The sequence below is a fragment of the Cajanus cajan genome, chromosome 8 (genome assembly GCF_000230855.2).
Source record: "Cajanus cajan strain Asha chromosome 8, NIPB_CcT2T_4, whole genome shotgun sequence".
NCBI lineage: Eukaryota > Viridiplantae > Streptophyta > Magnoliopsida > Fabales > Fabaceae > Cajanus > Cajanus cajan.
In genome coordinates this window covers 3703863-3775951 of record NC_138524.1, presented here as the reverse complement: position 1 = coordinate 3775951, position 72089 = coordinate 3703863, and the positions used below count along the sequence as shown (strand labels likewise).

Below are 72089 nucleotides of genomic sequence, written 5' to 3'. Positions count from 1 at the left end.
TTAATAAATTGACAGATAATTATAAAATTATTTTATATATTAATTTGAATTAATGAAATGAAAGATCAAATAAATTTAAAACTTTTAAAAAAAATTACAGAATTGATTTATGTATTAAAACTTTTTAATTCAACAGTTGAATCTTTAAAATTTGATATAAAATATAAATTATTAAATAAAGTTAATTAGTATACTTGAAGAAAATGAATTCTTTCTAATAATAATATAGGAAACATAAAAGAAATTAATTAAGATTATTTTATTTCGTATGTATTTTCTTTAATTAAAATAAATTATTAATGTATATGGTACTCTTAATTTAATCTTATCTGCTTGAATTAATATTTAAATTTTCATTAATAAATGATATATTAATATGAGAAAAATCATCCCATACTCATTAGCATATATATTGCGAGTGTAAATATAGAAAAGAAAGATTGTGGGGAAATTTTATGTTAAAATTATTTAAATATACTCCTAAATTATAATTTATAATACATCTTTTTTACCAACCATATATATATATATATATATATTACATGCCAATATATTTTTTTTTTATAAACCTATAAAATTGCAATATGTATCCATGAGAAAGCATGTTGCCTATCCCACCTTCTCAAATTTTTACTTCCAAGATTAACCTCTTCATAATAAAAATCCCACCTTTCCTTCAATTTCGCCTATCCACTTTCTCAAATTTTTACTCCCAAGATTCATATGCTCTTTCTTTATGTTACTTCCTTTATTTTCTCTGTGGGTTTCTCTATTTGTCAAATGGTTCACCCTATGTTTCTTCCAAGATTATTTTTTTTTTTTTTATAGCATATCACCCACCACTAAAACCACAAGTTACTCTGAAAATCACAAAACCATCATGAGATCTAGATCTCAAACCCAAACTGCACACCACATTCAAAATAAAGTTTGTAAAACCTTAACAATATTGAAGAAAAAAAGTATAAAAAAAAAAACGAGAAGAGAGGAAGAAAAATTGCGGGATTTCATAGTTCTAAGAAAGTCAAAAAGTGATACAGAAGATACAAGAGAAAAGCGACACTAGGTTACAAGAGAGAGAGAGGTGCAATCCAATTTAAAAGAGAAGGAGGAGTAATGTTAAGTTAAAATGAGGGTAATATAAGTGTTAAAGTAAAATGATATGAGAAGTAGAAGTAAAAAAAACTTCATTGACATGTTTAATCAATTGATTCGAGTATCACCGGATTAAAAAAATTAAAATCGATCTCAATTATTATAATCTATCTCAACTCATTCTTTTTAACTTGAGTGTTTGATGATTGATTAAATTTGTGAGATGATTAAAAATTATTCTGATTTTTTTTCTTTTTTCTTTTTTTATTTCAGATGGCACAAGAAAATTTCAGCAATCCTGTGTATATGTTACTCAAAATTCAAATATTTCCAACAGCTACTAAACACTTATTCATTACCTAAGAACTTAGCCTACACTTAAAGTACTCTTTGTTGGAGTTATTTTATAGTATTTGTTTTATAAAATTATTACATATTCTATTATAAGATATTATCCGCTTTGAACCTAAGCCCTCATAATTTTTGCTTTTAATTATTACTTAAAAATTTCTCAATCATTGAAGTATGTTTGTACTATATAAGTTGTTATTTCTTATTTTATTTTATCAATATAGGACTTATTTGTATCCCAATACTATTTAACTCAAATATGTAATCATACCCATCCGATTTTTGTCTAGCTATGAATAATTGTGTTTTTCATACCCTAAGAAATATACTTTCAACCTTTTATCACATTATTACCACCTCAAGAAATTGATGCAGATACCACTATCCCAATCACTAAGACCCTCCATCGTTCAACACACTCTCCTTTTTGACAACCACTTTTTAACTCACCAAGGATGTTATGGATTGTTGAAGCTAGAAATGATATCTCTATAACTGGACTACTAAACAGTCCAGATTCTGGCCCATGATGTGGAAAAATCTCTTTTTTGAATGTCTATTTTATATTGTTGGGTATCAGAAAGAATGAGCGGAATGCGGAAGCACCGAATCAAGTTAATTAGAGATAGAGAGAAGTAAGTAGAGAGACAAGAAAAATAAATACACACCAAGTTTACGTGGAAACTCCAAAGACGGAGAAAAAACCACGGGCGATCAAGAGCAAGATAATTCCACTATGTAGAAATAGGAGAGTACAAGAAGTTCTCTAATATCATGAGAACAAAGAGATAATCTCTCAAATATAGACTATAAATACTCTCTTGAATCTTTCCTCTCTATGTATGATTTTTCTCAAGTGTGTAGATTGCTGAAACAATTGCAATTTGCTCAAAATGCTTGATGCCTTATATAGGCATTGAGAAGAAGCGTATGCACCCAGAATAAGGAAACCTAGAACAAAACAAGGAGCAAAAAAGAGGAAACCATGCATGGAATCATGGCCTAAAATCAAGGAAACGTGTTTTCCTTAAAACAGGAAATATGGAAGAAATTTGTGCCATAACTTTACAATCTCCACCTTGGCTCAAATTTAATAAGTTGCTCATCGCCAGATAAAGCCCCAGAGGGGCAATCATTTGTTTTAGAGACCAACCAAGCCCAAACAATGTTGAAACTTGGCATTCGGAAGTGGCTTAGTAAGCATATCTGCTGGATTCTCAGATGTATGTACCTTTTGTAGTAGAACTTCACCAATAGTAACAATATCTCGGATAAAGTGATGTTTAACATCTATGTGTTTGGTCTTGTCGTGGTAACGACTATTCTTAGTCAAATGAATGACACTCTGACTATCACAAAATACAGTAAGAACATCTTGTGTGAGACCAAGTTCTTTGACCAAACCTCGGATCCAGAGAGTCTCTTTCACACCCTCTGTTGCTGAAACATATTCTGCTTCTGTTGTAGATAATGCTGCAATAGATTGAAGTGAAGCTTTCCAACTGATAGCAGAATTACAGAGAGTAAAAATGTAGCCAGAAAGAGATCTTCTTCTATCAAGATCACCACCATAATCCGAATCAACAAAACCTGCAACATTATTAGTTGTAGCTTTGTTTCTGTCAAACACCAAGCCAATATTACTAGTACCTTTAAGATACCGAAAAATCCATTTTACAGCACTCCAGTGATCCTTTCCAGGATTATGCATGTATCGGCTCACCATGCTAACAGCATATGCTAAATCAGGTCTAGTGCACACCATAACATACATTAAACTGCCAACTGCACTAGCATATGGAACGTGTGACATACGCTCCATCTCTTCTTTTGTTTGTGGGCAAAGGTCTGAAGATAACTTGAAATGTGCAGCAAGTGGAGTAGAAACAGGTTTACAATTATTCATATTAAATCTGTCAAGTAATCTCTCAATATATTTTTGTTGAGATAAGAATAATTTACCAACTTGTCGATCTCTATGAATCTCCATGCCAAGAATTTTCTTAGCTGCACCTAATTCCTTCATCTCAAACTCATTATTGAGTTGAGCTTTCAATTTGCTGATCAAAGACTTGTCACGTGATGCAATCAACATATCATCAACATAAAGTAACAAGTATATGAAAGTTCCATCAGGAAATTGTTGAAAATAAATACAATCATCATATTTACTCCTGGAATAACCTTGCCCAATCATAAAGGAATCAAATTTTTTATACCATTGTCTGGGTGCTTGCTTGAGGCCATATAAAGATTTCTTTAATTGACAAACAAGATGCTCCTTACTAGGAACAACAAATCCCTCAGGCTGATCCATATAAATTTCTTCTTCCAGCTCTCCATGTGGAAAAGCTGTCTTTACATCAAGTTGCTCTAATTCTAAATCAAACAGAGCAACAAAAGCAAGCAAAATACGAATGGAAGTATGACGAACAACAGGTGAGAAAATCTCATTAAAGTCAATACCTTCCTTTTGATAAAAGCCTTTAACGACTAATCGCGCCTTGCATCTAGGATCTTCAACCCCTGGAATGCCATCTTTCTTCTTATAGATCCATTTACACCTTAGAGGTCGTTTGCCTTTGGGGAGCTTTGTCAAATTCCAAGTGTTGTTCTTGTGAAGACTTTCAATTTCTTCATTCATAGCCACTAGCCACTTAGCAGAATCAACACAAGAAACAGCTTCACTATAGCTGGCAGGTTCAACATCATCATTTACCTCTTGTGCAATTGACAATGCATAAGCAGTCAAATTGTCATCAGTGTATCTAGCTGGCAATTTTATCTGTCTTCTTGTCCTATCTCGTGCAATGTTATATTCTTCCTGTTGCTGAATAGGATGATCATCACCATGATCACCAATGCTAGACTCAGTGGTAGAGGAAGATGGAACATCAACATTAGGAGCTGCAGATTTTAACTCTAACTCCACCTTCTCGCTAGTACCTTGCAGATTATTAGTACTGGAAGAAGACACAAATGATTGTTTTCCAGAAGATAATAATGCATCCTCATTAAAAGTCACATCTCTACTAAGAATTAATCTTCGTGACTTAGACTCAGAACACCATAAACGATAACCTTTAGATTCAGATGCATAACCAAGAAATATGCACTTAATAGCTCTAGGAGCTAATTTTCCATCATTAACATGTGCATATGCAGGACATCCAAAAAATCTTAAATTAGAATAATCAATAGGATTACCTGACCAAATTTCTTCTGGAATCTTGAAATTAAGTGAAGAGTGTGGAGATCGGTTGATCAAGTAGCAAGCTGTAGATGCTGCCTCGACCCACAACTCACGTTGATGCCATAACCCAGCATTTGAGAGCATACAACGAGCTCTCTCAAGGATAGTTCTGTTTAAACGTTCTGCAACACCATTCTGCTGGGGTTTACCTGGAATGGTTTTGTGTCTAGCAATACCATGATTTGCGCAGAACTCATTAAAGTCACCTTCACAGAACTCCAATCCATTATCCGTTCTGAGCTTCTTGACTTTCTTTCTTGTTTGAGTTTCAACAAGAGTTTTCCACTTCTTAAAAGTGAGGAATGTTTCATTTTTGTGCCTTAGAAAATAGACCCAGACCTTACGAGAAAAATCATCAATAATAGTCATCATATAACGGCATCCTCCATAAGATGGAACTTTAGAAGGACCCCAAAGATCAGAATGAATGTAATCAAGGGTACCTTTTGTGCGGTGAGTTGTAGTGGAGAAGCTAACTCTTTTCTACTTCCCAAAGACACAATGTTCACAAAACTCCAACTTACCGATGCCTTGATTACCAAGGAGACCTTGCTTGCTCAGAAGGTGCATGCCTTTTTCACTCATATGGCCCAGGCGCATGTGCCATAATTTGGTGACAACTTTATCAGACATAGAAGATGAGACAGCTGCTGATCCTGTCACTATAGATCCTTGCAAGTTATACAAACTACCAATACGGTTAGCTTTTAATAAAACAATAGCACCTTTTGATACTTTTAGAACTCCACCTTCAGCTGAATACTTGCACCCAAGAGACTCTAGGGTGCCAAGAGAAATTAGATTTCGCTTCAAGTCAGGAATAAAGCGAACATTGGAAAGAGTCTTGATAGTGCCATCATGAGTCTTGATCTGAATAGTACCTATTCCTGCAATCTTGCATTGGGTGTCATTACCCATCAAGACAACACCACTATCAACAGGTTCAAGAGTGGTGAATAAGTCCTTATAAGGACACATATGAAATGTACATCCAGAATCAAGAATCCATTCAGTTTTGCTCCTCTTATCAGAAGAGACAGATATCATAACATCACCATCAGAATCAGTTTCAACATTAGCAGCTTCAGCAGGATTTTTACTTTTTTCTTGCCTTTCTTGTTTCTTTTTCAAGATAAAGCAGTCGAAGATATCATGCCCAAATTTCTTGAAATAACGACAGGTTTTGTTGGATTTACGCCCTCTGGATTTGGATCTACTTTTCTTGTTACTGGTACTCCCTTTTTCTTGAGTTCTACCCCTGACACTTAAACCCTCACCCTTGTCCTCAGAGTGGATATCAAGATCAAACTTTTCTTTGGACAACAAATTAGATTTAACATCTTCAAAGGATAAGGTATCATTGTTGCTATACAACATAATTTCTTTAAAGTGTTTATAGGTAGAAGGTAATGAGACAATCAACAAAACAGCTTTATCTTCATCATCAATTTTAATTTCAATATTTTCCAAATCCATGATAATAGAATTAAACTCATTAAGATGAGATTGAATAGGAGTACCTTCGACCATACGAATCATATATAGTCTTTCTTTGAGACGAAGCTTGTTTGCGAGACTTTTGGTCATATAAAGAGATTCCAATTTCAGCCACAAAGCAGCAGCGGTTGTTTCATTTGCTACTTCACGAAGAACCTCCTTGGACAAGCATAGTTGGATTGCTGAAAGCGCCTTTTCATCCAACTCGTCCCATTGCTCATCAGTCATGTTGACCGGCTTTTTTGGCTTTTCCATCTAAAGCTTTCTTCAATCCATTCTGTGTAAGAACGGCTTTCATTTGGACTTTCCAAATAGAAAAACAAATCTTGCCATCAAACTTCTCAATGTCAAATTTAGTGACGGTAGACATATTGAATCTCTAATTAAACAAGTAGCTCTGATACCACTTGTTGGGTATCAGAAAGAATGAGCGGAATGCGGAAGCACCGGATCAAGTTAATTAGAGATAGAGAGAAGTAAGTAGAGAGACAAGAAAAATAAATACACACCAAGTTTACGTGGAAACTCCAAAGACGGAGAAAAAACCACGAGCGATCAAGAGCAAGATAATTCCACTATGTAGAAATAGGAGAGTACAAGAAGTTCTCTAATATCATGAGAACAAAGAGATAATCTCTCAAATATAGACTAAAAATACTCTCTTGAATCTTTCCTCTCTATGTATGATTTTTCTCAAGTGTGTAGATTGCTGAAACAATTGCAATTTGCTCCAAATGCTTGATGCCTTATATAGGCATTGAGAAGAAGCGTATGCACCCAGAATAAGGAAACCTAGAACAAAACAAGGAGCAAAAAAGAGGAAACCATGCATGGAATCATGGCCTAAAATCAAGGAAACTTGTTTTCCTTAAAACAGGAAATATGGAAGAAATTTGTGCCATAACTTTACATATATCACATTTTCGCAAATTTGTGCCACTGATATTGGACAGGGTAAAAAATCCTACACCCACGATTTATGGTTTATGGTGATGGCAATTTTTCCCAAGGAGATTTTTTTTTTCTTTTTTCAACGTCCACACGACTTGTTTTGTTGTTGTTGTCGTCGATGACGATGATATATTTATATCTCAACTAGTTATGTAAACGTAAAGAGTATTTTTGTTAAGATCAGACAGAATCATGGGAATGAGAATCTGAACAAATCTTTATTCCCCGTCGATGTCAAATTGGATACTTTTGTTGATTTATTTGGAAGATTTATACGGGAAATTTTATCAAAAATTAAATCTGGTCTTAAAATTGCTAATTAAAGCACCGAATGAAAGAAGAGTAGTGCGATCGATTTCATTCCAAAAATAGAAAAAAGAAGTATTTATTGAAAAATTGCCCATAAGACGAAATAAAAGAATAATAAAGGGATAAACAAAGAGAATAGAATACGGTGAGCGCTTTCCTTTTACGTTGTTTAGCAGAGCGTGTTGATTTAGGATAAATGAAAAAAAAGGAAAAAACATTAGTAATAAAATCTTGGTTTAATTGCATTTTTATCTTACTGATATTATAATTATATAATTTTGATCTTTAAAATTTTAATTAATTAATTTTAACTCTTTAAATATTATAGTTATATAATTTTGATTTCAAGATTTAATTAAATAACTTTAATTTTTAAATATTAATTATATGATATTAGTTTCTTAAATATTATAATTATATTATTTTTTGATCTATTTAAATTATATATAATATAATTTTTATTTATATATTAAATGATATATATTTATTATTATTAATATATGTAACTTAAATGATAAAAAGATAGTATAATTATCATACTTGAAAGACTTAAATCATACAATTCAAAAATTTAAGAATTACAATTGTTTAATAAAAAATTGTGGAATCAAAATTAAACAATTTAAAAGAATAAAATTTTTCAATTAAAAATTGAAAAATTAAAATTATGCGACTACTATGTTAGAGAGAGAGAAAAAAAATTCAAGACTAGAATCTTATTACATTAATAGATAATTGGATCATTGAATAAATTAATCCTAATTTAATTAGTGAACTAAAAAGGCTTTTATTAAAATTCAAATGTTCTTTTAAGCCTTCAAATAGATGATTACTCTGGAACTGTAGATAGATAATAACTTGGAGAGTGAAAAAAAAAAAGAAGACATTGCGGATTGGGTGGAGTGGCTGAATATGGTGCGGAGACACGGGGAAGAAAAACCTGGCGTATGAGAAAACAAATGAGGTCGGAATGAAATTGAAATGCGAACGAAATGCAAATTCGGACGAAATGAAATTGTTATTAAATTAAATTCACGCGTAGTGGTCATGAAATCCGTGTAGTAGTCATCGTCGTGGATGTAGAGAGAGAAAGAGAGTAAGAGAGAAACTCTTTTTCTTCTTGGTTGTTGCTCTTGTTCTAGAGAGAGAGAGAGTGAATCTTGGAGAGATAAGCGCCTGCTCCTTCGGCATTTCCGTCAGACAAAGCTAACACTTCCAAGACCGACGCTGCTATTAATGAATTCAATTCGCGCCTTCACCATTCCCTATTGTATTTGTGGATGAACACTGCCAAGGTGATTCACCATAATCGATTACTATTACTAATTCACAGCTCCGTCGCGTTAATTGGGATTGTTGATAGTATTGTTATTGTTTGCGGTTGCAGATTGTGGAAAGTTGAGAAGCAGAATGGGGGAGAATGAAGAAGCGGCGAATGACATGATGCAGAGGCTTCACTTTCTGAAGCAGCCGCTGAACATGGAGCAGCTCAGCATACCGCAGTTCAACCCGTCGCAAATGCGAGCGAGGCATCAGCACAATCAGAGCCATCCGTTTCATCAGCAGAGTGTGGGCGGTGGAGAAGGTGGTAACAGTAGCAACAAGCGCGCGGGTATACCACCCTCGCACCCGCACCCGCACCAGATCCCGCCCATTTCGCCCTACTCTCAGATCCCGGTGTCGCGTCAGCAAATGGGGGGGTCGCACAGCATTTCCCCTACACCCACGCACACGCGATCACTCTCGCAGCCCTCCTTTTTCTCCCTGGATTCCCTCCCCCCGCTCAGCCCCTCCCCCTTCCGCGACTCCTCCTCCACTTCCGTGTCCGAAGCTGCTGACGTGTCAATGGAGGATCGGGACGTCAGTTCGCATTCCCTGTTGCCACCCTCACCTTTCTCCAGAACACTCAACACCACCACCACCAACAATTTGCCCTTGCCCCCTCGAAAAGCGCATAGGCGTTCCAACAGTGATATCCCCTTTGGATTTTCCACCGTTTTGCAATCCTCGCCGCCGCTGATTCCTCTCCGGGGAAACCCCGGCTCGGCGAAGCCCGCGCAGTTGGTGAAACGGGAAACGCCGTGGGACCGTGGTGTTGAGCATAGTAATGTGGAGGGATCCGGGGAGAAGAAATCCCCTGAAGGGGAAGTGGTGGATGATCTTTTCTCTGCTTACATGAATTTGGATAGCTTTGATGCCTTGAACTCTTCCGGGACTGATGATAAGAACGGGGCCGAGAATCGCGATGATTTGGATAGTAGGGCGAGTGGGACCAAGACGAATGGTGGTGACAGTAGTGATAACGAAGCGGAGAGTAGTGTTAACGAGAGTGGGGATGGTGGGAGGCATGGAGTGAGTGAGAAGAGGGAGGGGATGAAGAGGAGTGCTGGGGGTGAGATTGCTCCCACCACCAGGCACTACAGGAGTGTTTCAATGGATAGTTTCATTGGGAAGTTGAACTTCGGTGATGAGTCGCCCAAGCTGCCTCCTTCGCCGGGGCAGAGAACCGGTTTGGTTTCGCCTGGCAATGGAATTGATGGGAATTCAGCCGCTTTCAGCTTGGAGTTTGGAAATGGGGAGTTTAGTGGGCCTGAATTGAAGAAAATCATGGCCAATGAGAAACTTGCTGAGATTGCTTTGTCAGATCCAAAGCGTGCGAAAAGGTGTTGATGTTGTACCATTACATATCTTATTTTAACTAGGAGAAATACTTAGATATATGGTTGATGTTGCCTGTTAACTGATTGACTTGGTTTTGGGGTCATTTCAGGATTTTGGCCAATCGGCAATCGGCTGCGAGATCCAAGGAGCGGAAGATGCGGTACATTTCGGAACTAGAACACAAGGTTCAGACTCTACAGACAGAAGCCACCACCCTATCTGCACAGCTTACTCTGTTACAGGTGGGCAGCTGTTTGTGGTGTTGGTAATTTAGTGCTGTGATCATGACATTGTTTGCTAATTTTATTTAATTCCCGTCAATTATGCTAATGCAGAGAGATTCTGCTGGACTCACTAACCAGAATAGTGAGTTGAAGTTTCGGCTTCAATCCATGGAACAACAAGCAAAGCTCCGAGATGGTATTTCTGTCCTTTAATTTGTAGTCTTTCGTCTTTTCTCTCCGTTTTATTTTCTTGGTTTGCCGGTAAAAAGTGAAAACTGCTGGCCATCGATAGTTAATTGTTCACTTATTGCCTTGCTTGAACTAGTGGATGCATGGATTATATTTCATGTCAAAATGTATAGTGAATACATCCTGCGAAGAGTTTAAGAGTAAGGTGAACAATTCAGCAGTTGGCTTGTAAAGTGGAAACTGTATGCAATTAACTATCAATTTGCCTTGTTTACATTTTACAAGTATAGACAACTGACAACATTTTACAGTGGAAAATAGCATTATATAAAAAATGTTCCTTCAAGTTGTTGGTTTAGATTTTATTTTCATTCAAATCTGGGATTTTAGTTTACATCAATTTTATACTGTTTCATTACATTTTAGGTATGTGGACCAGAGCCTTTTACACGATCTTATAATGTCAATGTTATTTCTACTGCCGATCACTGATCCTGTTGAGAATAATATTTATACAATATATATTAGGAACCTTTCAAATATAAAAAATCTATCATGAGGTTTAACCCAACTGTTTAAACTCTTAGGAGAGTTGGTTCTTGATATTATTCTAAAAAGTTGAATTTTAGCATAAGTTAAAGCCAACTGTTAATTATATATATTTCAAACCCAAAGGGGTGTTTCATATATAAAAATCATTCATGAGCCTTCACCAACTAACTTTTTGGGATTGTTATTATTTTATGACAGACCCATTGATCAATTTTTTGCTCAATTTAGTGAAACTTTATATGGCAGCAATTTGATGCTAATAATGCTGTCATCACTGTAATGCTTCATCAAAACATTTAGCTAATAGTAGGCCAACTAAATCCAAAACGCTTTGTATTCATACGGTGGACTTCGTATATTGAAGTTTATCTCGTCAACATATTCGGTTGAAGAGCTTTCAAAGTGAATGGAATCGTAGAAATGGCATGTAGGAACTCCAGAGATAAGAGTTGCAGCGAGGGTGACCCGATCCATCGCTGATGTTTAAGTGACCTATTCAGGTATTCGTTTCCAAATTTCTCGGGGAGAGTCGAGAAATATTGTGAATCTTTCCATTGGAAAGTGGTGTGGGTTTATTAACCAAGTGAACTACCTTTTCTTTACACCTGTCTTTTGTACCCTTATTTGCACTTGCAGCCTTCTTTGGATAAGTTTATATAAGAATGACACTTTGTGAAAGTGATCAAGCCCTCTTTGGTTAAGTTCATCTGTTCATTGAATAGTGACCTCTTGGGTAAGTTGATGTCGTAATTGAATAGTGACCACCGTGTGCGCATGACTCATGTTTTTTATTTCTTATTTATTTAATACCTTTTTGGTATGCCTGCTCCTTTTCTATTGAGATATTAATAAAAGATAAAAGACATTCGTGCATGTCTTCTACATTTTCATACGGATATTTGTAGTTGTCATTTGTACCCCTGTAACAACAATTGGAGACTAATATGTATGACTTCATCGATTGCTTCCTTCTGATCAATTCTATGCCCCTGTATTTTCTTGTAATAGCTCTAAATGAGGCGCTTACTGCTGAGGTTCAAAGACTAAAGCTTGCTACTGCTGAGCTGAGTGGGGACTCGCATGGTTCTAGCTGTTTGATCCCTCAACATTCTGTCAACCCTCTGATGTTCCAGCAGCAGCAGCCTTCTGCGTCATCCCAACAAAACATTCATCATCTTCAACAGCAACAGCAGCAACAGCATCAGAATGGTAATGCCAACTCAAATTCTGACTTGAAACAATAATTGGAGAAAGTCGCTCTGCATCAAGATGGTTGGTTCGTTATATATTCGCTGCTGTTAACTCATGGCACTCAGTTTCGCATATTTACAAAAAGTTTTCCTTAGTTGCTATGGTCCTATGTTTGATTCGCATTTCCTGTCCAGCTCGGACAGAAAGTCCATATACAGGTTCTAATTTCTGTCTTATATCTAAATTATAGAGCATATTTAATTTCAGTATATATATTAAATTGTAAGCATTATTTGGACATGATTTGTTTTATGATGACATTTAGAAAAAGTGTTCAAACTTTCTTTTTGTAAAGAATGACCATTCTGTTGTGGATCTGTTCTAATTTTCTAAGCCGCTTGGAATAATTTAATATTAGAAAAAAATCAATGCATCACATCGAAGTCAGAATCAATAATTCAAGGATGAGGACCATACCGACATCTTCTCACGTAATCTATACTATACTATTATATCTAAATTAAATCATCTTCTGTCAACTTCTAGCCTAACTTGAAAATAAAGCAGCTGTAGATCATAGTAAAATATAATAACAAAAAGTTAATCGTACATAACAGCGAGTGAAAAAAAAAAAAAAAAGAGCGAGTATATACACACATTAATAGTGTTTAGATGACAAATTTTAATATAGTAATTTAACTTTTTTAATTTTTTTTATACATATTTTGATGTAAAATGTTTTGTTTGGATAAAAAATTTTAAAAAATTAATATTTATATATTTTGAAATTTTTGAAAATTGTAAGTTTAAATGCTTTAATTTTCTTTTTCTTTTATCTCTTAAAAATATCAAGGCCAACATAAAAATATTGATGTTTTTAATTATTAAATATTTAAAATTATTTTTTAAATTACTAATTATTATCTAATATTATTTTTTTAGAAAGTTATTAAATATTTAAAAATTGTTTAATATGTAGTTTTATAAAATTAAATCTTAAAATTTTAATATATATTTGTTTAAAATTAATTTTATTTATGATAAAATTAAATTATTATATCCAAATTTTAAATTTTAAATTTTAAAAATGTGAATTGATTCATCTAAATAAAATGTTTAAAAAATAACAAAAATTAAAATTAAAGTAATTTAAATTCTAAAAATCTATAAAAAAAAAATTATCTAAACATACCATAAGTTTTGCCGTTAGTATTTCCATCAAAATAATGGAGACTTTTCTGGTTAAATGATAGAAAAGAGTAGTGCAACACTTTAGTTTATAGAGTAATATGTGTAAATTTTAAAATTAGGGATAAAAGAAAAAAACGCAGCCGTGCCCGTGAGCATCTTTATTTTTATCTTTACCTCTTAATTATTTCTGTCAGGTCCAGGGTTCTTAATTTTCGGAAGTCCCTGTAAAACTCCGGAATCGTAATGAATTTCGAAAAATAAAAAAATGAGGATATTCATTAATAAGTTTACTGTGTATAAATAAATTATAAAAATATAAATTAACGCATTAAATTGTAACATCTTGGGACGGAAATTGTGGTCCTCTTATCCATCTCAAATATACTTTTTTTGTTCATATTTTATGGCAGAAACTTTCTCAACTCGAGATTGTAAATATAATTCTCCTCTAAAATGTGTCTTTCTAAATGTGTTTGGTTATCTACTTAAAAACCCTGAAATATATGTTTTTACTTTTCAATGCATAAAATGTATAAACAATAAGATTATTGTTTTGAAATAATCTTGTTCTGAAATTAAAGTGGGTTGAACTTAACTTTTATCTAAAAACAGACTTAGTCACTTTAGAAGAATCCATCATAATATAGAAAATTTTCATATTTTAATTTTTTTTCTTTCTTTATTGGTTTCATTCACCACTTTGACACTTCTAAAAACTAATAAACACTTTCTGCTTGGTTTCATTCACCTCTTTCTTCATATTCTTTTTTCTCATTTTTATTTCTTTATATTTTTCAAATGCTTGTCTTTCCTCTTTTTTTTTACACTCTCCTATATTCACTTGGGATGACAAATTAATCCATTTATTTATCACTCATCCAATCCATCTACGAGTAAATCTATCTAATTCATTCTATTTTTTATCCATTATAATCAATCTAAATATATATTTGATTCATCCATTTGTCATCCCTAAATTTTATAGATTTTACGAAAATAAATTTTCATAATATAGTTATAATTTCTTTAATGTATTAAACACATATATAAAAGGATATTTAAAAAAAAGGAAAAAGAAAAAAATAGATCATAAATAACATTCTCCTTTTATCATTCTAATGAGAAACACATATTTTACACACCGCTGGTTTGGTTTCCATTATTTTAGTTTTCTTTTCGACCCAAAATGTTAGCCCAATAGTTAATAAAAGTGTTCGAGTTACTAATTTAAAGGCCTAGTTCCTGTGACAAGGTATTGCCTAAATATTACTAATTTTCTTTCTCTTGTTTTTATACTTATCGAAAAAAAAAAAAACCTTGGATTACAATATATAAGAATCTATGTGACTTATATATCTTTGCTTCCATAAGTTTTTATGTGTGACCCTGTATCAATTATTTTTCAGTGTATTAGTTAAAATATGATAATAGCAGGGCTTTTTTTCTTGGAACTTTTTACTTTGGGGATAAAAAATGTCATTTCAACTTATGTAGGCAACTATAATATTTTTTTATTTACACTGGACATATATAATTTAAACAAAAAAAATTGATAAAATAAAGCAACTAAACCTTTTGTAGTTTTTTATCAGTAAAAGATATCATATGCTTTGGTAAAAAATATGCACTTTCAATATAATTTAAACTAACTTTATCCATGTAACTCCGTTGGTTTAATTAAATTAGGCTTAATTGCATTTTTATCCCTAATTGTGCAATTTTAATCGTAAAGTTTTAGTTGGGTAATTTTAGTTTCTAAAAGATTACAATTGTGTGATTTTAGTCTTTTAATTTTTAATTGAATAATTTTAATCTTTCAAATATCATAATTGTGCGATTTTAGTCTCTTTTATTAAAATTTAATAATTTTAATATATATATATATATATATATATATATATATATATATATTATTTTAAAATTATACAATTATTTGTCTATTCAAGTTAACGTATATTATAATTTTTGTTAATATATCAAATGATATATATTTATTGTTACTTGTTCTTACCGGAAATCTGCTGTAGAGCTGATCCGCCGGGTAAGATTGATGAGCCTCCTTCGCTGGGTGTATTGGTGCTTCGAGATGGGGGAGGTACCTGCAAAAGAGATTCCGATGCTAAAGTTAGGGTTTGTATGAGTATGAGTCTCGTATATATGTAATGCACATACCTTTGTGTCAATTAGGGTTGTCTTGGGCCTGAGATAAGATATGATATGATACGATATCCTATCATATGATATGATCACGTTGTGACATAATATGGCATAACGGGAGAACGGTTTTGGCCTGGGATGAGATCTCCAGGCTCGGGCGTGGTCTGTCCGGATTCCGGGCTGACGTTGTTCAACGCGTGTCCGGGATGACCCTTATAATGTCAACCCGGGCTAAGAGCCCGGGTGCGAAATGCGGTCAGTACACTAGCCCCCCGAGCTCCGAAGGCCGTAGGCCGAGGAGTTTAAGGTCGGGCTCGTGAGAGGAGAGGTGGCTTTGCGCGTACGCTAGCTGGAGGTTCGCAACGTGTCGCGACTGTTTATGCTCTGGAGACGTTTGATTGACGTATTGGGGGCAGTGACGGTTTTACAATGATGGTTTGGTAATAAGTGTGTCGTTGGGTGTGCCTTTCAACTGACACGTGTCGCGTCGGTTTCCTGGCTTATTTCAGCCTGTACTGCGCCATTGGCGTTTTGCTGAGGTCTTGTAGGTAGGTCCCCCCGAGTTCCTGATCCGCGACCTCTCCCGCATCCCCGGCCTCCGGAGCCACCTCGGGAGCCTGGCTGTCGCTGAATGTAGTGGGCGAGGTGTCCTGCCTGGATGAGTTCCTCGATGCGGTCCCGGAGTGTGCGGCACTCGTCTGTGATATGGCCATAGTTTCTGTGATACCGACAATGTTTGGACTTGTCAGCACTGTTTGGTGTGTGGCCGGGTGGGGGGAGGTCTAGCAGGTTGCTGTTACTGGCTTCCTCCAAAATGTGGACTCTTGGGGCGTTCAGAGGGGTGTAGAAGTCGTACCTCCCGGCTCTGTTTGTCCTGGCTGTCTTCTTGAATTGGTTGTCATTGTTGACTTTATAACTTTGTCTTTGTGGCCCTGTTCTGGTTTTGCGGGGCCCTTACCGCGAACCTGGTCGCGGAAGGCCGCGTGCTCCTCCATTTGAATGTAACTGGCGGCGCGGGCGCGCAGTTCGTCCATATCGCGAGGGGCGTCGCGACATAGGCTGTCGACGAACGATTCGGGTTTCAGTGCCATGAGCATGGCGTGTAGGGCGACTTCCGGGTTTAGATTTCGGATCCGGACTGATATGTTAGAGAAGCGCTCCATAAAGGCCCGTAGGGGCTCGTCGTCATTCTGTCTGAGGTTGGCCAAGGCGGCCGAGGTTGTGTGGTGAGGTCGGCTGGTGGTGTACTGTGCCGTGAACCGCCGCACCAAGGTGGCGAAACTGTCAATGGACCCTGCCGGCAGTTGGGTGTACCAATGGAGCGCGGGTCCTTTAAGCGAGGTCGGGAAGACCCTGCACAGTATAGTGTCACTGTTAGTGTAAAGGTTTACCTGAGTCGTGTACGCGTCGACGAGCTCATCGGGATCCGTAGTGTCGTCGTAGCGGTCGAGGTGGAGGGGCTTCCACCCGCGGGGGTAACGAAGTCTCCATGATTCCGTTCACAAAGGGATGACGGCGGAAAGGCTCTTGGCCCTCGGAGAAGTGAGTGGGGGCCTTGCTGGTGCCCTGCCCTGATCTGTGTGTTGATGCGTGAGACCGGTGCGTGGCGGGCTGCGAATGTGGTGCCCTCGTGGTTGCTTGAAAATGGGGGGCTGAATGCGCCTCCTCCTCATGATCACCGCTGTCGTGCGGTGGCTGGCCGTGGCGATGCCGAGTGAGCTGGGCGCGGATGCGCATCGCCGCGAGGTCATTCTCGTGCTGGGCACGCATATTCTGGAGGTCGACGTCGTGCTGTCGCCGCATCTGCTCGACTTGTTCGACCAAACGCCTCAGGGTCGCGGTATCGCTGTCCATGGTAGTTGAGTTGCTCGTGTAATCTGTTGCTCGTCTAATATGGCTTCTGGTAGAAACCATGCAGGTGGCCGATGAGAGCTTGGTCTGATCGGCCCCACGGTGGGTGCCAAATGTTCTTACCGGAAATCTGCTGTAGAGCTGATCCGCCGGGTAAGATTGATGAGTCTCCTTCGCTGGGTGTATTGGTGCTTCGAGATGGGGGAGGTACCTGCAAAAGAGACTCCGATGCTAAAGTTAGGGTTTGTATGAGTATGAGTCTCGTATATATGTAATGCACATACCTTTGTGTCAATTAGGGTTGTCTTGGGCCTGAGATAAGATATGATATGATACGATATCCTATCATATGATATGATCACGTTGTGACATAATATGGCATAACGGGAGAACCGTTTTGGCCTGGGACGAGATCTCCGGGCTCGGGCGTGGTCTGTCCGAATTCCGGGCTGACGTTGTTCAACGCGTGTCCGGGATGACCCTTATAATGTCAACCCGGGCTAAGAGCCCGGGTGCGAAATGCGGTCAGTACATTACTAAATAAATAAAAATTATATATATTATTAGTATTTTAATATTATTGATAAATTAATATCAATAATATTTTTAGTATATTTATAGATAAACTAATAGTTTGATAAATATAATTTATTATATATTAATATATTTTTACAAAAATATAAGTATATTAATTAGAAATATACATATCTTTTGTTATATATTTATATTTTTGTAAAATTATATTAATATATACTAAGTCATATTTATCAAATTATTAGTTTATCTATAAATATACTAATAATATTATTGATATTAATTTATCAGTAGTATTATAAAAAAAATAATATATAAATTTTATTTATTTATTAATAATAAATATATATAATTTGATGTATTGAAGAAAATTATAATATGTGTTAACTTGAATAGACAAATAATTATATAATTTTAAAATATTGTATATATGTATATATATATATATATATATATTAAAATTATTAAATTTTTAATATGAGAGACTAAAATTGCACAATTATGAAATTTGAGAGACTAAAATTGTTCAATTAAAGATTGAAGGACCAAAATCTCACAATTGCAATCTTTTAGGAACTAAAATTACTCAATTAAAACTTTAGAGATTAAAATTGCACAATTACAATACTTGAGAGATAAAAAATGTTATTAAGTCATTAAATTATAATATTTAATTGAAGAAAAAAAAGCTGGGACGTTTAATTAACATCATATCTTTAAAGGGAAATTTTTTTTTTTTTGCATTATCATTTAATTTTGTTTACTTTTATAATTTTTTTTTAATAATAATATTAAACATAATTTTTTATTAATTGACAGTGTAATTTTTTTCACTGATAAAATCATAAAAATCTATTTGATTAATCATAAATATTTATGTAAATATTTTAAATGGTATCTAGAAATTTAGGATTTTTATTATATTAAATAAATAAATAAAAATAATATTTTATTTTATTAAAAATTTATTTTACATAAAAAAACTTAGGGGGGTGTATTGGTTTAAGATTTCGTAGGATTTTAAAAGACTTTTTTTGAGTAAAAAAGTCCATTGGTATTCAATCAGGATTTTATGTCACTTAAAAATAATCCAATGGTATTCAATCTGGATTTTCAAGATTTTTTAAAGAGTCCATTAAAATCCACTGGTATTCATTTGAGATTTTTTACAACTTAAAAACAATCCATTGGTATTAAAAAATATAAGGAATTTAAATGATTGTTATGTGAGAGGGATTTTGAAGGACTTTCTAGTGTTATCTATAAATACCAGATTCATAAAACAATCCCATCCAAACCCAACGGATTTTGAAGGATTATTTGAAGGATTATTTGAAGTGATTTTTCAAGTGTTTCAATAATTTTCAAGTGAGTTTTTCATCTTTTTTTTTCTATGCTCCTATCTTCTCCATTTTTTCTCTACTAATAATACTATACTATTGTTCATTGCTCATATATAATATTGTAGTATTGTTCTCATCCCATTCTCCTATTTTGTGAAACTCTGATATGTAAATGATAGTGTCATTGACTTGCTCTATTTTTCTGTTCGTTTTGTTTAATTGACTTGCTTTATTTTATTCTATGTAGTTGAATTTGTTCTTTTATATAACAAAAAAAATACTTGAAATTTTAACTTTTAAGTGGTAATTTTTTTATAACACACGTCAAGAAAAGAAAAAGGTGAAAGATGAAATTGATATCTATCTCTAAATATATATATCAGATGAATTTGTTAGGGTTTCTGTGAGTAGAATGAGATGAAAATAGATCTTAGTTGGGGAAGAACCCTCTTAGCATAAAAACTGCGAACTCTCTCGTTCCCTTGAATTTGTTACTTTTATCCCTCCTTTTATCACTCAATAATTATTTTATTTTTTTTACTGAATTTTTCTTTTTATTTTTATATTGTGAAATTAATATTTTTTTATATTTAAAAAAAATTAACATAAGACATTGCAGTATCTAATTTTTTAGGGTTTAGGATTTATGCCTTCATCAGCTTATTTTTTGAAAAATAAAATATTATTAAAATATTTGTTAGAATAATTTACATTTATAAATATCGTTAAAAATTATCATATAATATATAACTAAAATAATATATATATATATATATATATATATATATATATATATATATATATTCTCTATATCTAAATACTCCCGTTTATATAAAAAGATTATATATCTAAATATTTTCTCAGTATCGAATATACTGATTTTTTTTATATAAAAATTATCTTTTGTCTCTATATTTTCGTTTTTACATTTTTTTATAATGATTGAGATATTTGATCTATTTGGATAGCCAAGATATATTCGATATTATATAATTGGTGTGCTTCTAAAAATAATAATATAATTTTATTGATTTTGTCTTTTATCCATAATTATTTATATAACTAGTTTTCAACATATATTATTTTAATAATTCAAATGGAGATTCACATGGAAATAATAAAGAAAAAGGAAAAGAGAAAGAAAACTATGAAGCTTAAACCAAGGAGGATTCCGATGAATTGTTACAATTGATAGTGGATGCTATAAAAAGATGATAGAATATTATGGAGAATTATTATTATTATTTATCTAGATATTATTGTTTTTTTTATTATTTTTATCTTTGACTCTTTTTAAATTTGAATGTATGAATTTTTTTTCAAATCTTATCAAATGTCAAAACTCCACAAAATCTCATAGAATCCATTAAAATCCTGATTTAAAAGTCTTGTAGAATCCATTAAAATCCTGATTTTAAATCTTGTAGAATCCTGCAAAATCTTAAAAGTCATGAAAATCCTGCAAAGTCTTTTAAAATCCGCAAGATTTTTTTTTACTAAAAAAGTCCTTTAAAATCCTAATCCAATACACCCCCCTTAGTTTCTCACGTGTTTATAAGAATAATTTCATAAAAAAATTTATTAAAAAAATTATTTTCGAAAAATGTTTCTTAAAAATATTGTTTTTTAAATAAAAAATATGTGAAATTAATATCCTGATCAGAGTTCCAAAATAGTAAAAAAAAATTGTGTATCAAAATGCTTCCTAATTAAAATTTGAAGTTTCATATGTTATACTATTCATTTCCTTTAAATTTTGAGCAAATAATCTTTTTATGTTTTTCCCAAATAATAACTTTGTGCTCTGATCAAATCTTCCATTTAAATTTATTTTTATTTCATATTATGGAAAATATTTTTCTTCATATTTTAATATTTATTATTCTCACTTATTTATTGTTGATTTTCAAGTACCCGATTAAAATGGAGTGTTCACACGCAATAAAATTAAGATAATCGTTGAAATTGACGCTAATAAAGGATTGTTAACGTAGTTAAAGAAAAGAAACAAAACTATCTTAGTGTAAGTAATTTTAATAAAATTAGATATTGGAAACTTATGAACGCAACATGTCAGGATGGCCGAGTGGTCTAAGGCGCCAGACTCAAGTTCTGGTCCTCGTGAGAGGGCGTGGGTTCAAATCCCACTTCTGACACATTATTGCACCTTTTCTTCATCTGTGTTCTTTTATTTCTTTTGTAGTGGACGATGCCACGACAATGTACACTTATAGGCAAGGGATTAAGTGAAAAGAACGATTCTATATCTTCTTAAACACTTAATTATTTAAATAACAACCACCATTTCACACCAAACTAAGTAAGAATGTTGCAATTTGTGGCACTTTTTTGTTTAGCTTAATCAGGAAATGAACTTAATGGATTTGGTTTTCATTTGTAATCTTATTTTGTACTAGTTCTGATAAAGACTATAATGTTTAAGTGTTGTTTGGGCTGAAATTAACAATGTTGTAAATCATTTATAATTCTTTTCATTTTTCTAGTTTTTCAAATATACACAAAAACTTACTTTAAATGGTGAACCTTTTGTTCCCTTTGATTAACTCGTGTTTCCCCATAGAAAATCTTGTCAGGATTCAAAAAAAATAGTATCTTGAATCACATAATTGTAGCCATTCCGATGTTAATAGGTATTTTGAAGTAAACTGTGACACAAATTCTAAATTAGATTATTAGAATAATGTGCTGCATGAGTTATAAAATATGCAGTTTAGAAGGAGAATTTGATGTTATGTACTTTGTCCAAGAAAAGACAACAGTTTATAAAATCTTGGCTCTTGTGGAACATATCAAAGCAAAGGTCAAAACATCATCTCCTATGTTAGTTATTCACTTATCAAAAGTTCAAAACTATTAAGATGACTTGTTGAAATTCCTTTCCTTTCAATTCTAGTATGATTTCAATTCGCATATGTGAGAAAGGTAATGACGATCTTATATTATAGTCAGATGAATAAATACACTTCCTTATGTTAATAAAATTATTAGTATATATTTAAAAATATTATATATATTTTACACTTACTAATATCTTAAACTTTTAAATTTTATGATTTATCTTTATTGATTTTATATATTTAAAGTCACTATATCTAGAGTTTACACCGACTTCCACTATTTCAACTCATTATATTTGTCCTTCTTGGTTTTTTATATTTTGGCTAGTTTATTATAAATAAAATAAATCCTAGCTAGTTTCTGTCTGGTTAAAACTATGTTTCAAGTTACTGAACTATTTCTGCACAAGGTATGTAAGTGCACGTCTCCATTTGAAAAAAAAAATACTTATAAATATTTGAAAATTTCTTTTTATATTTTGGCCCTCTAATTTTATATATTTAAATATACAATCTTAATTTTTACTCATTACTCATAAATATCTTATATTTTATATTTTGTTATTTGTTCTTTTTACTCATTACTCCAAATTTGATTCAATAAAAGCATTAATAATATTTATTTATAATTTTTGTTAATATTTTGTATATATATATATATATAATTTATTATAGATTTTAGTTATATTAATAAATATTTAGTAGTTTCCAAACAATAATTACTTATTTTTTTATTTTTAAATAAAAAGACATAAAATCCATTTCTCTATATTTTTATTTTTTTTATGGTATAAAAATTTAAATCCAGAGGAAACCATGCATTTTATGTCTTTTAAATTTATTTAAAGTCATATTAGTTGTTTTCTTCATTTACCCGATCGATGCTGCTAGTTTTCTGTGTGAATCTCATGTAAAACATGAATTCTTTATTTCTTCATTTTAAGTCTTTTGTATTACTTTGCCTATTCATGAAAGATCGTGAGGAACAAGGAAACCCTAATTAAACAACAGATGGAAAGCAATGCTGTTACGGGTTCCTTGATCAGGCATCCTTTTGTTGAAGGTATCATGGAGACTCTCATCTCTAAAATATGGAATGGCTTAACATTGGATCGTTACGGTACTACTGACTTGATGAACACACCAATGTATATGTTACCCAAATAAGCCTTTAGACAAGGTAACTAGCATTTTAATTTAATCGCCCCTTATGTGTTTTACTCCTAATTTTTCAATTTATCATTTAAATTTTAGTGGTTGCTTTTGCTTTGTTTGGTTTACTTAATTTGACTGATTTCTAGAGTCGGTCTAAAAATATTTTTTATATTAATATTTATATAAATTTTTAAAATTTTCATAACTTAAAAATTACTTTTTATATTCTTAAAAGTTCACTTTAAAAAATCCGTGTATAAAAGATATATAAATATGATTATTTTTTTAAAATCTATTTTTAAAATAATTTTATTTTTTATTAAAAAATAATTATTATATAATTCTAAAAAATCTCACTTTAAAATTTGTTTTAGACTTAATAATATATTGGATCAAGCGACCATCTTGGAGTTTCATGTTTTAGTTCATCTTCTATATGCGTAGCATTTAGTTCATATTATGCTTGGTTTCCTTTATTTGAGTAGATTGGTTCATGTTTTATTAGTTATATGTCTCCTTGTTTCTTTGGCTGATGGTTACTGAAACTGTATTGAAAATGGTATGCAATTGAGTTGTTGAATTCTATAACTCCCGGTTATGATGGTGTTGGAGAGGTTCTTTCACTCGGTCTTTTGGAGGAACAATCAAGATAATTGGTCTTTTGGAGGAACAATCAAGATCAAAATCATCAGCAAAACATTTTTGTTTTTGGAGAACATTAAAGTAATGGAGTTCAAGAACCTCTCCCCAAACTCATCATCTTCATTGGTTAATTATTGTTGCAGTGACTACTTACCGGTGTTTCTAAGCAAATTGCCTTCTTCATTTTATATGTCTAATATTTTGGAATCATCTTTACTTTTTCAGAGTGAATTTGGGTGTTGGAATCCAATCTATTCGTGGTTTGATCATCTTGTAACCTTTGGAGTACATGTTACATATTTGTTTTCTATCTTTAATTACTAATCATAATTCATCTTTGTAATTAAGCATGAATCATGTTACATCTTCTAATTTGAAACTTGTATAATCACAAAATAATAACTTGAGACACATGATAATATTAGCCAAACTTATTTGTGTGATGCACAAGCTCTCTACAACATAACAAATCATTTCTAACAATGGTTGAGATAACAAAACTAATAAGTTTATAACCGAGGATAACCTAAAGTTTGGTGATCAAAATAAATATGTAGGAAAAATCTCTTGTAAAACCTTTTGAAATGTTATATTTATAACAAAAGAAAAATTATTTTTCAAACTAAGTCAACAGGTCAAGAAAATAAAATAATAACAATACTTAAAAGGCCAATTCAAAGGAATAAAATAAAATTTGGTTTAAATGACAAAATCTACAGGACCAAATTTAATTAAAATATATTTTATATAAAAACTAAGTTAGTTTATAATAATTTCTAAATCTTAATTAAGTAAATATGTTAATCTTTTTGAAATATCACTCAAAATATATAACAATCCCTACATATTAAAAAAAAATTAAAGAAAAAGTTTTAAGAAAACAAAAAAAAATTTAGGTTCTCATTCTCTTAAGTATAAAGCATCAAACTTGGTGTAATAACTTATATGAACTATAATTAGATTCATAAGATTTAACATACAATATATTTGGTGTAACAAGTTATATGAAACAAATACACTTTGAGATATGTTAGAATAGAAAATCACCTTCTCTTTCCTTCTATTTCTTTTCCTCCCTTTCTTTCTTTCTCTCTCTCTTTCTTTCTTTGTCTCTCTCACTCTCACTCCCCTCTCTTCCTCTCTCTCTCTCTCCTTCTATTTCTCTTAATTTCCCCCTTTCTTCCTCTCTCCCTTTCCCTCTCTCTCACTCTCCCTTTGTCTTTCTCCCCCCTCTATCTCTTATTCTCTCTCCTTCTATCTCCTTTTTTCTCTCTCTCTCTCTATCACTCTCATTCTCACTCTCCCTTTCTCAATGTGTAGCACTTTCTTTGAAAAAAATAAAAAATAATAATACTTTTTCGTAAAGTGAACTTACATGAAAGAGAATGTAATTTATAAACCATATTATAATATATATATATATATATATTAAATTAAAAAATATTAATTTCTAACATCTCTCACTCTCACTCACCCTTCCCCTCTCTTTCTCTCTCTCTGTCTCTCCATTATTTCTCTTTCTCCCTCTCTCTCCCTATCATTCTCACTCTCATTCTCCTTCTCTTCCTCTCCTATCTCTCCCTTCCATATCTCTATTTCTATTTTTATTCCCCACTATGTTCCACAAAACGACCCAAGTTGGTGTTGGCTCATTCATGTTACAATGAACAAAAGAATGTACTTAAAAGTGCACGTTTTGTAGAAAAAGAAAAAAAAATCGTGATTTGAGGTAGGGGTGGCAAAATGGGCCGTGACCCGCGGGCTGGCCCGCCAAAAATTGGCGGGCCGGGCTCATCATTTCAGTCCGCCAACCCGCCAAGCCCGCCAACCTGGTGGGCCAAATAGCGGGCTGGCCCGTCCCAACCCGCCAAGCCCGCATAAGTAATAAGCTTAATATATAAAAAAAGCAGGCCCAACAAAGCCCATTTCCAGCCACCAAAGAGCAAAACCTAAATCAATTTCAACCAAAGCCAACAGAGAACGTAAATGAATTTCATTCCAGCCGCAGCCACCGAAGGGCGAAGAGCATACCATTTCGCTTCGCGTGCTTTTTGCTTCGTCCATAACCAGAACAAGTGATTCCGTCATTTCTGTGTATTGCGCGTGCGTGTAAAAGTAAAACAGGTGATTCCTTTCGTGCATACCATCTTTAATTTTTTTCTAATTTTTTCAATGATGCGTATACCACCTGTTCTGGCTTCCACTACCGTGTAAATTTGGATATGGACACAACATAAACTATTAATTAATGTTATACTAGTAATGTCACGTGGCTGTATAATTTGGAAAGATCAACTTATTATGGATAATGGACTTAAATATTGGTCACCACTTAGGCGCTTTGTTTAATCACTATTCTGGATCAAGGGATTAGTTTCACAGTTTCGTACGTTTATTGGAATATTTGATTAAAGTTGGCATTCTGTATTTTTATAATTTTTTTTCATTTTTTTTATTTAAACATATATATATATATATATATATATATATATATATATATATTCAATATATTTTTTGGGTAAACGGGCCGGCCTGCCAGCCCACCAACCCATTCTTAGGAAAGACGGGCCAGCATTTTCAGCCCGTTTTTCATTGGCGGGCCAGTCCGACCCGGCCCGTTTTTGGCGGGGCGGGCCAAAACGGGACGGGCTGCCCCGTTTTGCCACCCCTGATTTGAGGACAACTTTTATATTTTCACCAAAATAAATTAATCCAAACGTGCATACAGCATACTCAATTTAAGATTAAAAGGTAAAGTGAATCGTACGAATGATGTGAAAAAGACCAACGCTTAAAATGTTTTGCAGTTCATTATCAATTGAGCATTTATCTTGGTATAATATCTCATTTCCTTGGAATGCTTGCGAGTAAAAAATATAATCTCGATTCACATTTTTACCTTTTCATTAACAGATATGGATGTGGGAAATGTTACATGGGCAAGGTTCCAAATGGCTCTAGATTTTCTCCAAAGCACAAATTATGATATCTCAGGTGCTCAAGATAAAGCTGAAAAGATATTTCCGAGCTTGAGAAGTCTTGACGTTACATAAATAATTCAATTGTTAAATATCTTTTTGTTCTTCAGTTTTTATTTTATTTTAGTCTCAATTTAAATTTTGTTTATCTATAGTCTTTACATTTAATAAAAATAATACTGCATCCAAAATATGTAACTTTTGTATTTTCAAAAGGCCAAATGGTCAAAAGATTTTTTTAAAAACAAATATATCTTTTATTAATATAAAAAACTTCTTAATTAAAAAATATATTTAAACTTAATTTTAAAAGTCTGAAGAGCCAAATAGCTTTCTTCTTTCTGCGTGTGTGGTCACTGATGTCTCCTTATCTCTGACCTTGGATTCAAGTACGAATAAACTAGTATACATTATCTTTTCTCCTTTAGTGAAAATTAATAATTTGAATTTCACAAAAAAAATAATTTGAATATTATTTTTGCCGAAGAACTTTAAATATTCGTTAACAATAAAATATGAACAGTAACTTATTTTTAAGTCCATCTTGACATAAATATGCTGCGGTGAATTTGAAATTTCTAATTCTGAACGAATCCTCACAATTTAACTCGTAACTTTTATTTATTATTACTTAAATTACTTTTCTCTCATTTTTAATTAAAGACTGATATTTCATTAAACAGAAATTGTTTAACCAAGATGTATTAGTAGTTATCAGCGAGAAACCTCTTTTTCTATTAAAAAATAAGAGTGAAGGTTTGTGAGTTTTGAGAATTCGTTTGGCGGTCATTGTAAGTTATGTGATGAGAGTAAGATATAATTAGAGTTGGATAAATTTTAGCATACAAAAAATAGTGTTTATGTGTATTTTGTTTAAAAAATATATAATTAAATAAATGATAAAAATTAATAGAAATCAAATATAAGAGAACAGTCAAAAATGAGTGCAAGAGGTTTTGAGTAGTAGAAATGAAAAATATTTTACAAATTATAGAATAAAACAATTATAAAATTATACACTAAAATGATATATTATTTTATTACTTATTGTAAGTTGATACAAATGGTATAAAATGTGGTTCGAACTTACATTTCCTATGATGTGAGTTTGACATTTTTTGTGATTATAAAATCTTATTTTAATAGATGTACCTGCTCAGGAAAATTTCTTGATATTAAGGATGAAATTCTTCTAATAAGTTTTTATCAACTCTCAGTTCGACAAATAAGTGGATCAAATTAAATATTGTTGAGCTTCGATTAATCACTAAGTTGACAATGGTGTTTGATACGAGGATCTCTAACATGTCATTGACTCTCTGTTCGATAATCTGGGAGTATCATCCCTTATCTACCATTTTATTAATAAAAAATATCAATTTATTAATAATAGGTTTAAATATATTTTTAGTCCATCCAAATATAATAAGTTTTGTTTGTAGTCTTTGATAAATTTAATGAATGTTCTTTATTCTTGATTTATATTTCTGCCTATTTTTAATGATTTGTCCTCACTCTTAAATTTAATGGAAACCCATGACATGATAATGACTTTGACACATCAACACTTGCTACATGCTCTAGTATGATTAATTATCTGCCACATATGTATAATAATAAAACATTTATGAAATTTGAAGTTAATCAAAAAAAATTTTTAAAACCAAAAATAGAAAGTGGCAAGGGTATTGGAATTAAAATCCAATTAAAGGAATTTAGAAAATTGAATAATTAAAGATTTTAAAGAGATTAGAGATACAATTGAAGTAATTTAGGGATTAGGGTAGTTTTAAGGATAAAATTAGAAATAAAATATTAAAATAACTTATCATTTTTATTTTTATTATAATTACAAAATTATAAATTATAGCTATAGATATAGATATTATGTTATATATTATATTTAATTATATAAATAGCATAGCATATAGCGAAATATATAGACAGAAAAAGTGGGGGAGGGGGAGAAAAAAGAGTTTATCAATATATCTTATTTCCTAATCAAGTTTCTCCGTCAAAATAAAAATTTCATCGCACGTGATAAAATAAAGTGTAAGATAAGAGTATTATATGATCTTCAGGCAATAAACAATTAATTATAATAAGATAAAATAGTCCAAAGAATGATCTTAATAGTTTTTGTTTGGGTCACACCATGTTAACTAACTATTTCACGTAATGGCTTGAATCAATTTTGAGTTTGGGAAAGAATAACATTGCAAATTTGTCTACTCTTATCTCTACAGCTAGAATAGATCGATTGCCTTGGTGGTAAAAAATATTAATTAAATAACTAATTATTAAAATTTAATTGAATTATATATATTAAATACAAACATCTATTTTATGTGAAAATACTTTTAAGTTTTTTTTTCAAGAAAGAGCTCTTAGATATTTATTTAACTTTTTTATTTAATTCAATTTTTATTTTAGATAAATTATTTATTATACATCTAAAATATAATTTGTATGTTTAAAAATATTCACATATACAAAGTTTAAATATAGCTTAAATATTCAAATATAATATTTGCTTATGTATATAATCTATTATAAATTTTAATGATTTTTAATAAGCATTTAGCCTTTGTATTTTGCATGTTGAAATATTATTTAATTATAAAATTTGTATATCTTCAGTATATCTTATAATTTAAATCCAGTTAAAAATAACTCTTCGAAGAAGCAAAACTTTTTGAATGTCTATTCTTTTCATTTACAAGACCTGAAGTAAAAAATTCTATAGAAAATTTAAACTTATTGCGGGATATTAACCATTAAGAATTAGTCAAGAAATGAATGTCTTTTTATTTTCATATGGTATTGGGTTTTTCAGGAGGCATATCATTGCATCCCCACACTACCCCTCCCTATAGCCCTATTAACGATTCATAAATCCCTAACCCACGGATTAAAAGAAATCCCTATCGCAACTTCTCCCAGTTTGAGCACATTATTTTTTATTTTAGAGATGTTGTAATTCAATCCGCCAATAAGGATAATTACCTAAAAAGGTAACACAAGAAGGTGCAGAATTTCTCAAGGAAAAAAAAAGTGTAGAAACTAATTTGCCGATAGATTGTTTATAATTTCTACACGTTTTTCAGAATTCATCAAAACTCTTGGCATATCATGTCCATTGGACATATTAATATATATATGAGATGAGACCTGATTAATTCCTTTCTGACTTTCTGATTATAAAAACTGTTTTTAAAATAACTCTACATATTTCAATAATTAATTTCTCATTCCACATAATTCAAATACAAGTCATTCAACATCTATTAAAATTTTGATGTTTAAAATCATACATAATTCAATAATTAATTTCTCATTCAAACCTATTAAATTTTGAATTTTTCTTTTCTTTTCAAAAGAAAAAAAGAAACAGTTAAAGAGATTTTTTTCATCATCCGTTTTTTCTTTATATAACCAATCCCTCAATTCCACACATTGCTCCATGTCTTGCACTATTCTCTACCAGCTGAATAAGCAAACCCTCAATATCAGCACCACTAGTAGTTTGCTAATTTTGGCCAGTACTTCTGTTAGATTAACGGTAAATAAAAACTATAGCAACACCTGGTAGGTAAAGGGACACATCGTATTTATTTTGAGGAGTGAGAAGTTGAAATTCGCATCAAATCAATGTATCCTCAAAGGGCGAAAACTAGGAAGGTAAAAAATTAAAAACAAACTTTAACATACTCAAAAACTTCGACTCTGAAGTCTGAACTGAACTACTGGAACTCTTCAACCCTTCTACACTTTTATGTTACCAAGTAAACATAAACATAAACCTGTGTAAGTGATTATTTCAAAATATGTTTACTTCTGTTTCTTTTTTCACCCACACGAACAAATATATATACAATAACAAAAAAAGATGGAAATCAGCCATCCGAGAAAAATCCCAAGATGTATATTAGAAAGAGGGAAAAAAAGTAAGGAAAAACATCCAACGTTCATATACCATAGTTTGGTTTGTTCTAAATTCTAAATAACAAAAACTTTAAAGCTCCATATATTCGATGAGAAAAGCATGCTGGCCTTGAGAATCGAAATGAATTAATGAAGCTCACCGGTGTAGTTGAATGGTTTGACATTATCACATGACAATGGTAGGTACCAGGTAGCAAGCAGCCTTAGGCTCCTATCTAAGACTGCAACAAAACCAGAAACAGGATAATTGTCAAAATACTAGTGTGCCACGAAGGGGCACTGCACTAACTACCACCCACCTTGATTTGATTTCTGTTGGCTTGAACCCAACCCCCATCAATAGACTCCAAGCTCCCATTCAAGCCATCATCCACAAAATCCCCAACCCTCTTCACCTTAAGCTCCCTGGGCTCCACAGGGTAATTCCCAGAGAAACATGCATAACAGAAATTGGGAGACTCATTCCCCAACAACCTCTTCAAGCTATCAAAGGGCAAAAACGCAAGAGAATCAGACCCAATGAAGTCCCTTATCTCCTCCACACTCATCCTATTGGAAATCAATTCCTCGGAGCTGGGAGTGTCCACACCATAGTAACAAGACCCTATAATTGGAGGACTTGCAATCCTCATGTGAACTTCCTTAGCACCAGCCTCCTTCAGCAACCGAACAATTTTGGACGAGGTAGTTCCTCGCACAATGGAATCATCCACAACCACGACCCTTTTCCCTTCGAGAACAGCACGGACGGGTGAGAGCTTCAGTTTGACGCCAAAGTCGCGAATTTTCTGAGAGGGCTCAATGAAGGTTCTGCCGACGTAGTGTGACCTAATCAAACCCTGCTGAAAGGGAACCCCAGCCTTAGCGGCGTAACCGAGGGCGGCGACGACGCCGGAATCAGGAACAGCGATGACAACGTCACAATCAACGGGGCTTTCGGTGGCTAAAATTTCCCCAAATTGTCTGCGAGACTCGTAGACAGACCTACCGAAGACAACGGAATTGGGAAGCGCGAAGTAAATGTGTTCGAAGATGCATTGCTTGGGTTGGGGGTGGGTCATGAGGCAGAGGGATTGAATACCGTTTTTGTCGACGACGAGAACCTCGCCGGGGAAGACTTCTCTCTCGTAGGTCGCTTCAATGAGGTCGAGGGCGCAGGTCTCGGAGGCGAAGACGACGGCGCCGTTGCTGCGGCGGCCCATGACGAGGGGGCGGAAGCCGAAGGGGTCGCGGACGGCGACGAGCTTGTCCTCGGTGACGAAGACGATGGAGTAGGCGCCCTGGATCTTCTCGCAGGCGTCGACGATGCGGAGGATGAAGGGGCGGTGCTTGGAGGTGGCGATGAGGTGGAGGACGACCTCGGTGTCGGAGGTGGTGTTGAAGATGGAGCCGGACTCCTCGAGGTGGGAGCGGAGGGTGCGGTAGTTGACGAGGTTCCCGTTGTGGGCGACGCCGACGGAGCCGAAGCGGTAGCCGGCCACGAAGGGCTGCACGTTCTTCAGCATGGACTGCCCCGCCGTGGAGTAGCGGACGTGGCCGATGGCCAGGCTGCCGGGGAGCTGGTCCAGCTTTGACTCGCTAAACACGTCGGAGACCAGCCCCACCCCCGTTATCGACTGCAGCACGTTGTTGTGGACCGTCACGATCCCCGCCCCCTCCTGCCCCCGGTGCTGCAGCGCGTGCAGGGCCAGGTAGCACAGCCGCGACGCCTCCGGGTCCCCGTAGATTCCCACCACGCCGCACTCCTCCCGCGGCTTCTCATCCTCCATCCACTCGCTTACCACCACATCGCCAATCCGCTTTTTCGAGGATACCACCAAGGACCAGGGTTTCAAGGCCGCGCGTGGGAGCACGATTGGGAGGCTATTATTGCTATTCGCGAAGGGGTGGGTGTGCAGGAGGGAGGGTTTCGGGAGAGAGGCTGGTGCTAAGGCCATGGCGAAGTGCGAAGTGCGAAGTGCGAAGTGAGAAGTGAGAATAGATTCGTAGAAGTGAAAATGAAAGTGCCCCTGCCCCTGTGTTTCTTCTAGGTTTATGTATATAAAAATTATAAAATATAATTGATATTCGAATAAAAAATATTATAAATATAATGAAATCATAATAAAAGTAAATCTGACAAGCAAACATAAAATATTTTGACGTCATTTTTTTTTTTAAATTTGGGTTACTTGTTGGACATATTTTCCTGTGATTTTCATTGTTATGGGCTATTTTTCCTTGATTTTATTATAATTGAAAAGTGTCACTTCATATATCTATGGATTTAATTTTAAATTTAAAATAATAAAATAAAGGTTACAAAATTTAAACCAATTAAGATAATGTGTAGTTTTTTTTCCGGCTCAGGTAATCTACAATTAATAAAAGGTAACCTTGTATATAGAGAGATTATTAATTAGAAAATTAATGATTCTAAATATATTTCATTTCTATAAAATTGTTATGTGCCCAAATTGTTTTTTTATATCCCGGTTATGATAAATAAAAATATTTAACCCGATTTACAAATATATTTTTTTAACAAAAGAAATAACGATGAAGGAACAAATTTGGAAATATAGATATATAACAGTATTTTAATATGTGTGATTAATAAAGAAATTACTTTATATGACTAAACTTTATAATAAAAGTTAAAATTTTTAAATATATAAAAATATATTTGTGAATTACGGATGTCAAAAAAAATTCCATCTATGAATATTCGTAGTTAAAGATAATAAATAAATAATTTAAAAAAATATCCACAAATAACTTTACTCGTTAATAAATGAGACGAGAATAAATATAATTGTAATGACCCGGCTGGTCACTACACACACACCACTGCACACCCTAAAGTGTAACGACCCGGCTGGTCACTACACACACCACTGTACACCGGAAACGCCAGACAGAAGGACAAGTATATAAATATAGGGTCTAGAATATAAATATATACAAAGTCTCTATCCAACTAGAGTTAGAGTGTACAACACAAAGTACAATCAATGTTACTATCCCAAGTAGCTACATAACAAAATAGTCACAAAAATGATCAGCTCTACTGGTCCGCCGAAGACTCATCCTTAGATGCCCACCTATCCCTGCTCTGCTCCCATACATAGTATGATCATCGCAGTCCAACATCATGGAGACAACAAAAGGGTAAGCTAGTGTAATTAAAATTCAACATACAATATATATATATATATATATATATATATATATATATATATATATCAATATAAATAAACAGCAGATACAATTATCAGCACACTTATACAGCTTATACCACTCAACAATATCAGCACCGCAATGCGGCAATATCAGCACTGCCTTAGCGGTTAGAATCAGCACCACATATGTGGCTAACAACAGCACCGACTTAGCGGCTATAATATTCCCCAACTCAGCACAACCCAGCACAGCACAACACAGCACTTCAACACATCAATCAACTTAACGAAATTCATTCAAAGTACCACATTATTTAGCCATAACAGCACACATCTTCAGCATACAACTCATCGATCTTACAGCATAATCAGCAATCAGCACACAATGCGTCGTCACACATATCAACTCGGAGATCTCCTACAGCAACTCAGCCATTATGGCCTACAACAACTCAGCCATTATGGCCTACAGCAACTCAGCCATTTTGGCCTACAGCAACTCAGCCATTATGGCCTACAGCAACTCAGCCATTATGGCCTACAACAACTCAGCCATTATGGCCTACAACAACTCATATCAACATTCAACACAACACAACGTTTGCAACTCAACATATCAACTTGCAACACAACACAACTGTACAACTCAACATCAACTTTCAACACAACTCAACTGTACAACTCAACATGTCAACTTGCAGCACAACACAAATATACAACTCAACATCAATCATTAGTCATCACATTATATTCGTCTACAACTCAACTAAGCATAAAACGACATTAACCAACATATATAAATTTCTCATCTCCGCGCTCGGCGCAATCATGGTCGCGCCCAGCGCGGTACAACCAGAGAGCACCAGGGGCTAGCGCGCCCAGCGCAGGTATGCCTGCGCCTGGCGGGGCTCAGCCAGAGAGCCCAAGGCTCACACACGCCCAGCGCATGCCAGACAGAGATTCCCAGGAGTCTCGCGCGCCCGGCATGCCCATACCCGCGCCCAGCGCGGGGAAGGCAGAGACCTCCCATTGGTCTCGCGCCCAGCGCCCACAGGGTAGAGACTCCCAAGGAGTCTCACGCCCAGCGCGACAAGGGCCGCGCTCAGCGCAACACACCAATATCAGCACATACATATGTATCCAATACAGCGTAGCATTTCATCATCAACAACATAAAATAGCATGATCAACAATTCCACAACGTACGACATGTTCAACACATTCTACGACCCAATCCTCTTATTTACAACTCATCTATCTTGTCAAATTACCCACCCAAACAACACCAATCAACCTAAGCACCTAAAACAACTTTAAACTTAACCAAATCACTAAATGGAAAATGGCAACCTTCACAGAAAATAGCACATCATGAGTTATACTACTCCTACCATGCTCATCCTTATTTCATATGAAAGATAATCAAATTTTCTACAACTCTCATGAATACACCAAGTCTTAATTCATTCATCTACCTTGTTAAATATTCTAAAAACCGCAACAGCTATGGGTAAAGCTGGCAGCCTGACCCCTCTTCACTAAAACGGCCATATCTGGAGTTCTAAAACTCCTTTTTGAGTGATTCCAGTGCCATTGGAAAGCTGACATCCAAGGCTACAACTTTTATGAAGACTATAAAGTCAAATTCTAAAACACAAATGCGCGCCCAGCGCGTTAAGTGCGCGCCCGGTGCAATTCTCAACCAGAGACCTGTAAATTCTATTGCGCCCAGCGCTGTCCTCATCACGCCCAGCGCGATTCACCCAGAAACTTCCCATTTCAAGTCGCGCCTTGCGCGAAGAAATGCGTCCGACGCGAATTCAAACGGTAACTCTCCCCAGTTCGAAAAATTTCATCAAACCTGCACAAATCAACTTCCCAGGCACATGCAATCGGTTCAAATTATCACATTTCCATCCAAGAACCCAAAAATACTACCTTTTTCAACATGCAACAACAAATCAAGGATTTCCCCAAATTTTCTCAAAAACCCCAAAACCCCCAAAAACAAGTTCTCATTCAACACAATCACGAATCAACCATCAATAAGCATCTAGTGAGTTTCTAGAACTCATCCACGGCCAAAAACAGCGACAAAAGAAAGGAATTTACTAGCTTCCCTTACCTCGGTTCAACGGTTGCGAGCTTCGGGAAGGAAGACGACAATGAAGGAGGAGGAGAAGTAAAGGGGAGAATGAGAGACTTGAGAAGGCTCCGCACAGCTTCAGAAACAATCACTTACTCCGCACCTATGAATCAATTCGGCCACCACCAAGAAAGGATCAACAAGAGATAGTGAGAAAAGAAAGAATAAATGAGTTTAGTGAGAGTTGAGAAGGAGAAGAAGAGAAGGAAGGCACGGGTCTCACAATAATAATGTCTATACTTATAGATATTTATTAACTAAAAACAGTAAAATATTTATATATTTATCTTATATTTTTTAATATTATTTTTGATATTTTAACAAATATAAATTCAAAAATTAATATTAATTATTTTTAAATAAAATTAATGTATACAAACTTAAATTTATTATAATATTTAAATTTTTTTAAAATAATATTATAAATATCTATAAATATTTATGATGTATTTATAAAAATCATAAATACTCATTTAATAAATATCACATATAAGACAGATTTTTATCTGAGAAAACACATGCAACTATCTTAAATACTACCAACATCCCTATTATAGAATTTATAATAAGCCATATTTGAATGTTGAGAATCTCCTTGTTGATGAAAGTGACTACATCGTAATTTGTATCCAAAAGCTCCAGAGGTTGCTAATGCTTTTCTTAGCCAAGTTGAATGTCTGAACGTCTTTGAGTTGAGAATTTATTCAAATTATTGGATGATCATACTTTCTCGTTTCTGCATTTCTGGTTTCCTTCTCTCTCTCTCTCTCTCTAGAAGACATTTGAGATTCCTCTCCACTAGAGTTTTGTTCTCATGTAAAAATCTGATTCCTTCCTCTCTAGTCACAGAGAGAGCAAGTGAATCCACGCAAACTCCAACTGTTCAAGTACACGGACGCAGTTGAAGTATGTTTATTTGGAACAGAATAACTTTAACCGCATCTCTAATGTATGTTTATTTTTAGATGATTTTATTTATAATTATTTAAATAATAAAAAATATTATTAAAAATTAATTATTTTTATAAAGATAAAATTCTAACTCAAAATTTTATCGGAAGATCAAACATAATATCAATTAGTTAAATAAATATTAATAATTTTATCAAATAAAATATAAAAATAAAAAATATTTCAATGGAATAATATCTTTAATAGCAATACCGAGAAACGAAAGAATTATTCCACATAAATAAACTACTATATTTGAGACAGTGGGAGTAGACCGTGATTCGAATATTTTCAAGCTGCCCAAGATTTTCATTTTGATACCAATAGTAGCTCATTTTTCCTTCTTAATTAAAATATTTCTTTATATATACTGGACTCCATATTTGTAGTTATAATAGTCGATTATCCTGTGAGAAATTGCACATATGGGAAATTGGACAGCTAAATAAATGTACTTGTACTATACTTTCATCATTCATGGCCATATTGTTTTGCATAGTATGAACAGATACATATTAAATAACTAAACTATCTTTTTCTTTGTATAAGTGGACCGCAGCCGCATCTAGACTAGACATTAAGCAAGAAAGGATATATAACACCACACCATTACTCACGGTCATTACCATGCTTATCCAAAATCATTATTGTTCTTCACCTTTTTATTTTTATCATTGTAAAATGGTGTACTAAGTATTAACAACAATTGTATAGCTTTCGACGATGATAAACTATGCTGTCTCGACTGACAAAGCAAAAGGATAAGCCAAAGGGAGGGATGCAATTGGCCTTTAAATAATATTAAAACGCGGAACTCAAGAATACACTCTACGTCAACTTTCTCATTGGACATATCTAGGTCGAAAGAAATCAATAAAAAAAAAGATTGGAAGAGGAGACACATAATTGTGAAACCATAACTCGTTTCCAGTAGGATAAGGTCGCGTAGACTGGACCCACGAACTCATATATAATGCATGCGCACTTTTGAGAATGCAAAATAACTAAGACTTAGTGGGTGTTTGATTTTCATTTTGAAACGCGTGTTTTCACGTTTACATACGGATTTACGTAGAAGCAGTTATTCATTATTTCAAGTTGAACGTGAAAAACCACGTTAAAACGCGGATGCAAACACACGGTTAAAGTATGCGTTTTGATTCACGTTTGAAAAGTTCCTAAATCGTGATTTAAATAAAACTTTAATAATTAATAAACTTTTATCTAGATGAGAGTTTCAAACAGAATCTGAGTAAACCTTATTTACAACACAAAAATAAGTCCCGCTGCAATTTTTTTCAGCATTAGATTTGGGGCCAGGAGTGGACTTGGATATCATCTACATTTTTGGGCTTTAGGCTTTGAAGGTCTCGTAAGTCGTAACCACGTAACCATTTCCTTAATTGTGTTAATTTTTTTAATCATGCTTTTATTAGTGTGAATTATCAATCAACTTTATCAAATGACTGACTTTTGTTGAATTTTTTATATATATTTATAAGATTCAAATTTTAAATCTTGTTTTAAAAAAATCAAGTTTAGTATCTCAGCGAATGAGTTGATTCCCTAATTGTATTATAATTTATATTTTATATTAACAATGTATATTTATGTTCTCACCAAGAATAGCTCAGATGCTGACGTTCTCGGGTGAGATCTCCTTTCTTTCCTTCATGTCCTTGTTTGATGATACAATGTCTCTTTCTCTTATTCAAATAGGGGAATACTTGAAAAAAGGATTTTGATACTTAAATTAATATATCATATTTTTGATATCTCTTAATATTTAGTGTATATACGTCTTTTGATATTGGACTACCTTATCTGCGGATAATATATTTGTTACGATTTTTGTGCTGTGGACATTGCAACTAAACCTATCTTTTTCGATTGGGTCTTTAGACAACGTGACCTTACTTTAACCAATATGATGTGCCGACATCGTTGTTATTAAGCATGTCATTTGAATGTTATTTCGGTGCTTTGTGTCTTGGCTGAGTTAGTTATTAACTCGACCAGGTTGGTACAATTTATTTATAAAAAAAATTATTTAGTTGAAAATACCTTATATTTTGTATTAATTTAACATTAACATATTATAAATACTTTATTATTTTCATTTAATTCTACCACGCATGAAGTAAGTTATAGTGAAAAGTAAAAGATGGCGAACGCATCCCGGATCAACATTCGGTAGTTCATGCACCATGCGATCCAATTCAATTTTTTTCTTCCTTTTGGAACAAAAATAGTCCTATATCCAAATGAAACAGACGGTAGATATAAGTATACTTCCTTTATTTTTTTTTATAAAAATTATTAAATATTGTAATTTTTTTTTAAATTTTACATTTTCAACTTTTTATTTGTTATTTTTTTTCTTTTTTTCACACATTTTTTTTTCTCTTTTAGTTTTTAAATGCTACCAAAATAGGTATAGTGAGAGAAAGGTAAGGAGGTACATGTAAAAATTGAAAAAAGGAAGAAAGATATATAAAAAAAAGTACTAAATTAAATATTGTGGACATAAAATAAAAAATAAAAAATTAAGAATATTTTAAAATTTTAATTATTTTTTTTAAAAAAGGAGATGTATTTATAGAAAAAAGGAGGTGCATATATCATCAACCAGATATTTATTGCATCTGGATTCCAATTGGAGGCCCGTATCAAGTATTCTTGGGCCTGTTGGGAGGTTGGGCCATTAAAAAGACTGTGCAGTTACTGAGTCACTCTCTCTCTCTCTCTCGCTCTGGTCCTACCTTGGCTAGGGTTCGATAATCGACAATTGTGAAGCAGTGTTTAGTTCTAGGCTCGGAGTCGTTGCCTTCCATTGTTCCTTTCTTCGGCGCCGACAACCCTCGATCGTAATGGCAGCACCATCAGGACCTTATTCTGGTACCAGCACCCTAGCCTTGGTATGCCTCAATCACCTTTTTCTCTTTGTTTCTCGTCGAAAACGAGGTTCTAATTGAGCCACAAAACTTTCTCTGTTTTCTCTAAAACCTTGTGCATTCGCAGGTCGCTCGGGCTTCTGCTTTCTCCTTTGGCATTGTTTATGGAAGCATTAAACTCAAGTACCTTAAGGTATTTTAATCAATCCCTCGTTCCTCCATTCATTTCCGACGCTATAATTTTACGATCTAGAGAAATCCCTGCTCGGGTTTTCATAGCAAATATTTTTTAATCAATGTTCATCTGATTTAGATGCGATGCTGCTCAATTTGGATGTCCTCTGACTATAATTTGATCGTTGAAATGATTTTGGCATTTTAAAAAAAAATAAAATTCTGGGGTTTCCCTGTTTAGCCTACAACCAGATTGATTTGCTTTTGCTATTTTCATTTTTTTTTTTTGTGATTTGTTTTTGTCAATGCGTGTGGCATATGTTTAAGGGATTTTACTCGTTGCATGAACAACACAGATTTATTGTTATTAGTTTTGTTAATCAAAGTCTCAGCTTGCAGATCTCGTCTGATTCTACTTTCAGGCTAGATCTTCAGGCGTAGCTTGAATTAAGCCATTTTGCCTTGTCAATTGCTTGAGTGGTTTTACTGATAGTTTTGTAAATGATCTTGAACCAGTGTTAAATGGTCTCCTGGTGCTGGGAAAACGCTTATGAAAAGTTATGTAGTGAAGTCTTGATGGTTTAAATTTATTCTGAATTTTGTTATACAATTTTGTAATCCATGTTTAATTCAATGGCATGTATTGTTGTGCTGTTCCATTTGTTATGTTTTTAACTTTGATATTCTGATAGTGTTGAACTCCTCCCATTTTTTCACTTGTTAATTCTTGATAATGTAGGAAATTTAGGATGCTTTACCTTGCTTAATTATACATCTATATCTTTTGATTCTAGTGCGGTTTGTAAAACTTATTTGTCTTTTGCTTTGTTGGCATTAATTTTATATTCTCTGTCATATTTTCCTTACTTTCAGGCAAAAGCCAAGTCTCATCAAAAAGCGCACGCCAAGTCTCAGTCTCAGTCTCAGTCTCATCACTGAAAGCATTGAAAGATCCGTGGGGCTATCTATCCCATGGACGGAGTAGAATACTGAAATAATTCATGACAAGGAACTGTACCATGTTTTCTCCCATTTTTTCTGGTTTAAGCTTTGGATCATCCTGAAGCATTGAGTTTAGTGCACTATGAAAATGTTCAAGATTTTGCTTTGTTTTAATAAATACCATATCTTCTTTTGAGTTTCATGTTTATATTGCAAGGTGCCTGCTATGTCTTTGTTGTCATGTGACATGTGCTTGCTTAATGGTTATGCATTTTGAAATTTTCAATTCATTCTTAGATCGAGTCAGTCACTGTATTTTCTTGTGCTATTTATGGAACTTCAAAATCATATTCTTCCTATTAAGCATTTGTTTGTTTGTTTGGGTTGATTTAGGAAAGATTGAAATGGGTGGGATTGAAATGAACTGAAGTGTTTGGTTAGAGCTGAAATTGGAAGGGAAATGGAAATATTTTCATGGGATCCGTCCCATCCCCAACTAATGTGAAATGGGGAGGATATGCTCGTCCTTATAAGCGTCGAGTCAAAAGATAGACTAGCATATATATATATATATATAGGAATTAATATCAGAAGTCAGAACTCATGACTATAAGTGGTTCATAAGGGCTAGATCAGAGAGAGGAGAAAAAGAAGAGGGATTTGGAAATGGGAGCAAGAAGGGGATGGTAGAGTCCGGTTGGGACAAAACGCGGAACCTGAACTGCTGTGTTCATTCATTTGCCTCCTGCTTACTGTGTCGAAACCCAAAATTTGAATTGTTTATTTTTATATATTAATGATTATTTGTCAATTTAAATTAATAAAATGAGGTATTTAATATATTTTCAACTTTTAAAAGTTTATAAATTTGGTCTATGTACTAAGGATTTTTAATTTATTGTTAAAAGTTGATGTAAATTAGTTATTGAGTAGAAAAAAATATAGCAAGATTTGGAGTAATTTGATTTTTTTTATAATATTAAATAAATAGCTAAATTTGTCTTTCATTATTTTTTTAATTTAACCAAATTAGTGAAAATGAGTTATTTCTTTCCTTTCTTATTTTTATTATTTTAAGCAGAACGTTCACCTAAAATCTACTTTTACTCATTGTATCTATTTCTTTATTTTATATTTCTTTAAACAAAGTGTTAATAAAAGACTAGATAAAATAGATAGACTTAGGGGGTGTATTGGATTAGGATTTTAAAGGACTTTTTTTAGTGAAAAAGAATCTTGCGGATTTTAAAAGACTTTGCAGGATTTTCATGACTTTTAAGATTTTGCAGGATTCTACAAGATTTAAAATCAGGATTTTAATGGATTCTACAAGACTTTTAAATCAGGATTTTAATGGATTCTGTGGGATTTTGTGGAGTTTTGACATTTGATAAGATTTAAAAAAAAATTCATACATTCAAATTTAAAAAGAGTCAAAGATAAAAATAATTAAAAATAATAATAATGTCTAGATAAATAATAATAATAATTCTCCATAATATTCTATCATCTTTTTATAGCATCAACTATCAATTGTAACAATTCATCGGAATTCTCCTTGGTCCAAGCTTCATAGTTTTCTTTCTCTTTTCCTTTTTCTTTATTATTTTCATGTGAATCTCCCATTTGAATTATTAAAATAATATATGTTGAAAACCAGTTATATAAATAATTATGGATAAGAGACAAAATCAATAAAATTATCTTATTATTTTTAGAAGCACATCAATTATACAAGATCGAATATATCTTGGCTATCCAAATGGATCAAATATCTCAATCATTATAAAAAAATGTAAAACCGAAAATATAGAAACAAAAGATAATTTTTTATATAAAAAAATTAGTATATTCAATACTGAGAAAATATTTGGATATATAATCTTTTTATATAAACGGAAGTATTTAGATATAGAGAATATATATATATATATACTTATTTATTTTAATTATATATTATATGATAATTTTTAATGATATTTATAAATGTAAATTATTCTAACAAATATTTTAATAATATTTTATTTTTAAAAAATAAGCTAATGAAGGCATAAATAGTATAGTATTATTAGTAGAGAAAAAATGGAGAAGACAGAAACATAGAAAAAAAAAATGAAAAACTCACTTGAAAATTATTGAAACACTTGAAAAATCACTTCAAACAATCCTTCAAAATCCGTTGGGTTTGGATGGGATTGTTTTATGAATCTGGTATTTATAAATAATACTAGAAAGTCCTTCAAAATCCCTCTCACACAACAATCCTTTAAAATTCTTATATTTTTGAATACCAATAGATTGTTTTTAAGTTGTAAAAAATATCAAATGAATACCAGTGGATTTTAATGGACTCTTTAAAAAATCTTGAAAATCTAGATTGAATACCACTGGATTGTTTTTAAGTGACATAAAATCCTGATTGAATACCAATGGACTTTTTTACTCAAAAAAAGTCTTTTAAAATCCTACGAAATCCTAAACCAATACATCCCCCTTAGACAATGTTTCTCTTTTATATTTCTTTAAATAAAGTTTTAGTGAGAGACTAAATAAAATAGATAGACAGAGCATGTTTAGGATTTTTTTCCCTATAATTTCAGCCGTTTTAAAAGAAAAAAGCCGTTTGTGAAAAAAAAGATAGATATTTGATTGACTTTTTTTTCTTGAAAAATACTATTTTCTATAATTTTAACGATTTGTGGTTAATGATTATCTTTTTATCAACTTTTTCTCTTGTAACTGATTTATTGTATAAAAGCTGATTTTTTTTGTTGTATCTAAAAGAAATTGAATATCTGAAAATAAATTTTTAACAAATTTATTCAAACAAATTATTGTCGTAATTTAATAAATTTATTATAGCAATAATTATTTATTGAAATAATTTAATTTTTACATCTTTTTCCGCCATGTTTGGTTTTACAATAATACATGTGCTACGGAAATTCTATCCAACTCTTCTTTTAGCAAGACTAGCATAAAATATATGGTATCCATAATTTATATGGTTCAAAGAGTAAAATACTTTGTCTGCATATCATTTAACGCCTCAAGCTCGAGTTTCAACAATTCTTATGTTTTTATTTTTGAACGCTAAATTATAGCTGTCCAACATCAAACATTCCACCTGTGTTAGGCTTTAGGGTCCGTAAAATATATACTGCAGAAAGTAATTTGATCAATGTAATTTCTTGATGGTGTTTATATATGGGTATGTTTGGTTTGTCGTTTAGACATTTAAACTGTGGTTCATCTCACATCGAACATTGTTATTTCTTATTCGGTGACTTTCATTTTTCTATTCAACTGAATTTTATTTTCCTTCAAATGTAGGCTTAGTGCAAAGTTACTAGTTTCATGTTTTTACAAATGAACGTATCAGAATTGAACGTATTTTAGATTTCATTCATATGTAAATGACAACGCTACTCCTTTATATAGAACGATATCTTTATGTGTATGAACCTCTCTTCTCCTAGTTTTATCTCCCCTCTCTTAGCATCATGCGTGAATGAGGTTTTCTTATTGTAATTGAATGTGAACCATTTTTTTTAACTAGTGTTGTTGTTGTTATTGTTTTTTTTTTTTTTAATCAATTGGTGTTGTTTTGATTAGTTTGGACCGTTAAAGCAAGTCTAAAAATTAGGTTTCATGAATCATGTATATACTTTAACATTTTTTTTTGTAAATTTATTATTTTTAATATATAAAATTAGCACTATTTCTTTTTGAAAATGTAATAATAATAATTATCAATTCAAATATACTTAAAAATAATTAAATAAATAATGTTACCATATACCATATTATAAAATCCATATTCATTTATGTAATTATCCATCTGAAAAAGTGTTTTTGATTATTATCATCAAAATAAGTTTTATTTTGATAATAATACTTTTAAAATAGAAGAATCCAAATATAAATCAAGTTATACTAATTTTACTTTTAGCTAAGCTTGAGTTTACATAGTTAAATTCAACTAAACTTTATTTTGTAAATTGAAATCTACACACAAATTTAGTCAATAGCTCTCTTCACATTCATTCGGAGACTAATTGTGACGAAATGTATTGGATTGCCAAATAATATTATATGGGAGTTACTGCAATACTCTTGTAAATTGAGATGTTTTTTGTACAACTAGATTTTTAAACTAATAAAAATGATGTAAAATGTGATTTTTTTTTCTTTTCACTTTCATTTTTTTTCCTTCTACACCTAGATGTGTTCTTAACAAACAAATGATCTAAGTAATTAATTTACTACTTCTTTTAATTAAATATTGGATCAAGTGTTTTAAATTATTTTGTAAAGATCAAAATAACTTTAAGAAAAATACAATAAGATTTTATTTGTCGACGTTGAAGGAGATTTTGTAAATTTTCTATTCAATTTGCTCCTTGTAATTTATACACTAAGTGTAAAAAATTTCAATTTATGAAGTGTCCCATATATTAAGACTGAACCCAAGCAAAAGCACGAGGAAAGTTTTAATACTTGGATCTCAATTTATGAGTCTGCCTGAAAAGCCCATGTTTCTTGGTTTTTGTTTAGCGAAGCCCATGTTTGTTTTTGGTGAGTGAACAAGTTGTTAGAAGTGATTAAAACATTATAAATACCACCCTTGTACTGAAATATAATATACAGAATAAGAATTCCTTTTTCTCCCACTTTACGTTTTCCTCTGATACTCTCTCTTTCACGTGTGGGTGTGGCTTTGCTCTAACAAACTGGTATCCAGAGCATAGGTTCCGATTAAGGGATTTTTTGAGACACGATGGGTTCAACTGGTACGAATTTTCCGGCAAACCTTCCCGTTCTCAATGGAAAGAACTGGGATCGGTGGCGTGTGCAGATGAAGGCGATTCTGGGTTATCAAGAGGTTGTAGAAATCGTCGAAGAAGGCTATCCAACGCTCACCAAAGACTCGACAGATGCACAGAAGGCGCTTTACAGAGAAAATAAAAAGAAAGATTGTAAAGCAACCTTCTTGATTCATCAATGTGTTGATGAGGCACACTTTGAGAAGATTGCAGGTGCTGCAACTTCGCAAGAAGCGTGGAAGATTCTGGAGAAATGCAGTGAAGGAGCAGAGCAATTGAAGAAGGTGAGATTGCAGACGATGAGGCGTCAATATGAATTGATGCAAATGGAGAATAATGAAAAGATAGCTGAGTTCTTCAACAGAATCATCACCCACACGAATGCCATGAAGAACTGTGGTGAGAAAATCACAGATCAAACGATCGTTGAAAAAATTCTGAGAACACTCGATCCCAAATTTGACCACATTGTTGTGGCCATTGAAGAATCAAAGAAGCTCGAGGAATTGAAGGTAGAGGAACTTCAAGGTTCTCTTGAGGCACATGAGCAGAGACTCATTGAAAGAGGTTCAGTGAAGTTTGATGATCATCAAGCACTGCAAGCTCAAACCTCAAAGAAAGGACGTTACAATTCCAAAGGAAACTTCAGAGGACGAGGCCGTGGGAGAGGATTCAGAGGTGGCTTTGAAAAAAATAATCAAAGTCAAGACCAAGGAAAGATTGAACAAGATCAACCAGAAAACTCAAATAGAAGAGGGAGTTTCAGTAATTGGCGAGGAGGAAAGAAAAAGGTAATCGATAGGAAAAGAATTAAATGCTTTAATTGTAATCGAATTGGACATTTTTCGGCAGAATGTGAAGCTGCACCAGGTCGCACAGATCAACGGGGGAGTCAATCACATGGTGATTATCAAGCACACATGGCCAAAGAAGATAATGAAGCGAATCTTGAAGAACAACCGTTGATGTTGATGATGATCACCAATCCAGAATCTTATAACAATGAAGAATGGTACATAGATTCTGGATGTTCCAATCATATGACCGGGCATCGAGATTGGTTTGTCAATTTCGATCCAAAGAAAAAGAGTACTGTAAAATTTGCAGACAATAGAGCCACTCAGGTTGAAGGTTCTGGAAATGTATTAGTCAAAAGAGAAGATGGAAGACAAACAGTGATTACAGAAGTACTGTATGTTCCTGGAATGACCACGAATCTGATCAGTCTGGGTCAACTTCTGGAGAAAGGATGCTCAGTAAACTCAGTTAAAGGCTTTCTAGAAATCTATGACAAAACAAAGAGATTGGTGATGAAAGCTCCATTTGCCAAGAACAGAACCTTCAAGGTAAGCCTAAACACCATTGAATCACAATGTCTTTCCGCTGCTATGTTGTCAGATGATTCATGGTTATGGCACCTTAGACTAGGCCACTTAAATTTTAGAGATTTGAGTCTCTTGAAATCCAAGGAAATGTTAACTGGTCTTCCTTCAATTAAAATTCCCAAGAAAATATGTGATAACTGTTTGATCAGCAAACAACCCAGGAATTCTTTCAGCAATTTTACAGCTTCTAAGGCTAATGAAGTACTGCATGTTGTTTACTCAGATGTTTGTGGACCGATTGACACTCCATCATTAGGTGGAAATAGATATTTTGTTTCTTTTGTTGATGACCTGAGCAGGAAGGCATGGCTCTACCTAATCAAAGCCAAGAGTGATGTGTTCAGCATCTTTAAAGATTTCAAGGCTTTGGTGGAGAAGCAATCTGGAAAATGCATTAAAATTCTGAGGACAGATGGTGGAGGAGAATTCACATCTGGAGAATTTGAAGGTTTCTGCAAGGAGCATGGTATAGTTCATGAAGTAACTGCTCCTTACACTCCCCAGCATAATGGCATTGCAGAAAGAAGGAACAGAACAATCTTGAACATGGTCAGAAGTATGCTTAAAGAGAAGAATCTTCCTCATAGCTTTTGGGGTGAAGCAGCCATGACAGCTGTGTATGTTCTGAATAGGTGTCCAACCAAAAGGCTTGGCTCCATGGTTCCAGAAGAAGCCTGGTCGGGAAGCAAACCTTCAGTTAAGCATCTCAGAATTTTTGGATCTCTATGCTACAGACATGTTCCTGATCAAAGGAGAAAGAAGTTGGATGACAAGAGTGAGGCAATGATTTTTGTTGGATACAACTCTACTGGTTCATACAAGCTATTCAATCCCAAGAATCAGCAAGTCCTATTTAGTAGAGATGTCTACTTTGATGAATCAAGTTCATGGGCAGAGTTTCAGTCTACTTCTGATATAATACCAAAGTTTCAGTTTGAATGGAAAGATGAGGATCTAGTTGGAGAGACACATCAAGAAGTGGTCAACAGTGAACTTCAAATGGTGGCTGACAGACCTACAAGAGTCAGGAGTTTTCCATTAAGACTCAGTGATTATCAGATTTATCATGATAGTGCAATTACTGAGGAAGGTGATTTGGTTCAGCATATGGCACTTTTGACAGACATGGAACCCATTACGTTTGAGGAAGCTATCTCTAAGGAAGTGTGGAGATCAGCAATGGAGGAAGAATTGAAGAGCATTGAGAAAAATGATACCTGGGAAATGGTGAATTTACCTCAGAATAAAAAGGCTATTGCTGTTAAATGGATTTTCAAAACTAAATTCAAATCTGATGGGTCAATTGCCAAACACAAGGCTAGGCTGGTGGCAAAAGGCTTCATGCAGAAGGAAGGGATAGATTACTCAGAGGTGTTTGCTCCTGTAGCTAGATTGGAGACTGTGAGGCTGATTGTTGCTTTGGCTAGTTGGAGGAACTGGAAGCTGTGGCAGCTAGATGTTAAGTCAGCATTTTTAAATGGGCCACTTGATGAAGAAGTTTTTGTGGCACAACCTCCTGGTTTTATATGTAAAGGTAAAGAACTGAAAGTCTTGAGATTGAAGAAGGCCTTGTATGGCTTAAAGCAAGCACCAAGGGCGTGGAACAAAAGGATCGACTCTTTTCTCACTGGTTTTGGCTTTCAGAAATGCTAAGTTGAGCATGGTGTGTATATCAAAACAGTAAGTGAAACTGAGATATTGGTATTGTGTTTGTATGTTGATGATTTACTCATCACTGGTAGCAGTTTGACCGCTATTGAGTCACTCAAGCAAGGTTTGAAGAGTGAATTTGAGATGACTGATCTAGGCATCCTGTCCTATTTTCTGGGAATTGAATTTGCCTACACCGAGAAAGGCATCTTTATGCATCAAAGGAAGTATATGTCCGAAGTTCTGAAGAGGTTTAAGATGCTGGGGTGCAAACCAGCAGAAACTCCAGCTGAATTAAATGTGAAGCTTGATAAGAGCGAAGATGAAGGCTCTGTTGATGGAACTATGTTCAGGCAAATTGTTGGTAGCTTGAGATTTATTTGTCACAGCAGACCAGAAATAGCTTTTAGTGTTGGTTTGGTCAGCAGATTTATGAGTGATCCTAGACAATCACATTTGGTTGCAGCTAAAAGAATCATGAGGTATCTAAGAGGAACGCTCAGTTATGGCATTTTGTTTCCTCATCACACTAAAGGAGATGATAGCTTACACCTTGTAGCCTATTCTGATTCTGATTGGTGTGGTGATCTGGTTGACAAAAGGAGCACCATGGGACAAGTTTTCTTGCTGTCAGGATCACCCATATCCTGGAATTCTAAGAAGCAGACAGTAGTAGCACTCTCTACCTGTGAAGCCGAATACATTGCAGCCTGTGCAGCTGCATGTCAAGCCTTGTGGATATCCTCTCTACTTAAAGAATTAAAGATGTTTACTGGTGAAGCAGTGGATTTGCTGGTGGATAGCAAATCAGCAATTGATTTGGCTAAGAATCCTGTGTCACACGGTAGAAGCAAGCATATAGACACGAAATTCCATTTCCTCATAGATCAAGTAAGCAAGGGGAGGATCAGACTTCAGCATTGCAGATCTGAGAAACAGCTAGCAGACATTATGACTAAATCCATGAAGAGTGAAAGATTTAAAGAGTTGAGAGAGTTTTTGAATGTTGTTAGTTTGTAATTGGTTTGAATCAAGGGGAGGTGTTAGAAGTGATTAAAACATTATAAATACCACCCTTGTACTGAAATATAATATACAGAATAAGAATTCCTTTTTCTCCCACTTTACGTTTTCCTCTGATACTTTCTCTTTCACGTGTGGGTGTGGCTTTGCTCTAACACAAGTAACAAATACTCTGAGTTAACGTTCTCTCTCCACTGTTCATGCCGGGGCCAGCATATATTCGAAAATCATCAGTTATGCCTCTATTCTAATCACGATTACTGTGTTAAAATGATTCTGGGGACAGCAAAATCATGGGATTAAGAAAATGAAACATTACAATATCAAACGCTGTTGATGTTGTCCCTCTATGTTTGTCTGCTTCTTCACAATCCTTTCAATATTTTACTATTAAACAACTAATTATATTCATTTGATTTGACCCAAGTGTTATCACCGAATCTCATCACCTCCATCTTATTTTATGTCTTCTTTTGGCCGCTACCATTCCTCTTTTCCTTTTAACTACTTCTTTATAATACTATTCTTTTGTTAGTCAGCAACATACCCTAATATTATTCCATTTGGAACCAAATCATGGTTTCTTAAAGCAAACAATTTCAGTGCTTAATCAATTCAAGAACAAAAGGATTTTTGTAGTTGGTCGATGGCTAATCCATCGAAGCCATCGGCGCTATGTTTCTCTTATTATTCATCTAATCATAACGATTCGCTTGCACACTCCCATTCTTGTGCCCTTGATTGGTAATTGAACAGAAGAGTAATGGCAAGCAAAATATATATATATATTATATCTAATTCTGAGGATGGTGAAAGCAACAAATTTGCAACAGGATTATGTAGTTGGGATCTTATGCAGTTCAAAGACAAAGATCAGGTTTCGAGTTCCATAATCTCCATGCTAGACATGGGGAAACATAATAATTAATTGCGGCAAGCACATGTAACGTGACCCTGTTTTGTAACTTAAGCTACAAACAAAGTTACGCCTAATTAATTGCCCTCACTTATTCCATCTTCAAATTAAAAAAACCCATTTCCACAGGAACACTTTTGCGGTGAATGGAACCCCACTGAAACAAAAAAGTGGATAAAAAGTGGTGATTTTATTATTTATATAAAGTAGACCTAGTACAATGCATAAGAGATAAGAAAATAAGAAAATAAGAAAGAAAGAAAGAAGCAGGGCTAGTGGGCTAAGGGAAAAAGCCCACATGACTCGGTTCCACATGGGCTTGACAACGATTGGGGCAACAGCAACAGGCACAATCTCGTAATTATCTGAAAGCCCAGTGGCGTTTTGTGAAGCGCGAAACCATATATACCCCCCACGCGCTCTTTAAGCTCCTCCACCTACCTACCCAGCGTTCACACTTGAAATTCCAAAACGAAGCGTTTCACTCTCTTTGGTTAAGACAATGTTGGCGTCGACGGGGAACTGCAGCAAAATCCGGCGCATTGTGCGGGTGCGGCAGATGCTGATGCGGTGGCGGAGGAAGGCGGCGAGGACGGACGTGCCGGCGGGACACGTGGCGGTGTGCGTGGGGCCGAGCAGGAGGAGGTTCATCGTGCCGGCGACGCACCTCAACCACCCCATATTCAAGACGCTCCTGGTGGAGGCGGAGGAGGAGTACGGCTTCTGCAACCACGGTCCTCTCGCTATTCCCTGCGACGAGTCGCTCTTCGAAGAGCTTCTCAGGGTTCTCGCGCGACCCGTCCCAGCCTTCAACACGCTCGAGGATTTTCAGAGACGCTGCCACGTGGACGTATCCACTGCCTTCGACTTTGAATCGCGGCCGTTGCTTCGTGACGAGCCCATTTGCTGAGTTCATCGCTCCGTTTCTCAAATTACAAGAAAGAAACAATCATCACTAACTACTTTTTTTTTTTGGTTTGTATTTTTTTTACCCTGATTACTGATTTGTGGGGTTTTTTTTAGTTGTTAGGGAAATGAAGATAAGGAAGGAAGTGGGGTTTGGATATTATTATTTTATTCGTTGAAAAAGAATATAGTTATGATGGATTGTGAGATTGTCCATTAATTGTATTGTAATTTGTATTATGTAAGATATGCAAATTACTTACTTGGATCATTATTGGCTCCAAATAAGCTTACTTATGCTTGTTGGTTAGATTTATCTTTTATAATTGTTAAAAACTAACTATGATAATTATAAAAAAAAACTTAAAGATGATAAATGTAATATTTTGTGTATTTGTCTATTTTTGAGATTGATATTCTGGATACAATGAGTTTTGTTTTTAGTTTTTGACACATGTTTATAGTTATCATTAGTAAACTTTATTTTATTTATATTAGTTTCTATAATTTTATAAATTTTATTTTTAAATTTCTATAATTAAAAAAATTCTACTATACTCATTATATATGTAATTTTGATCCTTTATAATTCATGTTATATATTTATATAAGAATTAAAAGGTGAAATTTATGTAATTATCGAAACAACAAAAAAAATTAAAATAAAATATTTTTAATTTTAAGAATTAAAATAAAATTTTTAATTATAAGAATTAAAATGTAAAGTTCATGAAAATATAAGAATCAAAAGATAATTAACATGTAAATATTTTTGTGAAGCATATAAATTGGATTGAAATTATTTTAGTTCCATGTCAATTCAGTCAAGCTTACATCCACTACAAAAAAAAAAAAAAAAAAAAAAAAAAGTTAGGTTGCAATGAACCAATTTAAATAAGTTGCACAACTTAAATAGATTAAACCGACTTGATTGACAACTCTACTCTTAAATAGTACCTACATTAATAAAATTAAATAAATAATATTTCAATTTGAATATTGACTGGTTTAGTTCATAAATTAATGTATTTTAGAAAAATTAATGTACTAATTGGAAGAATATTTTAATATTTAGGAGATTATTTAATATGAATTTTAATATTGTGAAGGGTTATATTTATTATTAAATTCAATAACTTATAATATAATTTAAATTTCAATAATTTAACAGTTAAATTAAAATTTTTATTTAATAAATCAAATTTTAATTTTTTTTAAAAAATTTTAAAAATTATTTGATAATTTATTATGTAAAATTAAATTAACATATATTTATAAAAACATATTATTTATTAATTTGAATTCAAATTATATATAAAAAGATGGTTCTATGCATACTTAAAATACTAATTTTTATTCTAACGTTAGGACTAGGAGGACTTATTATTATTACACGTTACGAGGTCTCACACGTTATGAAAATTTTGGAGCTTTAAAAGGACAGAAGCTTGACAGCATAGGTGACTTCTTTCGCTTTTTATTTGTTGACTTTAAAATAACAGATAATAAATACAATAAGAAATATTATCAATATTTTTTATTTATAAATAAAGTGTAAAATAACTTGAAGATTAAATAAATTATAAAAGAAAAATAATAATTTACATAATAATTAATATTTAAATTAATATAAAATATATATATATATATATATATATATATATATAATTTTGTTTTTAAAAAACAGGAAATAAGAAGAAAGGAGGGTTAACTACGTCTCTTGAAACTTGAATGTTATATCGCTATACGTGAAAATGTCAACCCAATCTAATCTCTATGTTTCTACTTCGCACTTTGGAAGGCTCTCATTTGCCTCCACATTCCAGCCCAAAAATTTGACATTTATTTCGTACAGCCACAATCATTATCTAATACTCCCTTAATTTTTTATTTATAGTCATTTTGTCATAATTTATTATTTTTTTTATTGTCATTTTATTAAAATCAATAACTTATTAATTTTTTTTTTCATTTTTACCCTTGATAATTAATGTATGTTTACTGAATAATGTGTCTATTTATTTCTAATGTCTACCTATTTTTCCTCCAATCACCTATGTAAAGTTAATGTTGCATTTAAAAGGGCAATATGTTTCTAACGAAATACTATAAAAAAAAATAGAGGATAGAATAGGAAAGTAAGTAATAAATATTTTTTAAAACTAAAATATCAATCATTTCTTTAAGTTCCGTGCAAAACCTTAAACGACTATGAATAAAAAATGGAGGGAGTATCTTTGGATGGATTCAGTATTTCTCATTTCGAGGATGTTTTTCTCTTTTTTCATTATCAAAGAGTGGTTTATTTAGACGATTTCAGGCATATATATTAAATAAATCGATAGACATCTTCTTTCAAAGTTTTTTTTTATAAATATATTTATAAGAGTAAAAAATTCAACCCTTATTTGAGAATATTAAATACAAAAGGTGAAAAAATATATTAAAAATTAGTATATTGAAGTTAATTAATATTTAAATTTTAAAGGATTCATAACCATTAATATTAATGTAAAACATAAATTAATTAAGAAAAAGAATCTAACCATTAAGGTGGACCTATCGGAAAGAAAGAGTCTGAGTAATATGTACAACAATTTCATTGTCATTGTAATATTTTTATTAGTAAAAAATAGAAATAAAATATTAGTGAAGTAAAATGAAAAAGAAAAGCTATAATGAAATAATTTATTAACATCTTTTTTTATAAAAAAAAATAGTTAAAATTGAAAATTTTGTTTATTTTATGTATAGCTGGCAAAACAAGTAACCCGACTCATATGGGTTAACTCACCTTGATTCAATTTAAAAATGGGTCAATTCGACTCGACTCACTTTTAATTTTCTCAAAAAAATTTTGACTCAGCCCGACGCACTACGAGTTGGTGGGTTATATGGGTCAATCCACCAACCCACCAAAAAAGTAAAAAAAATTATCAACAAGATTCAAAATTTTAAATTATAAATTAACATAATAATAACAAAATTAACATCATTAATAGTCATAAGTCATAACTTAAACTTATCACACAAAATTAAATACAGACTATGATAATAGTCCAAAATAAAAAATTTCAATGTTTCATTATACACAATTAACTATAAACCATAATCAAATTTTAAATTTAAAAAAAAAAAGTAGGTTGGTGAGCTGCCCAACCACCTACCATAAATTCAATCTGGGTGAGTTAGATGAAAGTGGGTCGGATTAAAATATACTTACTTACTATAAAAAAATTATTTATTTTGACCCAATCCGACCCATTTTTAAGGTGGACCGAGTTGATCCACGAGTCACAACCCATTTGGCCGGCTCTAAATTCTTATGCATGGAAATTTTGTTCTTAATTCACGAGAATATAGACAAATTGGAAATTCGTTAATAACACGTTCTCAAATATATTTCTTAACATATATTTTTATAATTGTTTGAAATTTGTTAAAAATAAAAAAGTCGTGTTTCACTGTTCATTTAATAAATTTTAATTATAAGTTTATATTTTTAAAATAATTTCAATCAATAATAATAATAATAAAAATATAGCAGAAGACTATAATAAAAATGTATTATTAGCATTCATCTCAAATACCGTAAATACAGTATAAGTACTCTATGTAACAATTTTTTTTTTTTGAGATGGGCAAGGGCAATCCTTTACTAGCTGCGACATTATCGAGTCATGGTTAGATACGATCATCCAACTCTTAAAATGCCGTTTTGGAAATTCGTACCGTAATTAAATATTATATATATATATATATATATATATATATATATATATATATATATATATATATATATATATATAAGATACTCGTTTACTCAGGAAATAAGTTTATCTAAATTTATTTCGTTCAATAACTCATGTTTTACATCAAATTTTAACAATCTAACCGTTGAATTTAAAGTTCTTAATGCATATATCAAATTTATAAATATTTTAAAAATTTTAAAATTTTAAAATAATTTAATAATTTATTTTATTAATTCAAATTAATGTATAAAATTTGTAAATAATTTTTGAATTTTTTAAAAATTTATAGACTTGATTTATACATTAAAAATGTTAAATTCAATTGTTGAATCATTTAAATTTGATATAAATAATGAGTTATTGAAGGAAATAAGTTTAGATAAACTTAATTATGAAGTAAATGAATCTTTTCTTTTATATATATATATATATATATATATATATATATATATATATATATATATATATATATATATTAGATGTTTGGTCTATTAAAATACGAGTTAATAAGTTTTCTTAATTTTTTTTTAGTTTTTTATACATACGAACGGTAAAGCTTAACTTCTTTATTTTTTATTAATATTTCTTTTGTTTTGAAATTAATCCATAATAATGTATAAATAGAATATACTTATTTAATCTTATTTTTTAAAGACATTTTTAGAATAATAAATTTAAGTTTAACTTAATCCTACAAATTAATGAATATATTTTAATTTAGTACAAGGACAAAAAATTTCATTAAATATATTAATTTTAAAAAAATTAATGAATGTTTTAATGTGTGTCAACAAGTATTTGTCAAGGAATTAAAGTAAATATGAAAAAATAATTAGATACCATTTTTAATGAAAGCCTTTAAAAGAACATAAAAAGCAAAACATTGAATGTTTGAAAAGAATTTTCAGAAGAAAAAAAAGCTTATATGATAATAATAAAAAAAATTCTTAAGCGTAACCAAGCGCACCTTATGTCATTTTGATTGGCACTATCTTATAAAAGGGTCCTAATCGAAGTCAAGTCTTATTTATTTATTTTCTAAATTATCAGACAAAGTAAGTATGAATTTTTTTTAAAGTGTTTTTAAAATATTGAATATCTACTCCTTTTTTTTACCAGGCATTTTTTTTAAAAAGGTTGTTTTTGAAATAAATAATGTATATTTACCTTGATTTAATTTAAAAATACGATTATAAAACATTAAAATTTATAGGAACGTTGCCTCTAATTGGAGAATTACTGAGAATCTTCTTAAAAAGTATATCGTATGGTGCCGACTAGGCCGAGCAATCCGAACGCTTTGCGTACCTGAACTCGCCGAGTACCCGACACCACCGACCCCACACGAATGTACGGAACTTATCGGTACGGTCGGCCAAGGTCAACATCATTACCGGCTTAATTACGGATAAATTAATTAGCATAAACTTCGGATCAGTCCCCTAATTTCCCGGGGCCCAACCCATAATCACGGCCCAACACGAACACCTATAAATAGAACTCCTGAGAGGTACGAAACTACTTTTGACCTACCGCATTTATTACGCCGAGTACTTACTTGAGCGTTGGAGTGTCTTTGCAGGCACCCCCCCCCCTCTCGCTTCGGACCGCCCGGATTGAACGAGAAGACCGAGACCCAAGACCAGACCTACTACAACAAGGATAATTGGAGTGTGTATCCTAACACAGGAATATTTGGCGCCCACCGTGGGGCCGAAGAGACGTTTTCAGCCCCTTTATTAACTCTACGACTGAGACCGAGATATGGTAGTGACCCGTAAAGGACAATCAAAAACGACCCAACCGACTCACAACGTTAATACCGAAGACAATCCCGCCATGACTAACCAAGCGCGTTACCCGTACGGAATGCCCCAAACTCAACCGGAACCCGTGATACAGCAGGTCCAGCCGAATACTGATCAAACCCGACCAAATTTACAAGATGACCTCCGCGCGTTGCGGGAAGAAATGGCCACCATACGCAGGCAAAGAGAAGCCGACGCCCGGGAGCTAGCCGAGTTACGGCGACAGAATGCTGAACTCCGGAACCTGAACCAAACTTGTGTGCCGTCCACCCCCACAGCCGTGGAAGAATTTGCCTATCACGCCCCGACTGAGCCGGTAACTCGAACGCCGAGCACCTCATTGGTAGCCAACAGGGTCGAAACTACCGTCCATTCCCTAAGACACCCCTTTTCACGGAGAATAATGGAAACAACCCTCATGGATCATTGGAAAAACCTCCCAATTGAGAAATATGATGGAACTTCCGACCCCGATGAACACCTGAATGTTTTCCTGACGCAGGCAACTCTCTCCACCCAAGACGACTCGGCCCTGTGCCGAATATTTCCCACCTCACTGAAAGGAAGAGCTCTAAACTGGTTCACCAGGTTGCCGAATTCTTCCATCGACTTGTTTGGCGAGTTGTCATCCCAGTTCACTTTGCAATTTGCGACGAGCAAGCCGTACAGGACGACCTCGTTGGCTTTAGCGGGAGTGCGTCAGGAGAAGAAGGAGAGTCTGAGATGTTTCATGGACCGGTTCAACAGGATTGCCATGGAGATCGGTGATCTCAAGCCAGCCGTGGCGCTGGACCGGTTGAGCACTGCCCTCAGGCCGGGACCGTTCGTCAATAGCTTATGCAAAAAGCCACCTGTGGACATGAATGATCTCCGACGCCGAGCTGAAAAATACATGCAAATGGAGGAGTTGGCCGAAACAAGAAATCAAGCTAGAGCCGAGGAGAATTACAACCGGAAGGAATCTAGCCGGGAACCAACAAAAAAGATCAATGCTGACCCCTCAAATTCCCGCCCCCCGAGAGGACCACGATACACAACGTACACTCCCCTCAACGCTAGCAGGGCTAAGGTATTGGAGCAAGCCCTCTCGTCGGAAATCTTGGTAATACCAAAAAGAGCGAACACGCCCCCAAGAGCGGACAAGGCGAAAGCGTGCCGATTCCACCGAAACCGGGGGCACTCGACGGAAGAATGCTCGGCGCTAAAGGACAAGCTTGAGGACCTTATCAAGCAAGGTCACCTGAAGAACTTTGTCTCACCGCAAGACCACCGGCCAAGAGGGAGAGACGAATACAGTCGGCGAACGTCACCACCAAGAGACCGACGTCACAGGTCCCGTTCGGCCGAAAGGAAAGACCACTCACGAAATTCAAGAGAAGACAACACTCGGCCGAGAAAGATAATAAACACGATCGCCGGGGGTTTCGCCGGAGGAGTCTCCACCTCTTCGGCTAGAAAGCGGCACTTCCCTGCAGTCCGAGATGTAAATACCATGAACCAACAGAAAGCACCGAGGATGCCGACAATCACATTCTCGGACCGAGACTTTCGTGGTGTCGACCCCATCCAAGACGACCCTATGATGATTTCAGTCGAGATGCACAACTGCATCGTGAAGAAAACCCTGGTCGACCAAGGGAGCTCCGCCGACATCTTGTACTGGAATACTTTTGTGCAGCTAGGGATTCCCGAGGAGAGCTTAGAGCCATATCACGAACCCCTAGTCGGTTTTTCTGGCGAAAGAGTGATGACGAGAGGGTGCATCGACCTGTATACCCGTTTCGGGTTTGACCAAAAGACTTCCCGAGAGATCAAGATCCGATACATCGTGGTACACGCCAACACGTCGTACAACGTTCTATTGGGCCGACCCTCGATCAACACGTTGGGGGCCATTGTTTCGACCCCCCACCTGTGCATGAAATTTCCATCGAGGGATAAGCAGGAGGTGATCACCGTGCATGCCGACCAAAAAACTGCAAGGGAGTGTTACCTCTCTAGTTTGAAGGTGCAGCCTCTGGCCGAGCCACCCGCGACAGCAAGAGGGGTAAACGTGGTTAGACAGGAGACAGCCGAGAGCATCGACCTCGATCCTCGTTTAGGGGAAGTGGAACGAATTGAGGCCGCCGAAGACCTCGTCCCTTTCCAGCTCGGCCGATCACCCGAACAAATCACCCAAATAGGATCCCAGTTGAGCGAAACTGATGCAAACCGAGTCAAGCAAACTGTCCGAGACAACAAAGACTTGTTTGCTTGGACGGCGTCAGACATGCCTGGGATAGACCCTGGTTTCTTGTGTCACCGATTAGCAGTGTGCCGAGACGCCCGACCGATAGCCCAAAAGAAAAGGAAAATGGGAGACGAGAAACGAAGGGCTGCAAATGTTGAGGTGCAAAAACTATTGCAAGCAAAGTTCATCCGAGAAGTTACCTACACCACGTGGCTAGCAAATGTAGTTCTGGTCAAGAAGTCAAATGGCAAATGGAGAATGTGTACCGACTACACCGACCTCAATAAAGCCTGCCCGAAGGATGCATACCCGCTCCCTTGTATTGATCGGCTTGTAGACGGTGCGTCAGGGCACGCAATCTTCAGCTTCTTGGATGCATATTCGGGTTTTAACCAAATAAAAATGCACCCGGCCGACGAGGAAAAAACGGCGTTCATCACCGAAAGCGCCAATTTTTGTTACAAGGTAATGCCGTTCGGGTTGAAGAACGCTGGGGCAACCTATCAGAGGTTGATGGACAAGGTATTCCGAGATCAAATCGGCCGCAACATCGAGATTTATGTGGACGATATGGTGGTGAAATCTAACTCCATGGAAGATCACGCGGCCGACCTCGCCGAAGCATTTGGAGCATTGCGTAAACATAACATGCGACTCAACCCCGAGAAGTGCACTTTCGGGGTTAAGGGAGGTAAATTTCTTGGCTTTATGCTATCATCGAGAGGCATAGAAGCTAACCGAGACAAATGCCAAGCTGTAATAGATATGCGGAGCCCGAGCAGCCTGAAGGAATTGTAGCGCCTCTCTGGAAGACTGGTTACCCTGTCCCGATTCCTCCCTCGGCTAGGCGACAAAATCAGTCCGATCACGAAGCTTTTGAAAAAGGCGTCGACTTTCGCCTGGAACAAATCATGCGAAGAGGCCTTCGCAGCATTGAAAACAGCTTTGGCGACCCCTCCGACCCTAACGAGACCGGACCGTTCGAATCCACTGTTGGTATACTTAGCCGTATCAGACGAAGCAATCAGCTCGGTTCTGGTACAAGAAAAGGGAGGCTCTCAGGTTCCCGTCTATTTTGTTAGCCGACTTCTTCAGGATTCCGAGACCCGATACCAACTGATTGAAAAAGTCGCTCTCGGATTGGTACATACCTCCCGACGTTTGAGACACTACTTTCAGAGCCACCGAATGGTCGTGCACACCGACTGCCCGAATTCCAAGGTCCTAGGCAAGCCCGAACTCGCCGGGAGAATGATGGCATGGGCTGTCGAACTCTCGCAATTTGACATTGCGTACAGGCTGAGAGGGCCGATCAAAGCGTAATGCCTGGCCGACTTCGTGAACGAATTACACCCCCATGGCCGCTTCGAAGAACAAAGGTGGACCCTCCACGTGGACGGCTCCTCAAACAGCCAGGGGAGCGGAGCAGGTGTAATCTTAGAGGGGCCGAAGGGCATTACATTGGAGCAATCCCTGCGTTTCCGATTCAAAGCCTCCAACAATCAGGCTGAGTACGAAGCCTTGATAGCCGGGCTCAGATTAGCCGAAGACATGGGCGCGACGAGAATCAAATGTCTGACCGATTCCAAGGTTGTGGCCGAACAAGTAGGTGGTAATTTCCAGGTCAAGGATCACATGATGATGAAATACTACCACACTTATCAAGGGCTGAAGGCAAACTTCCAGGAGGTGTCGGTCGAGCACATCCCACGCGAGAACAACACTCGAGCCGACCGGTTGGCTAGGCTAGCCACAACCAAAAAACCAGGTCACTTGAGAACCATCATCCAACAGAAGATCGACCACCCCAGTGTTGACACGGAATTGATAGCAAATGTCGATGCCGACCACACCGCACCAAAAGATCCCCCAGACTGGCGAGCCGAAATCAAAGCTTTCATCATTGACGGGGTCACACCAGACGATCCGGCCGAGGCCAAACGTTTGCGAACTCAAGCCAGTAGATATACTATCATTGCCGGGCAACTGTACAAACGTGGTTTCTCTACCCCGTTGCTAAAATGCCTCGACCTCCATGAAGCCGATTATGTGACGAGAGAGGTGCACGAGGGAATCTGCGGCCTGCACTCAAGAGCGAGGACAACTGTCTCCAAGCTCTTACGGGCCGGATACTACTGGCCGACCATGAACACCGACTGTGCAGCGTTTGTGAAGAAGTGTCTACCGTGTCAGAAGCATGGGAATCTAATCCACCAGCCGGCCGAGCAACTACATTGCATCTCCCCCGCATGGCCATTCGCTACCTGGGGAGCCGACATACTAGGACCATTTCCGATCGCCAAGGGGCAATGCAAGTTTCTCATTGTAGCGGTGGATTTGTTTACCAAGTGGATTGAGGCCGAACCCCTGGCATGCATCTCCGCCCTCCAGGTTCAAAAATTCCTATGGAAAAACATCATCACCCGCTTCGGTGTCCCTCACACACTAGTGACCGACAACGGCCTTCAATTCACCGATCGAAAACTCAACGAGTTCCTGGCTGGCCTAGGAGTACAACACAAATTTACCTCGGTAGAACACCCACAAACAAACGGGCAGGCCGAGTCGGCCAACAAGGTCATCCTGGCAAAATTAAAGAAACGGCTAGGGGAAGCAAAGGGAGCATGGGCCGAGCAACTACCCGAGGTGCTCTGGGCATACCGATGTACCCCCAATCGACTACGCGAGAGACCCCTTTTCGCATGGCTTATGGGTCCGATGCGATGATCCTAGTGGAAATCGGGGAACCGTCATTCCGCCGAACCCACTTTGATGAGTCAAACAATGAAGCCGAACTCCGAACAAACCTAGACGCGACAGAAGAGGTTCGAGACCGAGCGCTGGTTGTGGCCGAGGCCACCAAACAACGATACAAGAGAAGGTTCGACAGCAAGGTGAAGCCTCGAGCATTCCGAGAAGGAGATCTCGTTTGGAGAGCCACGGGCGAAGCGAGGAAAGATCCGAAGCAAGGGAAGCTCGCCCTAAACTGGGATGGGCCCTTCCGAGTCTGACACAACCTGAATAACGGAGCATTCAAGCTGGAGCACCTGTCCGGAAAGCCTATCCCTAGAACTTGGAACTCAACTCACCTAAAGATGTATTACAGTTGATGTACGAGTGCACTCTTTTCCTTGACCGACTCTTTTGTCCCTAAGGAGGGTTTTGGGTCGGCAAGGTTTTTAACGAGGCACTTAATTAATAAAAAACTTATTTCATTATCTTTCCTCATCCAATATTATGCATGTGTAGACCGCAATGATGCAGAATTCGATCTCGATCGACACGCACCAACGCCGAGAAACCCTCGGCCGACCCCTTCGACGTTCTACCGAGCCCGACAAGTTTCCCTGCCGAGTACCCTCCTCGGCTAAGGATGCACCTAGGCCGAACGTTACTCACGCACCAACGCCGAGCAACCCTCGGCCGACCACTTCGACGTTCTACCGAGCCCGACAGGTTTCCCTGCCGAGTACCCTCTTCGGCTAAGGATGCACCTAGGCTGAACGTTACTCACGTATGTAGACCCCTAAAATTGTCCGGGTCGGAAATAAAGCTTGAAGACTCTTGAGGACTGAAGGAAAGTCAGCCAGAAGGACTCATGGAAGGCCCTAGGAGGATTCTCTGTAGGTCTAGAGGTCTTGTAATAGCTCAAAATAAGGAAGTGGAGGGAATGAAGCCCAATACGGCCTCCCAAAAGTTCAGTACGGCCGTATTGAACATTTTGAACTACAATACGGCCGCACTGAACTCAATACAGCCGTATTAAGAAACCTCAATACGGCCGCACTGAACTCAATACGGCCGTATTGAGGTTTCTTGAACTTCAATACGGCCGCACTGAACTCAATACGGCTGTATTGAGGTTTCTTGAACTTCAATACGGCCGTACTGAATTCAATACGGCCGTATTGTTGTTCAAAAACTCAATACGGGCCGTATTGACCCCCAGAGGCCGTACTGCGCCCCATCCCTATAAATATGACGTCAATTGGACGTCATTCTACACTTTTACACTGAGTTTTAACCCTCTTCTTGAGTATTCTGGGTTTTTTTGAGCAGTGCTCTGCCTAGAAATCACTCGGAGAGTTGATCCGACAAAGTTCTCGAGTTCTGAGCTTTTTGCTTGAGTCTCGAACTGAGTCGAAGGGAAATCCTCCGGATTTCCATAGTTAAAATTTTCTAGGAGGGAGCGAGTGGGCTTGTAGAGCGAGGGAACGCCACAAAGCTTCCCAGTTTTACTTGAATATAAAAGCACGCTTCAAAGGTTTCTTCTTAAGACCTTCCTTTTACTGCTTTCTGTGTGTATATTTAACTGTCATCATGTAGATAGTTAAGTTATAATTGTTTAGAATAAATAGGGGTAATTTAGTAATTTCGCACTATTATTTTTAGAAATAATCTGTCATAGGGAACCCGAAAGGGGCGCTGTGGGGTGCTAACACCTTCCCCACGCGTAACCGACTCCCTTACCCGACTCTGGTTGTCATGGCCGAAGTCGATTTTTGAATCGATTGTCTTAAACTTCTTTTTCCAATATTTTGAGTAAAACATTGGTGGCGACTCCATGAACCCTTCCTTTTTATGAAAACCGCTAATCCATGGAGGGTCCCGCTTGGGATTAACATGGATTGGTGAGCCTTTTAATAAAATTGCTCATTTGACAAGGTCTCAGTTTGAGAATAAGTCATTCTAGCAATCCATATTTTTAAACAAATAAAAGAGTCCAACCATCCTTCGCGAATGCCGAAAGCCCGTTTCGGGCCGGTGGCGACAACGTACCAACGCCGAGCAACCCTCGGCCGACCACTTCGACGTTCTACTGAGCCCGACAGGTTTCCCTGCCGAGTACCCTCCTCGGCTAAGGATGCACCTAGGCCGAACGTTACTCACGTACCAACGCCGAGCAACCCTCGGCCGACCACTTCGACGTTCTACCGAGCCCGACAGGTTTCCCTGCCGAGTACCCCCTCGGTTAAGAACGCATCTAGGCCGAGTAGCATACACCACCAGCATTTAAACCCAGCACAACGCCCCGACTCCCAATGGGTCGGGCCCAACACGCTTTGGCCAAGCTACCTCCTACTCGCGTAAGTAGAACAAGAACCCGCTACGCACCATACATGGTAGCGTCATCACTTATGGCCGATTCATTTTAACTTAGCATTCAAATGAAGTCTCGTTATTAATAATGGCTGATTAAGCCGACCTCTCGAAAAGGTTTCATTTCCACCGAGTTGAGAAAGGGAAAACCCTCGGTTAAGCTGAGGCCGATTCATGTTAACACCATCCAAATGAAGTTTCATTATTAATAATGGCAGATTGAGTCGATCGCTCGCAAAGGTTTCGTTTCTATCGCGTTGTGAAAAAACCCTCGGTTGAGGCGCGTTCGGTTCATCTTAACTTGAAATAAAAATTGTCTATTTAATTAGTGCCGATCAAAACGGCTACTTACAAAAAATTAAATCAGCCTACACCCCCGACACCTAAGGCCGAGCTAACAAAAGGCGCTACCGGCCAAATTACAAGTAATCCCTAACCCTAGCAGGCCATACAAGCCGATCCTATTCAACCGCCGGCTCCACCGGGTTCCCGTCTCCGACAACATCAATTATCTGGTCATCCTCCCTAGTTGATTGCACCGGGGCCCGACTGGACATATTTTGGCACGGGGCCTCGGCATCTGGCTCGACCCCTTGGGGGAACTCGGCGTAGCTCATAAACTTGCCACCCAAGAAGTCCCGACTAACATCAAACTGAAAGTCAGCCGGGACGTCGCAAAAGTGGTAAGCCTGCCGAACAGCATGATTGAAGCCGGCGTCACGTTGGGAGAGAATTTGCTCGGTGGCCTCGGCCTCGAACTTCGCAGCCGACTCCTTAAGCCGGGTGATCTCGTTTGCAGCAGCGGCGGCGTCGGCCTTCATCTTTTGCACGGTCAGCTTCAGGTCATCGGCCTCTCTGCGATACGCATCGGCGACCTTCTTCAATTCCTCAGCCGATTCAGTGGCCTTGGCATTAGCACTCAAGGCATCTTTCACCGTCGCCTCAGCATCTTTCAAACGGCTTTGGAGCCTCTCGGCCGAGACCGCCGACCTCATCATCACATGCTTGGCCACGAGGGAAGTCCGAGCATCAAGCTCACAGAAGAGCTTGTACTCGGCCTCCGTTGACATCCCCTCCAAGTATTGAAGTTCTCCCCCGGTAGTAACGTCGAGACTGACCAAGTTCTCGACCTGCACGTCCGAAGCCAGGAAGTTGGACCCCGCAACAACAGCAGGAATGGCGAAGGCCCCACACCCTGCTTGATCTAGTGATAGCTGCTTCGGCCGCTTGGAGGAAGAGCTCGGTCGTTCCGACTCAAGGTTTTGTTCGGCAGCCCGAACCCTAGACGACCCCCCTTTCTTTTTGGGATCGGACATCGGAATCAGGACGTGAGGAGGCTTGTCTCGTTGTGCCTTGAGGGCCGATCTCGCCGGCGGCACCTTTTCGCTCTCCTTTGCTTCCTTCGCCCTCTTGGCGAGCATCGCGACCACGTCAAGTTTGCCTCCGGCCATCAATCCTACAACAAAGCAAATTTTAACATCAATTAAAAACGGTGCTACATTACCGAAGCCTAAGGTACATACCTAGCAAGTCCATCTCGAAATGAGACGTCTCGAAAATATCCAGGAGGCTTTGGACGGGTAGTTCCTTCGGCAATTGGTCGAGGAGTTCTACAATCTCTATGTCCTCGGCAGAGAGTTTTGATTTTGATATAGCCTCGTAACGAGTCGGACGCCTCGTCCAGTAGAAGGGGAATAGGGGAGTGTTTTCGCGATCATAGAAACAATCTCTCATGTCCGACCCCCAACGAACCTTAAAAAACCCACTCTTAAACCCTTTTGTAGGACGAGGTAAAGGCTTGAAGAAACCCACGCTTCGGCACCCGAGACAACGATACCCACTTCACCGGTTTACTCGGCCGAAACGTATAAAAATATAGAAACGCCAACGGCCGAGGCGTGAGTCCTAAGCATAGACAGAGGTTTCGGAATGCCTGCATTGCCGCCCAGGCATTCGGATGTAATTGGGTCGGCGCAACATTTAGCACTCGGAGCACACCCATCTGGAAATCATCAAACGGCAATTGGACCCCGAGATCTTCGAACCAGCACATGTAGGCGTAGAAGTAGTCGGCCTCGTCGTCACTTGGTTCCAGAAAGACGAAATCAGTGTTCGGCCCATCGTCCTCGCACGCCTCGGCAAGCAAAGGAAATTCGCCGTCTCCGCTGCCAAAACACTTCTCCAAAGAAACAAAGGTGTCTAGCATGGCTTGGTCAGACCACTTGGAGAAATATATGTCGACCTCTCCGTCTACCCATTCATACCCCGGCATCTCCAGAGAGCCATATTCAATCCTCGCTCTCGGCTTAGGTCTCGAAGTGACCTTACGTTTACCTCGACCACCACCGATCACTTCCATTACACCCCCCTGAATCTCCACGTCGGCAGGCTCTACCCCGACCGAAGTCACCCCCCTCTTGTCAACTTCGACAGCTCGCGCCAGAGCCACACCCAGATTCGGCGGTGGTGAGATCTCAACCACCTCATCCCCACTATCTTCTGGCTCGGGGCGGTCGGAAGGAAACACTACCTCGCACTGCAGAGGCGGCAACCTAGATATCTAACTTGACCCCGACCCCTCTCTACTGGAATTAGTGTCTGAACCCTCCGAGGACGTCCAACTCCTTGCCGAGGAATATCCCTTATCCATTTATTGCTAAAAAATAACGAATACAAAATTTACCTTGCTCGGTTAGCTCGGTCGAATCTGATTATGAGAGACCTCGGAGAATTTACAGCAAGTAAATTCTCACACGCCCCCCTATTTATAGGTGAGGTAAACGGGGAAGGTGAAAAGCCTTAGCAAGACCGGGACCGTTCGATCTAGAACATCCAACGGTCCAGATTAAATAACCGTTGGGCCTGTAACCGCCAAGGCCAACGTGGCAAGTCACACTCGTTTCAACCTCGGCACGACCTCCAACACACAATGAGGTCTCGGCACAACAATTAATTCCAATATTTGAGGCCCACTCATCTCGGCGGTCTCGGTATCGGCTCCCAACATCTAAAAAGGCCACGACACGACCTCAAATTTGGGCATTTTCAGGCCACTTCTATCAGAAATCTCGGCATGATTTCCAGGCCACCTTGTCAACTCTAGGAACCCTCCATCGGAGTCCACGCGTCGATTTCACAACGCGTAATCCAAGGAGGGTTCGGCTCATCGACGCCGAGAGCTCGGTGCAGCGTTACTTCAGGAGATTAAACCCCCCCCCCCCCGAATTCAGGCCTCGCGAGAAATAAGGCCGGGACCGAACACCAGGCGTTGAATGGCTAAGCTTTCTTTATCGTCTTCATCTTTTCTATCCTCGACGCTGAGGGGGTTGTATACCGTATGGTGCCGACTAGGCCGAGCAATCCGAACGCTTTGCATACCCGAACCCACCGAGTACCCGACACCACCGACCCCACACGAATGTACGGAACTTATCGGTACGGTCGGCCAAGGTCAACGTCATTACCGGCTTAATTACGGATAAATTAATTAGCATAAACTTCGGATCAGTCCCCTAATTTCCCGGGGCCCAACCCATAATCACGGCCCAACACGAACACCTATAAATAGAACTCCTGAGAGGTACGTAACTACTTTTGACCTACCGCATTTATTACGCCGAGTATTTACTTGAGCGTTGGAGTGTCTTTGCAGACACCCCCCCTCTCGCTTCGGACCGCCCGGATTGAACGAGAAGACCGAGACCCAAGACCAGACCTACTACAACAAGGATAATTGAAGTGTGTATCCTAACACAGGAAAAAAAGAATATAGCAAAACTCTTTCAAAAGAACACCATACAAAAAAGAAAACTTTTTCTACATCTTTATTTATGAAATATTTGAGGCCATAAGAATTGGTCTTAAATCATCATACACCGCCGGATAGCAATATGATTTGACGCGAGCTTGCTCATCTAAGTGACTTTTATCCAAAGGGTTTTTCATATTTGCAATAATTGAGCAAGCACGATAGTTAGAAAACGTAAAGGATTGGGGTATATATCATACATCCATGACATAAAGTCGAAAAATGAAAACAATTATAACGATAAAGATTTCTTGTATAGTTATTATTTTATTAATTAAAGTAATGTCGACTTGTCAAAAGTATCATAATCAGGATCTAAGTAAAGTTAGCGAAACACGAAAAAATTATACATTGAATCAAAATCTAAATCAAACTCGTTCAATTCTCCCTGATGTGATGTAAAATTGTAAATGCATGTTTTCTTTCCATCTCTCTTTTTGTCTGATATGAACGATCACTCCAAGCTTTTCTCCCTCACTTTTTATCATTCATTTCCAATGGCTGCAGGAGGCTCTTCCCATTTTTCTTTTTGCTATTTTATTATCATTTTTTGTTTTGTTTTGAATAGTGTTTTTTCTTGAGCTTGACCCCCTCAATTAACGAAGCATTCAACTTTTGTTTTTGTCCGTACATGATCGTTTTTTCAGATCATTATATTCTTCAGTACTGATATAAAGTTATCCTTGGTCAATGTCAGGATAGCCCAGGAATCCAAATGGAGATATTCATATTTTACCTTTTTGAGGAATGGAGAGTCATTTTAATCAACGGGTTAACCAAGAAAACACAACCATAACACTGTCATAACAGAAAGTAATACTTTTTTTCTTTCAAACAAGATAGAATAATTATAGGTTCTAAAACTCTTTCTTTACATATTTAATACTGAATACAAATTTAAAAGTTTTTTTTTATAATTTAGTAGAGAATCATTAAAAACGTTTTTAATTTTTATGAGATCATTATTAATTAAGTTGAAAAATTTTTGTGATTCGTTTTTCTATTGGTCATGAATATTCTTCATTGAAATACCTTTTAAGTATTTGACGAGTTAAAATAATATTATATCAGTTAATATACTCGTTAGATGATAGTGCATATTTTAATTTAAAACTTGAAATTAATGAGCACACACATATTTTTATTTATTTTTCACTCATATCATACATACCCAAATAATTTCTAACCACGTAAAATTTATGACTTGCATAATGTAAAAGAAAAACCAGAGTGAAAAAGTTGAACATGACATGGATCACGGGTTTCAGTTGCTGACAACGTAAAAGAAAAGGTAGTTGAGTGGATATACTGTTAACATAGAAAGAATAATAAAGTAGTGTATGTACATGTGCATGTGCATGTGCATGTCCATGTGCAAGCACACTGCAATTGCAATTGCATAGTCATTGAAGCGCTATTAACGGCAAGAGATTTGTTCCGTAAAGCAAGATCATTTACTGGCAGTGCCATAGGCATAATCCTTTGATTGGAGGGTGGATTGAAAACTGAAAGGGTAAAGTGAAGGATTATTAGTGTTGTGGGGTTTCGATTAAGAGTGATTGAGCCCTAATCAGCACGTTAATGGGTATGGCCAAGAAAAGTAAAGGAAAGGGCCCACTCCGAGTCTTTGAATAATGATGGTATAAAAGTATCCAATCCGAGACCAACTGATTGTTTCCATGGAAAGCATTACTTGGGTCAGCCTCAATGGATCTTGTCTTCTCATTAATTGGATTCTTCACAACATTTTTCCTCATCTTGGGCCCTCATGCTATCATTTCCCACATGCTAAACCCTACACAATTCTACTTTTTCTCATCATAGGATATATATATAACAAAATGGAATACAAAAAATAAGAAAAAGTCCATGCCCACCCCATTTAATTGTTGTTAAAGAATTCTTATAAACAAAGCGAGTATATATATATATGATGATCGAATGTGTGAATCAATTGATGTAAAATTATTCTAATTTAGTAAGTCTTTAAAGATATTACTATTGGATAAGATCACATTTCTTTAAAAAAAATTTAGTAAAATATGGTTTTAGTATAAAGTAAAAGTTTTAAAAACGTAAATAGTGGAGATCATTACACTTCACCATTTTAACTTTTTTTTTATTTGAGGAAATATTTTCTCTAATTTAAGTATTAATTGTGTAAATACTTGTAAGAGGAATTTTGTCGTCCATAATAATTTTATCAAGCTTAATTAAGATTATTTTTATGAAAGAAATATGTAGTTTATTGACAAGGTGTATGAGGTGGAAGGAAAGGAGATTAGCAAGAAAGAAAAGAAAAAAAGAGAAAATAATTAATGTGATGTAAAGTCAAGAAAATGAAATGAAAGGAAATTTAAAAGATAAAGCGGGTATATGCTAAACATTTTCGATGATTTTTTTTTTTTGAAAGAAGGGCTCATTAATTGATTTGGGTACTATAACTTGGTCATGTCATTTCTAAAATAGACATCTAACTTCAAAATCATCGCTAAGCACACCCAATCCACTACATTTGCAAATGGCATGTTTCTTGTATTCAAATTAATTGGGTCATTTTATATTGTTTGATATTGAATTTATTATAAATATAAAATTATATGTAATAATAAATAAAAAAGATCATCGTTGTGATCATTAATGTTTTCATATTTAAATAATAAAATGTTTAATTTATTATTGATACATAAAGAAGTTTTTATATAAGTACCACCCATTCTATTTCAAAATATTGGTTAATTAAATTTTTTTACATAATAAGGAGGTTATTTAATATCCTTAACTAAAATAAAAAAAGACCGCTAACTAATTTATCTTTTTGTTTAGATCATGATATTTCTCATCCACTTCCTAGAAATAGTGAAAAGTAAGAATGAACTTTAAAATATATTAGTATTTTTAATTAACAAATAAAATAAAACAATTTCTCTTTACTAAAAATTAAAACAGCTTCTATTTTAATCAGATGAAGTAAGAAGTGATGTTTGCAAATCTATTTATTTTCATATTTTCTGACAAATTGAAAGTGAATAAAATATATTTTTTTTTGGTGTAGCACAAGATATTTTAAATTTTCTATGAAAAAAAAGCGAGTTACTGAGAGATATAAACTTCTAATACTATTTGATAAGAATAATGGTATCACAGATATAAACTTTTAATACTAATCGATGAGAATGACAATTTTGTTCGTGCACTACAAAATAAAATGTATTTTGTTTTTATAGACATAATGACTGTGAATAAAATAATTTTTTTTTATAAATATTAAATTAGATAAAATTAAAATATTTGTGCTGCATGATAACTATTTATTGTTGGTAAAATTCAAAATATCGTTACTATATAACTCGTATAATGCACGAGTAAATCGTGGTGAAAAAAATAATTGTTACTTACATTTTTTTTTACTTTTAGTAACAATTTTTATCTTTTATTGTGGTGGGGGTTGAGAATCTGGGTTTAAATTGAGTTTCGAATTCAAAGA

The 72089-nt window shown here is 35.5% G+C and overlaps 5 protein-coding genes and 1 non-coding gene across 6 annotated transcripts; 5 read left to right on the top strand and 1 right to left on the bottom strand.

Annotated features, from left to right (window-relative positions):
• The first annotated feature begins 8495 nt into the window (after window positions 1-8495).
• LOC109798529 (bZIP transcription factor 29) lies at window positions 8496-12650 on the top strand. The gene is made up of 5 exons (XM_020358852.3): window positions 8496-8751; window positions 8844-10119; window positions 10227-10359; window positions 10453-10537; window positions 12091-12650. Exons 2-5 carry the CDS (start codon window positions 8867-8869, stop codon window positions 12324-12326), a joined length of 1707 nt encoding a protein of 568 aa, XP_020214441.1. The 5' UTR covers window positions 8496-8751; window positions 8844-8866; the 3' UTR covers window positions 12327-12650.
• An 8771-nt stretch (window positions 12651-21421) lies between these two features.
• Window positions 21422-21505, top strand: TRNAL-CAA (transfer RNA leucine (anticodon CAA)). The gene has a single exon. It is a non-coding gene; the product is annotated as a tRNA-Leu (tRNA).
• Window positions 21506-30885: 9380 nt separating this feature from the next.
• Window positions 30886-32948, bottom strand: LOC109799174 (amidophosphoribosyltransferase, chloroplastic). The gene is made up of 2 exons (XM_020359712.3): window positions 31227-32948; window positions 30886-31148 (listed from the first exon to the last, which is right to left on the bottom strand). Exons 1-2 carry the CDS (start codon window positions 32862-32864, stop codon window positions 31143-31145), a joined length of 1644 nt encoding a protein of 547 aa, XP_020215301.1. The 5' UTR covers window positions 32865-32948; the 3' UTR covers window positions 30886-31142.
• Window positions 32949-39912: 6964 nt separating this feature from the next.
• Window positions 39913-41397, top strand: LOC109798984 (uncharacterized). Its single transcript, XM_020359446.3, has 3 exons — window positions 39913-40103; window positions 40207-40272; window positions 41127-41397. Exons 1-3 carry the CDS (start codon window positions 40056-40058, stop codon window positions 41190-41192), a joined length of 180 nt encoding a protein of 59 aa, XP_020215035.1. The 5' UTR covers window positions 39913-40055; the 3' UTR covers window positions 41193-41397.
• A 9837-nt stretch (window positions 41398-51234) lies between these two features.
• LOC109799041 (auxin-responsive protein SAUR71) lies at window positions 51235-52172 on the top strand. The gene has a single exon (XM_020359520.3). The coding sequence runs from the start codon at window positions 51498-51500 to the stop codon at window positions 51903-51905; it is 408 nt and encodes a 135-aa protein (XP_020215109.1). The 5' UTR covers window positions 51235-51497; the 3' UTR covers window positions 51906-52172.
• Window positions 52173-57420: 5248 nt separating this feature from the next.
• On the top strand, window positions 57421-60492 carry LOC145950757 (uncharacterized). The gene has a single exon (XM_083062455.1). It carries the CDS (start codon window positions 57421-57423, stop codon window positions 60490-60492), a length of 3072 nt encoding a protein of 1023 aa, XP_082918581.1.
• The last annotated feature ends 11597 nt before the right edge of the window (window positions 60493-72089 follow it).

Bases quoted from the DNA above. Each gene is read 5' to 3' on its own strand.
- LOC109798529 (XM_020358852.3), top strand. From the start codon at position 8,867: ATGGGGGAGAATGAAGAAGCGGCGAATGACATGATGCAGAGGCTTCAC. The intron at 10,120-10,226 runs GTGTTGATGTTG...GGGTCATTTCAG, and splicing joins GATCCAAAGCGTGCGAAAAG to GATTTTGGCCAATCGGCAAT. The intron at 10,538-12,090 runs GTATTTCTGTCC...TTCTTGTAATAG, and splicing joins ACAAGCAAAGCTCCGAGATG to CTCTAAATGAGGCGCTTACT.
- LOC109799174 (XM_020359712.3), bottom strand. From the start codon at position 32,864: ATGGCCTTAGCACCAGCCTCTCTCCCGAAACCCTCCCTCCTGCACACC.
- LOC145950757 (XM_083062455.1), top strand. From the start codon at position 57,421: ATGGTAGTGACCCGTAAAGGACAATCAAAAACGACCCAACCGACTCAC.
- LOC109798984 (XM_020359446.3), top strand. From the start codon at position 40,056: ATGGCAGCACCATCAGGACCTTATTCTGGTACCAGCACCCTAGCCTTG. The intron at 40,104-40,206 runs GTATGCCTCAAT...GTGCATTCGCAG, and splicing joins GTACCAGCACCCTAGCCTTG to GTCGCTCGGGCTTCTGCTTT. The intron at 40,273-41,126 runs GTATTTTAATCA...CCTTACTTTCAG, and splicing joins TTAAACTCAAGTACCTTAAG to GCAAAAGCCAAGTCTCATCA.
- LOC109799041 (XM_020359520.3), top strand. From the start codon at position 51,498: ATGTTGGCGTCGACGGGGAACTGCAGCAAAATCCGGCGCATTGTGCGG.